Below are 71343 nucleotides of genomic sequence, written 5' to 3'. Positions count from 1 at the left end.
GGGCTCAGTAGTCGTGGAGCAGGGGCTTAGCTGCTCTGCGGCATATGGGATCTTCCTGGACCAGGGGCTGTACCAGTGTCCCGTGCATCGCAAGGCAGATTCTTAACCACTGAATCCCCAGGGAAGCCCTTCTTCTTCTTGTTGATTGTGTTGAAACACAGATGACATCAACTTTACCATCTTACCCATTTTTAAGTGTTCGTTTCAGTAGTGTTTTTGAGGGGAAGAAACTCAACAGTAAACGGGACACGATTAACCAACCCAATCCAGAAAAAAGGAGAAGAAAACACACAAAATTTAAAAGTCTGTGGGGAAACAACTACAGAAACATGGAAAACTCAGTTCCCAGCAAACAGGTTCTGGTGTATGTGGAGGATTTGGGGAATTTGAAAATATAAGGAACACATTTTATTAAAAAAAAAAAAATGACCCCCAAATAGATGTAAAAATCTGTACAGATGGATTACCCTTGGAGAAATAAGTCATTCAAGTCTACCCTCCTTAAAAAAAAGTATAAAGGTGCAAAATGTTTCAGAGGAAGACCTCGTACAATACCCCAAAAGAACAGATGGGGACACAGTACTACTTAAACTGTGCTCGTGCCTAAGACGACGGCTCCCAATTCTTTTTTATGTTGTTGTTGTTCAGTTGCTAAGTCATGTCCGACTCTGCATAGTTTTACGTAGTGAACATTTATTGAGCAAACTCCGGGAGGTCGTGAAGGACAGGGAAGCCTGGTGTGCTGCGATCCATGGGGTCTCAGAGAGTTGGACACGACTGAGCGACTGAACAACAATTTATTGATACCAAAACCCACCAAAAGTAGGACAGAAGGAGAAAACACAGACCAGTGTCACTTAGAAATACTGATTAAAAAAAAAAAACCGTTAAATTAAGCCTTACATTAGAGGGATAAAACATGGGGACCAAGTGGAGTGCGTTCCAGAAATGTAAGGATGGTTGAACATCAGGAAATCAGTTAACATAATTTATGATATAAACAACTCCAAAGAGAAAAACTTTTGATAACTTCCTTTGATATATCGCCAAAGATATTAGGGTAACATTCACCTCCAATCTCAAACTCTGAATCAGACAGAAATAGATAATAGACTGATATGTTTTTAACCTGAAAAAAATAGTTCTCTCTGAGTAGGAAAAATATAATACTGTGATTAACAGGGAAATATCACAGCCCCATAAGGTATATACTATGGAATCCATTATACAGATAGGAACACCGAGGCACAGAGAGGTTGATTAATCAATCAAAGCCTGGGATTGGAAGGAAGATGTTCGTAATTGTCCAAATTTGTTCTGGAGGCACAGCAATCACAATTACAAGGATGAAGAAATGAGAGGTGTGAACACTGGGAAGGAGACGATGCATCATTATTTACAGTGAGATGAAGGACGTTCTTGGAAAAAATGAAGGAAAACCCATGAAAGTGATCGACAACAGAATCCAGTAAAGGGAGTGGGTCTGAACCAATATGTGGAAACCACCTACACTGCAATTTATCAGAGCTGTGATGGCATGAAAGACCCCATTTATAAGAGCCACATAAAGAAAAACTACTTAGGGGCCAACTTCATGATGACATGTTAGCTGCCGTGGGTGGTCGAGTTATTTCCTCTTGTCGGTTTTACAGTTACCATGGGTAGGATTCATCGGTGAGATTCACTGGGGGCATGAGGCCCGAGGCTGACTGGAAGGAAGTGGCCGGGGAGAGAGGAAGGTCAGACCTGACCCTTGAGGACAAACCCTACATACCTGTCTCTCTCACTTCCTACCTTGATGCCCAGCGACCTGCAGGGGAAGCTGGCCCCTTTGCCACCTTGCTGCCCATGCTCATGGCCTGGGGCTTAGAGATGCCAGGGCTACCCTGGCACCTGGGGCTGCAGGTGGACCATCACACACGAAAGATGATGGCGCCTCCAGAGACACAGATTCCATCCCTGGGTCGGGAGGATCCCCTGGAGGAGGGCATGGCAACCCACTCCAGTATTCTTACGTGTGGAATCCCCATGGACAGAGGAGCCTGGCGGGCTACAGTTCATGGGGTTGCAAAGAGTCAGACCGACTGAAGCGACTGGCCTTCCGTGCACGCATAGCCAGTTAACAATGCTGTGATAGTTTTAGGTGAACATGGGCAGCCCCGTGTCACCAGTCTGCATGTGGGGAGAACCGGAGAGGGCACAGAGACCTCAGAAAACACCTCGTCCATCCCTTCCTCATTCCCTCAGGCACCTCCACACCCTGCCCAGCGAGTGTGTCCTGGGCATCCCGGGACTGTTGTTGCAGAGGAGCAGGTGGATGGAGGGACCGCCTCGCCGCTCAGCCAGGCTCGGCCTCCGGGTCGGGAGACAGCAGCCCGGCTCCTGCCCCCTGGCCCGCCAGGCTGGGCCTCCCCCGAGAGCAGGCTGCGGAGCCCCCGTGGTGGAGATGAGTCACTGGGTCTAAAAATAAAAAGAGTTAAGTCATGAAACGGCGCCTTTCCTTTTTAAGCCAGATGTGCTGCTGAGGGATTCCCAGCAGCCCCGGGCCACGTCCCGCCGCCGGGGGCTGTCTCACTCACTCACACCCACCCACAGGTTTCAGCACCTGCACAGGCTCGGAACGAGAGTGGGGTGATGGAGACGGGGTCCCTGCCTCCGTGGGGAAAAAAAAAGACGATGTGAGAGTAATGCCCACATCAGGCAGATGGTTATAAAGACTGTAACCATGGGGTGGAGTGTCATGAACATACACAGGGGTGTATATGTGCTAAGTCGTTTCAGTCGTGTCCATCTCTTTGCGACCCCATGGACTGTACTCTGTCCTTGGGATTTTCCAGGCAAAAATACTGGAGTGGGTTGCCGTTTCCTCCTCCAGGGAATCTTCCTGATCCAGGGATCAAACCTGTGTCTCTTACATCTCCTGCACTGGCAGGTGGATTCTTTACCACTATATACAGGGGAAGGGGGGGTTAATTCTCTCTCAGGGTCTGTGGAAGGCTTCCTGGAGGAGGTGTCTCTGGAAAAAGACTTCTGAAAGATGGGGAGGGGACAGAAGGTTAGGCAGAGGTCAGGGAGTCCGGACCACTGAAGAGATATGAGAGGAGGGGTCAGGGGTCTGAGACGTAACAGGGACAGGACTGGGGCAACTTTCTTCACCCCCAGGGGTTCAGGGAGAGCTCTGTGATGGTCACCAGGGGAGCACGCATCATGGGGACAAGACATGGGGAATTGCGGGCTTGTCATCATGAGCTTCATCATGAGCTTCCCCGGTGGCTCAATGGTAAACAATCTCCTTGCAATGCGGGAGACCCAGGTTCGATCCCTGGGTCAGGAAGATCCCCTGGAGAAGAAAATGGCAACCCACTCCAGTATTCTTGCCTGGAGAATCCCACGGGAAGAGGAGCCTCGTGGGCTACAGTCCACGGGGTTGCAGAGAGTCAGACACGACTGAGTGGCTAATAAACACTCATCATCACTGAAGGGGGGCGAGGGGGTGGTTTCTGCAAAGAGCTGAGCCTGTGCACAGAGCCTGCCCACATCAGGTTGCAGGAAGGCGAGAAGCGTCCCCAGGGCTGTGTGTCTTGGCGAGTCAGATGGAACTTTTCTGGTTGTCACAAGAATTTGGCTGAAGCTGATAAGGTGATAAGAGCCCCGAATTCTTGAGAGGTGTGAGGCTCCTGTTCCCCTCCGACTGAAAGTGCAGAATGTCCCCAGCTGTCAACCCCATCCCACCCACCTCCAGCCTAAATGGGGTGCCTGGGGGTCATCAGTGGGTGGTTGCCATGGCCTTCAGGTGATTCTGTCTCTCCTGGCCAGGCCAAGGTTGGGAGGGCTCCATAAAACTACTCAGAGCCTGGGGTGTCTGCAGGGGGATGGTGGTGGGGCGGGGGGCGGGGAAAAAGCTTTCTGCGGAGGGGAATCCTGGCTGCAGATTGCTGCTGGCTCCGAACCTGGAGGGAGATAGAGGCCTTGGGGAGCTCAACTGAGATTCCTGGCCATGGGGGGTCAGGCATGAGTGTAGTTGCTGGTACCTGCTTCTCTCCTGTGAATCTAGGCAGCTGGAGACTGGCTGCAGCATCCCCCAGGGCAGAATGAAGAGGGAGATCGTGGGACAACCTGCATGGATGCCCTTAGGTATGGTGAGTGCTACAGAGACTCCGGATTTCCCCACAGGGTCAGGTCACTGCCCCCATCATCCTTACCGCCGGGACCCCGGAGGCCCAGCTGAGCAGGGTCAGTCCCCAGCTCTCCCTGGTGCGGGTGTGCTGTGGTGGACACCCTGTGGTGGACTGGGCTGTGGTCACTAGGACGCATAAAGAAGAGATGCAGGCAACTGCCAGCTACACCCTTGAAAAGGAAGCAATTCCCTTGGGGTAGATGGGCAACGCAATGGAATGAACTCACCTCCTTGGTGAGCCCCAGGGCATGGACCTCGACTACCCTCAAACTCGGGGCTGTCAGAAGAGTGATGATCTTCTGTCCAGTGTGTGCTGCTGCATTTTGGGGCTCATTGTTACAGCAGCTCTGCCCGGGCCCCGCCTAATACAGTGGGGATGACTCCTCCCCTGTGGACAGAGGGAAACTGAAGAAGGCGGTGGGGGGAGGGCTGGAGCCATCCTGCGGGGACACCACTCCTGCAGACGATTGGCCGGGGAGACGACCCCCCAGGAGTTAGAATCTGTGGGGTGGAGATTCGGGAGCAAGAGATGGAGATGAGGAGGGCTGGCTGGGAGGTCACAAGAGGCCAGGCAGACACTGTGTTTTGGGGTCCCCAGAGATCCCACAGAGGTTCCAGATGGAGGGTCGGCATCTTGCTCTTGCCATGTGGGCTGGATTATAATCACTCCCACCAGTTGGATGTGTTTCCTCTCCCCCATCCCTCCTCCCAGACCCTGATGCCTAGAGACGGGGAGGCTGAAAGGAGAGAAAAGGGGCAGACTGAGGTTCCTCCACCCCCTGGGCCATGAGGCAGGGCTCATTCTGGGGCAGAGAAGGTGAAAGAGTGTTGAACTAGACTTAAGAACACGAAGCTGATTTGGACTTGGCCAGACTCATTGCTACTCACTCCCAAAGTGAATCTAAGTAACAGAATGAATCTTAATTATGTTCTCATACAGGAAAATGAGTAACCAGCCCTGGGGATCATACTTGAAAAATCAGGAAGTGATGGTGAACGGGGACTCTACTGGGGATGGGTGAGGGCATGGATGGAGGGAGACAAAGCTATTGTCTGTTCTGGGGCTCTTTGTTACACAGCTTGGTCCATATGCTAACTCGTACACTCTTTCAGCAAACCTACTATTAATACATCCAACGTCCTCATTTACAAGATAGACCCCAGCGGCCTGGCCTATAGCACAGAGAGTCATGAAGCACCAGGACACCCAGACACCTTTATACTGCACTTTTCTCTAAGGTTTGCCTTCTCTTCACTTCCCTGGAAGCCTTCGAAGCCAGGACCCATGATGATGCCCCATTTTCATCCTCCTAAGAAGCATGTGCTGCCTGTCAGGAGAACCAGCCCCTTGGACACCAGCTGTTCTTTTCATGTTCAGAGGGACAGAAATCAGCAGAAGAATCAGAGCAAAACAGCCACCCTCTCCCACCCACTCCTTCTCACCACTGATAGCAGGTAAGGGTGGCCTTGGCAGATATATGTGCTGGGATCACTGGATTTTGTGTGTGGGTGGGTAGCCTCGTGGCTGGGACTCTGTTTGGCAAAGCCTTGTGCTTTGGGAGCTTGAAGCCGAGGTGGGCTGGTCCATCCCTGGAACAGCTGCGGGCAGGGGGCAGGTGGGGACATTTTCCCAGAGCCCCGAGGTCTTGGGATCAAGTGAGCTGCAATCGTGGGGACGGGCAGGCAGATGGATGGCCCGAGCAGAGCCAACGGCAGGTTCTGGACGATGTGCGTGGGAGCGTGGCTGTCTTCACCCACGTTGCTGGGCCCCCAAGGTATCTGGTGAGCACTCACCACAGTGGTGTGCACAGCTGTCTGACTGTCGTCTCACCCACCCTGAGCACATGCCTCTGGGCCCTCTCCTTCCAGCGATGGGCCAGAGACCAATGCAGAGGGAAAGAGAACACTTCAGTTCATCCTCAGCTCCCAGCACTCTGCAGGAAGACCATGCAATAGAAGAGTCACAGCACAGAGGAGAAGTCAGGGTCATGGGAAGACAGACGATCCTAAACAAGAAAGGTGAACCCAGGGACGAGGCGGGGGTAGGAACAGGCTGCTTCCGCAGTTGCTGTGGCCGAGGATACAAATTCCTGGCAGCCAAAGGGAGAATCTGCCTGCAATGTGGGAGACCCATGTTCCATCTCTGAGGCGGAAAGATGCCCTGGAGAAGGAAACAGCAACCCACTCCAGTATTCTTGCCTGGAGAATCCCATGGACCGAGGAGCCTGGCGGGCTACAGTCCATGGGGGTCACCAAGAGTTGGACACGACTGAGTGATTAACACTTTCACATTTTCAAAGGGAGCAGGGGAAGAATGAAAGGTTTAGAGTTTGCTTGGCCCTTGAAGGAAATACATCACTTCTCGGGGACAGTAATTGTTCCCTAACATTTATTTGTTTTTTTTTTTTTTTTAAAAAAAGCTTGCCCCAACGGTTTCACCTAAATATTACTGGGAGATCTGATGATGGTATTGTACTAGTCAGAGAAAAAGAACAGATTGGGTGTGCATATATATAAAAAGACATTTATTATGAGGGATAGGCTCACACGATTATGCAGGCTGGCAAATACAAAGTTTCTCAGCTGGAGACCCAGAAGGCCTGATGTTCAGTGAGAGTCTGCAAACAGCCTGCCGTAGAACCAGGGAGAGTGGGTGCTGCTGGTGGTGTCTGAAGGCCAGCTGCTGGAGAAGGCTGTCTTGCTCAGCGGAGGTTGGGCTTTTGGTGCTAGTCAGGCCTTCAGTTGATCTGATGGGGCCCACCACACGGGGCGTGTGCAACCCATAACTCAGTCTGCCAACTCATATGTTAGCCCCACCAGTCTCTCCCCCGACCGGTCATCCGCTCCTTCACCAGGGCCTCCATTGGCTGAGCCCACCCAGACCCTGAGGGCAAAGGGCTATGGGAAATGTAGTCCTATTGCTATGGCGCCCAGACAGGGCTGCAGGGGATCGAAATATCTCCTCCTGCCCTCCCTCCCCCGCCCCCCAACATCCTATCCCCTTTCTTACCTGCCTCTATTTTCCGCCATAGAACTCGGTACCAGCTGATGCTGCTTGGTGCAAGCTGATGCTTGGTACCCGCTGATGTCCGACCAGCTGAGTCGGACACGACTGAGCAACTGAACGGAACTGAACTGATGCTGCCTTATGTATTAATTGTCTTCTATGGATCGGATTTTTATTTAATGGATTGTCTACATTGCAAGCCCAGGAGGGCAGGGGATTGGCCTGCCTTGGTCACTGTCCTGCTCACTTGAGGATGGTGCCTGGCATCTAATAGGTGCTTAAATCCCCGTCTCTGGGTTGGCTGAGTCTTCTGAGGCTTCTCTCCTCCGGCTGCACCCCCATTCTTTCATCCCCACCCCCGCCCCCTGCCCCTGGGTCCTGGCTTCTGGCTGGTCGCTGTGCCACAGACTCTCCTAGTCCAGTTGACTGGGCGAGGCTGGACCACTGGCAGGGTCTGTGTCGAGGACTTCTGCCCTAGTGTTGCAGCTTCTGAAAGCAGACATAGCTTCATCTTGGGTGCTGGACAAACCCCTGTGGACCGTCAGGCCCTTTACCGGTGAGGAGAAGGCGGTATTACCCTTGAGGATTAAGGGGCCCTCGTGGGAGCTGGGGGCAGGAGCAGCTACTATTGAATGACCTATACGGGTGAGTGCTTCTGAAGTGGGTACCGTTCTGTTTTTTGACCTTGGTTACATAAGTATTTGCTTTATAATTCTTTGTTAAGTTGCACATTTATATTTTATGTATGTGTGTTATGTGTGTGTGTGTGCTAAGTCGCTTCAGTCGTGTCCGACTCTTTGCAACCCTGTGGCCTGTAGCCCGCCAGGCTCCTCTGTCCATGGGATTCTCCAGGCAAGAATCCTGGAGTGGGTTGCCACGCCCTCCTCCAGGGGATCTTCCCAACCCAGGGATTGAACCTGCGTCTCTGATGTCTCCTGCATAAGCAGGAGGGTTCTTTACCACTAGCGCCTCCTGGGTTATCTCACAGTAAGAGGTTTAGAAAACAAAGTGCATTTTAACATATTTTACATAAATAATCCGTGTTTGTTATAGAAACATAATAAAGCATTCAAAAAGACAATAGAAAGAATGACCCTTACAGACCAGTCACCTTCCTAACAACATTCTGTGTATCCTTTTATAAATTTTTCATAAACCTCCCTTGAACAGGTAACCATTCCTGGGCCTCAAAGCAGCTTTCCTCCCCACCCCCAGCCACCCCGCTCCCCGGCCCACCAGGTGGCATGTGAGCATCCAGGCTGTAGGCAGAGGTGGTCTGACTGTGGGGGGCCCTAGCCCCTTACCCCTGGCACGCTGTCCTCTGGGCACTCTAGGTGGCCAAATGCCACTTTGTTGTGGTTATTCAGTTGCTCAGTTCACCCCATGAACTGCAGCACACCAGGCTTCCTATCCTTCATTATCTCCCAGAGTTTGCTCAAACTCATGTCCATTGAGTCGGTGATGCCGTCCAACCATCTCATCCTCTGTCTTCCCCTTCTCCTCCTGCCCTCAATCTTTCCCAGCATCAGGGTCTTTTCCAATGAGTCGGCTCTTCGCATCAGGTGGCCAAAGTATTGGAGCTTCAGCTTCAGCATCAGTCCTTCCAATGAATGTTTAGGACTGATCTCCTTTAGGACTGACTGGTTTGATCTTACAGTCCAAGGGACTCTCAAGAGTCTTCTCCAACACCACAGTTCAAAAGCGCCAATTCTTTGGTGCTCAGCCTTCCTCATGGGCAAATGCCACTGCAGAGAGTCAAAGCTGGGAGTGGGAGTGGTCACAGGATGGGTGAGGAATCCTAGGGACACCTGGACTCAGCCTTGAAGCCTGGAGCTGATGGAAGGGGGTGCTTTCCGAGGGGAGGCAGGGCTTTGGGCCTTGTGTGTTGGAGGAGGGAGGAGGGGGTGGGTTTGGAGAGCTGAGCTGCCAGAAGGGGGGCGCCCAGTGGCCGGATCCTGCCTGCTTAGTGGAGAAATGAGCTCTTGCTTGCAAAGAAACATCTGTCTGGAGAGCTGGGGGCATAGATGTTTTTATGCACGCCATATATAATGTGGGAGAGGCTGGCCCCACGTTCCCTACGTGTTTATTGCAAAACACTCTTATCCGAAGAATAACAGGAAAAATATCACCCATACCCCCACCACCCCAACAAACCAGCTGTAAACTTTTCATGCTCCCCCTGGGCCACATGCCTGTGCAGACAGGATGAGGGACCACCCATCGGAGACCAGGCTTGTTTGCTCATTGACTTGCTCAGCAAAAGTGTACTAAGCACCTACTTATGTTTTGTCAGAAATGGCGCACCTATAAAACTTTCTTAGATTTTTCTCTCCAGTTTTATCACTTGTGTAAATGTTCCTTATTAATCGGGGTAGGTATGTTAACTGCTGTAACCACCGACCCCAATTGCAGTGGCTTAATCCAAACAATGTGTATTTCTTGTTTATGACATTGCAGTGCAGGCTGGGCTGGGACTCTGCTCCATGCGGTCATGTGGGCACCCAGGCCCCTCCCTCCCCGAGATTCCATCAACCCCCCCAGAGTCTGGGAGGTCTCCTTTCGATGCCCTGTGTCGGGCTGGCAGAGGATGAAGAGAGGAAATGAGCAGGAAACTTTTCTGGCCAGGCCTGGAGATGCTATACGTCATTTCCACCACGTTCTGTTGGGTGTATGAGAACCTACCTGCAAGGGAGGTTGGGCAACGTGGCCTAGGTGGCCCCCAGGAGGAAGAAGGAACAGATGTAGTGAACGTCTGCCCGGTATCTGCGGCAACCCTCATTAATAGATTGTTTAGCTCTGAAACAAACCAAGGTGGAAGGAAAAGGCGGTATTGTCACCAACAGTTGGAGGCTCCCAGGAAAATATACAGGATGACACCAAGCCGAAGGGGACCTCTGGGCCAGAGCCTGCTTGCTGACCTGAGTTTGCCCAAATCCTTTCTGACCTCAGAGTGGACAGAGACACAGGTGAGCGGGGTTGGGCACAGGGCTCACTGCGGCCGGGATGTCTGGTGGGACCTCCCTGGGCATCACAGTAGAAGGATGACCAGAGAGGGCGGGTTGCTTTGTATCATCTGCTTCTACACTCACTGTGGCCAACTTCCTGCTCCCAGGAATGGGGCAGAGCTGAGCACTTTTGGGGAAGTGTGAGTTCTAGGTTGCTGGAGGATGCAGAGCAGGAGGATGAGCAGGCGTGTCATCAGATCCGGTCAAGAGGCGCCAGTGGGTGGGATTTTCACTCTAGCGTCTGGCCTCTGGTGAAAGTGGTCCCAGGCAGCGGGAACCTTGAGTCACACGGCTGTCACTGGGAGTGGCAGTCCTCTGAGTGTGCCACTGCCTTCACCCCTCTCCTGTGGTGGAAGAACTGCTTGCATCTCCAGCCTCCTTCTTGGTTTGCTTTCTCACGCTGGGGTGGAACTTCTTCAGTAGCTTCTTGACAAAGCATGGCTCATAGGCAATTGCTTTTCTGAGAAACTGCTTGTCTGAGATACTTTTTATTTCATCCTTACACTTGACCAATACATTGGCTGGCCGTAGGATTCTAGATAGGAAATAATTTTCCTTTAGAATTTTGAAGGCATAGCTCCACTGTTTTCTTGCATCCAAGAAATTCTGTTGGGAATTTAGAAGCTACTCTGAGAACTGATCTTTTGTAGGTAACTGGTTCCCCGCCACACCAAGCTTGTAGAAATGTCTCTTTGTCCCAAATGTACTAAAATTTCACAATGCGGTGTCATGGTGCGGGTCTGTATTTATCTTCTATGTTGGGTATTTCATGGGACTCTTCAATCTGGAAACAAAGCTGTTCAGTGCTGGGAACCATCTTGGATGATTTCATTGATTATATCTTCTGTTCTTCCTCTCAGATACCTTTGCGGTGCCTAGAATTTGCATGTCTTCATCTATGTCTATGTCTTCATCCTTCTTATCCTCTCTCTTCTTCTGCCCTCTCTTTTTATTTTACTTTCTGGGATATTTTCTCCACTTTATTTTCTAATTCTTTTATTGAGTCTATCACTTCTGTGATTTTTAAGTTTGGGAGATTTTTCCTTTTAGTCTTCTGAACGTTCCTTTTTGATAGCACCCTGTTCTTGTTCTTGGGTGTGGTGTCCTTTCTCTCTGAGGATATTGAGGACAGCTTTTTTGCTGTTGACACAGCTGTGAAAGCCTTGTTTCCTTCGGACAGTCACTGTTTCTCTGAGTTGCATTTTTCTGTTGGTTGTTTTGGTTCCTATTTCCTATATAGATGGCTGATAGCCTTTGACTGTCAACTCGAGACCAAGTCGAGGTGGCACACAGCTCATTGGAAGTTCAAGAGTTGTTGTTGCTGTGGTTATGTTCAGTTGTTCGGTTATGTCTGACTCTGTGACCTCATGGGTTGCAGCGTGCCGGGCTTCCCTTTCCTTCACCATCTCCTGGAGTTTTCTCAAACTCATGTCCACTGAGTCAGTGATGCCATCCAACCATCTCATCCTCTGTTGTCCCCTTCTCCTCTTGCCTTCAATCTTTCCCAGCATCAGGGTTTTTTTTCCAGTTGGTCAGCTCTTCACATCAGGTGGTCAAAGTCTTCTCCAACATGACAGTTCGAAAGCTTCCACTATTTGAAGTTCAAGAGTGGAGCTCGACTACTCTTGTAGCCACACTGCTTCACTGTAGAATGATCTGGGTTGGGTTTGGAGCATCTCCTGACGTCAGAATTCTTAGACTTTCCTTTTGGGTGGGGTCAGGCCTCAAAGGAGGGCAGGGTCTGATTGCTGGTCTTCTGGGAACCTAGTTGGTGAAGGAGAGAGGATGCAAAATATCATTCAACCTGCCTCCCTGGTTTTGGCAAGGTACCCAGGCCCTCGACTGGGCTGGTATCTCTTATGTATTAACTTGCCCAGAAAATAAGCTTCTTCTTTCAAGATGGGGGGTTGTCCTCCCAGTGGAGGGAGTTGGAAAGGGATCTGGGGCTCCACCTGCATCTCAAAAATCTTTCAGCTAGTCTTCTTCCTCACGGCAGCCCCTTCATCCTGATTCCAGGGGGAAGTCGGGAGGATGCTGCTTTGTAAATAAGCTCTTCCCACACCTCTTCACGTTCCCAGGGGCCTCCCATGGAACTCTTCATTTTAAAGTCATTCTGTTAAGTCAGTGTTCACCTGCTTGTTTTTTTGTCCTCCATCTAAAATAAGTTTGCTGTAGTGCCTTTGCCACGCTCCACATCTTTGTGGGTTTACGTCTTTAAAATCCTCTCCTGTAGCATTGGTCAGGTATGAGGAAGGAGCAGATTAGACGCCAATCAGTCACCTGTCCTCAGGAGCCCCTCCCGCTTACCCCTTTAACCTTGCCTTCTGGTCTTGCTGCCTGGTCTTCACGACAGTGACTTTCACGGAGGCATGACCAAGGAGACTTTTCTTCCCAAACGCATGTTGCACGAAATGTTGGCTGAGAATGGAAGGTGTTCTGGGGTCAAATACCTTGGGATGTTTGCAGATTTGCAAGGGTAACTGTACTTAATCCCCAGGCCTGGGTGCAAAGACCAACAGCCCGATAGGCCATGGTACTTCTCCAGTGATTCTGGTCTTACCTTCCTAAGTCTCTCTCTCTCTCTTTTTTTTTTGGCTACATCACATGGCATGTGGGATTTTACTTTCCCAACCAGGGACTGAACCTGGGTCCCTGCAGTAGAAGTGTGAAGTCTTAATCACTGGACCGTCACGGACGTCCCTGGCCTTACCTCTACTTCCAGAAGAATAGTGATGAGGATGCTATTTAAGCCCCAAGGCAAACCATTCCAAGAGCCCTGGGCTGGGTTACATGCCCCCCAAACCCTGTGAGCTCCCTCGGCCCCTGTAGTTCCCCAGTCATATCCCCTGTTATGCAATTGCTTGCTTGCGTCTTCCTCCAGCCGGGAGTTACCCGGGCTGGAATGGAGTCTTACTCACTTAAAAACCTGTTGCATAGCACAGGTCTGGGACAGAAAAGGCACCTGAACGTCTGTTGGAAGAAAAGATGGAGGGAAGGAAGGGAGGACGTGAGGAGGGAGGAGACGGTGGCCCTCCGCCACCTGTGCGTACAGACACATGAGCCCCGGGAGCCAGCGCCCAGCGCGGTGGTGTATAAACAGGGTCTGGCCCTCTGACGGGGCCCCGTCTCCCCACACGGGCCCTCACCTCCCTGTGGAAACCCAAGATCCAGACTGGGACGAGGCTTGGCAGATGTCTGTGAAAAGGGCCGTCTGCCTTCGCCGATAAGACTCTGCTAGACAAAGGGCTGGCCCGGGCTGGGAATTCCCACCAGATGCCAGGTCAGGAGACTCCGACTGGCCCAGGTCACGGCTCCCCTGACTCTCAGAGCTGTCCCTGTGGGCCTGGGTTCCCCTCTCATTCAAACCCATGGCCAATGAGGGTGTCTAAGGCCACATAGTCTTTGGGGTGAGGGCCACTTGTGGCAATGGGTGTAAGCCCAGGACCCTTCTTGATTACTGGACATGCTCAGAAGGAAGGGAGTGCAGGGGGCCCCCAGTGGCCAAGGCAGCCCAAGGGGAGCCCATGTATGCACCCCTACTTGCCCTTAGTACCCCTGGGTACTGCCTCAAGAGGACTGGTGTCTCTTCTCATAAAGACACTTCTGGCTCTGCTGGGTCTTCCCTGAGGGGTGCGGGCTTTCTCTAGCTGTGATGCTGGGACTTCTCTTGTGACCACACAGGTTTAGCTGCCCCGTGGCGTGTGGGATCTTAGTTCCTCAACCAAGGATCGAACCCACTCTGCCTGCTTTGGAAGGAGGATTCTTAACCACTGAACCAGCAAGGAAGTCCCAGTGGGTCTTTTTCCTTTCTTCACGAGACCCTATTACACAGACACCCCCAGCGCTGCAGGTGCCAACATGGAGTAGCCAAAACCCTTGGCTTGTGCTTCTTTGAAAATGAAAGTTGCTCAGTTGTGTCTGACTCTTTGTGACCCCCATGGACTATACAGTCCATGGAATTCTCCAGGCCAGAATACTGGAGTGTGTAACCTTTCCCTTCTCCAGGGGATCTTCCCAACCCATGCATCGAACCCAGCTCTCCCGCATTGCAGGCGGATTCTTTACCAGCTGAGCCACAGGGGCAGCTTCTTAAATGTCATTAAAATGCCACCAAACTGTTCATTCTGTTTAGCAGCATGGCCACTGCTCTGACAATTGCCTTGACCCAACTGAGATCTCAAATTTCAAACCACGGGGCTCCTAGTTTTTGTAGGTTGATTTTCTTAAAACCTTCAACAAGTGGGCTCTGCTGTCTCATCAGCCTCAGTGAGCTGGGAGGGAGCTTGGGTCTGGCCGTGCAGACGTTTTCCGAGAGCATCTCACCACCCAGACCGACAGCTGGTCTCCGATTGCATTATCGGTGGGTTCATTACCTATTACCGTCGGGGTCGGGGACGCATCATGTCATTCGTGATGTCCTGCAACATCTCAATCTTTGTTAGTTCATGACTTCATCGCAAATCTCCGCATTTTTGCAGGAATCAGCTGGTGAATTCGTATGGTGCAATCTGTCCTCCCTTTTATCTTTCCCTCCGGTACCCGCGATCTCTCCCAATTGCCTTTATTCATAGACAGAGCAGATCTTTTCCCCCTTTTAACACTGAACAGTGTTTGCTAAGAAATGAAATATTTTTGACTCTGAATTTCAGCTATTTTCCATTTTCCTCAACCTAATTGAATGAGCAGATGCTTTATCTGCCTTGGCTCATGGCAAAATGGACGCTTACTCCCAAATTGCCGCAACGCCAAATGCATTTTGCTTCTTTAATGTTTTCTGATCGTTTCCAGAGCTTCTTTGGTCATGGGAAGCTCCGTGGGTTGCAGACGACCCTTCCTGATAACTGAATTTTTGTTCCCGGGATGATGAGCTGCAGTGACAGGAAGGGATGTCCTTTCTTCACAAAGTCATCTTTCAACCATCAGAAATGAAAGAAAAGTCTTCTCGAGGACAAAATCCGCCTTGAACTTTTTGCCCTTGGAAGGGAAACGGTGGCGATCATGGTCCACCACTTTTGCTTAAATTTCAAATTGAGCTGGATTCTAATCGAAATGGTATCATTCTCTGAATCTGTGTTGACCCCAGATAAACCCCAGTGAATTATTGATGATAAAGAAGCCAACGATTTTTCTGCCATCTGCTCCTGGGCTGGGCTCTGCAGGAAAGCTTGGGGTTGGAGATGCGGTGGGCAGAGCGGGCTCACTGGAGAGTCAAGGCCAGCTGAGTTGGACCTGATGTCTTGACTTTATTGTTGTCTCAGGGTCTCTCTTAAAGAAGACTCCGCTGTTTTCACACCAGCACTGGACAAAGAGTACCTTGGCCTGAGTTTTGTGACTCCGGGGCTGATGTAAAGTGATTTTTCTGGTTTTACTGTATTTCTGACAATACGGGGGTCGGGGGGAGAGGAAAAGGGTTTCCTCTGGGGACCGGTGGAGACTTAAGATGCTGGACTGTGAGTCTCAGAAAAATAGGCGGAGGGGTGATGGCCAAGGGCTGGGGTCATTGAGGTCCAGATGGTGTGGGTGATGTGAAGCCATGGGAGTCTGAGGGGTCCTACTGGTGGCCTATGCAGCTCAAGCTGTTCAGTGTCCCAGGATGGCCCAGGGGAAGAGTGCTTTTGAGCTGGGACAGGTGAAGCCAAGAAGAGCCATCCAGGATGACCCTGGATCTTGGCAGCAGGCTGGGTGGGAGTAGGGGGCTGCCACATTCTTCTCCCTACTGGGGCTGACTCCTCAGAGGTCTGGCCTGGGGTCATCGGACAGCTTGGAATGGAGACCTGCTGTCACTGTGGGATCCCCTGGCTTCCCAGCAGCCCCACTTGGTTCACTGGGAGGGACCCTGGAACCCAGCCAGCTGGAATTCACCCCAGACCTGGGAGTGCTTCTCACCTGGATGGCTCATCATAGATGCAAGCTCCAGGGCCCCTGGTGCGAGACCACCCTCAGATGCTCACACAGTCCTACAGAGCTCTTCATATCTGTAAAAGTGAGATACGGCAGCAGCAGTTGGTAAAGCCGCTGACCCTTCCTGCTGACCTGGGCACAGGTTTGGGGGGTGATGGGGAGACTGCTGACATAGTCCAGGCCCAACTGAGGGACAGTGGTGGGAGAGTTTGCATGGTTCTGGTCACTTCTGTGTAGATTCCAGCTGATGCTGGACCCCTAGGCATAGGCCGGCTTGCAGGTATATGTCTGCTGGGATGATCACCCCCAGTGTCTGGTAAGAGTGGGGCTGAGCCCACCTTATGGGCAGTGATGTGAGCCCATCTTCCGTCCTCTGGCCCTGGGAGTGTGTGCGCAGGAGAAACCAAACCTGATGGTCACGGAGCCAGAAGCGAGTCTGCGGAAAACCTATCTGTCACCCTGAGTGTCGCGTTGTGAGCGGGAGATTCAGTGCTTTTCACATCCAGTCCAAATGAAAGGTCTCTTCTTCCAGGAACTGACTTGATAATGCAAGGCCTATCTCTACAAATAGCTGAGACAACCATGCACCACTCCATTTTGTCCCTTTCTTGGTGGGTGGGAATCATGGCAAATCCTTAGCTGGATTCCGAGGTTTGCAGAGCCTAGTATACAAACAGCCAGAACATAGGTATCTGTGTGAACAAACGTGTTTTCTTGAATCTTGAATTGTGGTGCTGGAGAAGACTCTTGAGGAAGATGCAAGTCAAAAGCACAGTGAGAAATCACAACAGGTCAGCAAGAAGATCAAAGCAATCAATCCTAAAGGAAATCAACCCTGAGTATTCACTGGAAGGACTGATGCTAATGCTGAACCTCCAATACCCTGATTACCTGATGTAAAGAACTGACCCATTGGAAAAGACCCTGATACTGGGAAAGATTGAAAGCAAAAGAAGAAAGGGGCAACAGAGGATGAGATGGTTGGATGACATCCCCGACTCAATGGACATGAGTTTGAGCAAACTCTGGGAGATAGTGGAGGATAGGGAAGCCCTGCATGCTGCAGTCCATGGGGTCGCAAAGAGTTGGACATGACTTAGCAAATGAACAACAACAATTGAATCTCAAGGTACCACATCACGGGGACCATAAGATGCCCCAGTATAGGACAATGGTCTGAGTACACCAGGACGGAACTTCTACACAGATCTGTTGAGAACTGAATGCATTGTGAGACAAGCTTGCTTACAGAACCATGCAGCTCGGGACAAGGTAGTGACACGCTGAAAGACTCATTTGAATCATTATTGTTGTTTAGTCGTTCAGTTGTGTACAGCTCTTTTATGACCCCATGGACTATAGCCTGCCAGGCTCCTCTGTCCATGGTATTTCCCAGGCAAGAATACTGGAGTGGGTTGCCGTTTCCTTCTCCAGGGGATCTTCCTCACCCGGGGATCAAACCCGCAACTCCTGCTTGGTAGGTGGATTCTTTAACACTGAGACCCCAGGGAAGCCTATTTGAGTTGTTAGGAAGATGCAAGTCAAAAGCACAGTGAGAAATCACAACAGGAAAAGACGTAAAGAGAAAATTCACTTGCACTGCTTTCATATTTGTCTAAATTTCACATTGTCTGTATCTTTCAGAGTTATTGATGATTTCAAAAATAAACATGATACAAAGGACTATAGTAGTGGAAACCTAAAATATAAGCCAAATGCATGAAGGTGGATAAAATGTCAAAATGGTAAGATCCCTCTTCTTCTTTTTATAAAACTAGTTCATTGATTAACTTTCTGGCTTCCCTGGGCCTGCGCTGCTGCAGTGGACATTCTCTGGTTGTTGTGCATGGGCTTCCCACGGCGGTGGCTTCTCTTGTTGCGGAGCACAGAGCCTGGGTTCAGAAGTTGTCGTACACAGGCATAGTTGCCTTGTGGCATGTGGGATCTTATTTCCCGGACCAGGGATCGATCCTGTGTCTCACGCACTGGCAGGCAGATTCTTATTCACTGTGTCACCAAGGGAGTCTACACACTCGGTTAAATGATCTGTCGCCAGTGTGAAATTCTCCACAATTTTGAATGAGGGCTGACTATTTTCATTTTGCACAGGGCCCTGCAAATGCTGTGTCTGGACCAGGTAGGGGGTGCCAACCATCTAGACCTGACCGGGACCTCCCCCAAACCGTGCTGTCAGCCCCTGTGTGGGGGCTGTTCAGAACGTGGTCTCCTGGCAAAGCTGAGCGCTTTGTGTGTTTCATGAGTCCCCCCCCCCGCCCCCGCCCCACTGACCCCAACCACTTTCCTTGAATCTATTTGTAAAATGAATTAACTTCAATACAGGAGGAGCAGGAAGGTTCTTTATCTCCACTTGGGCAAATCCATTAGGATTAGCAGCCCCTCTGAAGCCCCTCAGAGTGGGTGACGTCAGCTTGTCTTTGGTGATTTGCAGAGTGGCCGCGTGATAAGGAATCTGGGCCCATTTTCTCAACAACAGGGCATCCTTCCGTGGGGGTGCCCAGGAATTAGCGGTCCTATCTCTCCATTTATCAGGGCCCTCTGGGGGCTGCGAGAGCTGGGTGGAGGAGTGCTGTTGCCTCGCTGGCTCCCGTCTGCAGAGGCTGCAACCCCTGCCCAGGGTCTGAAGGCAGTGTGGATGGTCGGGGAGGACCAGGACACGGAAGGCACTGCAGAGGGTGTCTAGGGGCGAGAGGAGTTTGTTTGTTTGGCCAATTGTTGTTGTCATTGTTGTTCAGTCGCTCAGTTGTGTCCGACTCTTTGCAACCCCGTGGACTGTAGCCCGCCAGGCTCCTCTGTCCACGAAATCCTCCAGGTAAGAATACTGGAGTGGGTTGCCATTTCCTTCTGCAGGGGATCTTCCCAACCCAGGGGTGGAGGCTGAGTCCGCTGTGTCTCCTGCATTGGCAGGCAGATTCTGTGCCCCTAGTGCTGCCTGGGAAGCCCTGTGAGGAAGCCCAAGTAGCGCAGAGGCCCGTGTGTTTCTGACCAAAGGTCCCCGAGGCGCCAGCCAACACCAGCCTCCACCCCCAGCCTTTCATGGCCCAACTGAGGCCACAGATGCCATGGAGCACAGATAGTGTCCCCACCATGCCCGTCTGCATCCCTGACCCCCAGGAGCCACGAGAGATGGTGTGTGTGCGAGTCACTCAGTCGTGTCTGACTCTTTGTGACCCCACGGACTGTAGCCCGCCAGGCTCCTCTGTCCATGTAATTCTCCAGGCAAGACTACTGGAGTGGGTTGCCCTTTCTTTCTCCAGGGAAGTGAGAAGTGGTGATGACTGGAATAGATGGAATTCACCTGGGGGAGGAACCGTCCGGGTAAAGGGACACCTGTTAGAGTCATACTGGCCGCTGTGGGTCCCTCACTCTCCTCCCCAGGGGAGGGGGATGGGCTAGCAGAAGGAACCTTTGGGGCAGGAGCCAGGCCCCCTCTGGGACTTGCCATGGAGGGCCTGCCCTCTGCTCTTCACCTACCACGTGGTGTGTGTGGGGCGCCCAGAGTGGTTTCCTGGTGAGACCCTCGCTGACCGGGTGGGCCTGTGCAGACCTGGGGTTTAACAAGAAAGAGCCATCTTCCCTCAGATCTGTGAGTCAAGTGATCTGAAATCAGCTTTGTCGGGGATGATGGCAACGCTTCCATGCTTTGTCTGCAGAGCTCGCTCACAATTGAAAAGGATTCAGAACTTCTGCAGGGGGATTCCTGGGCCCCGCTGAACTGCTCCTTCCCGCTCCCCACACCCAAAGATATGTCCAAGTACCTGAGAACACGACCTGATTGGGGAAGAGGGTCTTTGCAGATGTAATTAAGTGAAGGATTTGAGATGTGGTATTCTTGCCTGGAAAATTCCATGGATAGAGCATCCTGACAGGCTACAGTCCATGGGATCGCAGAGTTGGGCAAAACGGAACAACGTGAGCATGCTGGGACTATCCGGGTGGGCCCTAAATCCAGGGACAAGTGTCCTTATCAGAGGAGTTGTTGGGTTTAGTCACTCAGTTATGGCAGATTCTCTGCGACCCCATGGACTGCAGCACTCCAGGCTTCCCTGTCCTTCACTATCTCCTGGAGTTTACTCAAACTCATGTCCACTGAGTCAGTGATGCCATCCAACCCTCTCATCCTCTGCCACCCCCTTCCCCTCCTGTCCTTAATCTTTCCCGGCATCACGGGAATCATTCTGGCATCCTGGGTCTTTCCCAGTGAGCTGGCTCTTCGCATCAGGTGGCCAAAGTACTGGAGCTTCAGCTTCAGCACCAGAGGAGGAGAGCACACGTCAGAGGGGAGAAGACCGCCTTGTGTCTATGGAGGCAGACACTGGGGTGACAAGGCCACAAGCTGGGGACACCTGGAGCCTCAGAAGCTGGAAGAGGCAGGAAGAGCGGTCCCCGGGGCCTTTGGCGGTAGCCAGCCCTGCCCACACCCCGACCTCAGACTCTGCCCTCCAGCCTGGGAGAAAATGATCTTCTGCTGTTTGAGGCCCGCGGTCAGTTGCTGGGCTCTCCTCCCCTCCCCTAGAAGCCCTGCCAGCTGAGAAGGTATTTGAGGGGAGAGTGTGACCCGGGGGAGAAGCTGAGGATGAGGAGGGTCACCAGCATTGACATGGTGACTCTGGGAGGGAGGAGCCCACGTTGGAAGAAGGGCGAAGATGGAGCTGGGGGTGCTGGAGGCATTGCGGGCCCCTCCAAGAGCTGGAAGAGCCAGGAAACAGATTCCCCCCCTGGAGCCTCCAGAGGACCAGCCCTGCCGACGCCTTGCTTTCAGCCCAGCGAGACCCACGTCAGACTTCCGACCCACGGAACTGTAGATAATAAACGTGTGTTATTTTATGTAGCAATTTGTTAAAGCAACTGCATCAGGAAGCTTAACGCAGAGTTTGTGAACTCTTGGCCATGGTCCAGTCGAAGATGTTAGCACAGGGTGGCGGGGGGCATTTGACGGAGATGTGTCCCGTGTAGACGAGCGGACCTGGGGTCCAGGACCCAAATGGCAGTCATTTAATCATAACATCATCCCTGTCACCATCAGCAAAAGAGTCCCCGCAGAGAGGACTGTCCACAGGAGGCCTGGGGAGGGTGGTCCATCATGCTGGAGAGTTTCCGTGGCCGCCCCCAAGCTGCTCTTTCCCATGATGTGAAGGGCAGCGGGGTGGGGCCTGGAGGCAAAGGCAGAACTTAGAGACCAAAGTCCATGGGGGCTGGGGGCATCTCGGTGGAGGACGAACCTGTCCCATCCTCTGGATTCTCCCTCTTGCTTTCTTTGCCTCCAGGGGAGGGGAGCACTGGTGAACCAGACACTTCTGAGAAGCAGCGTGAGACTGTACGAGCCCACTTCCTGGCGTTGAGTCCTGGCACCAGCACCCATTATTTGGGTAATCCTGATTACTCCAGCTCTCTGTGCCTCAGTGTTCCCATCTGTATAATGGACACCATAGCATATACCTGATGGGGACTGTGAGTTAGCGCGTGGTGGGGCCTCTGAGCAGGTACAGGCATGTGATGAGCTTGGTGGCATGGGCCGACTTCAGTGCTCTGTGGCCCCAGGAAAGGAGGCGGCCTCCGAACGTGGGTTGGGGGAAGTGCGGAGCTCGAAAGTCAGGAGACAGGACTCTACAGGCCCATGCCCCAACCAGTGAGGTCCTCCCCTGGGCTCCAAGTCCTTGAGTTCTGCGCAGGTGGACAGAAGGTTGTAGGCCGGTGACAGTGGCTGCCCGCTGCTGTGATCAGAAGCTGCCCTCTGGTCTTGCCTGACGAGTCAGTGGCCCCCGCCACTGCAGAACGTAACACCGGAAGTCAGAGATGTCCCGGGAGGTGGCGATGCTCCCAGCATGGGCTGGGTGTAGGGAGGCACGTGGGAGGACTCCCCATCCTGCTTAGCACCTGGCTCATAGTAGTTGCTCATTAAATGCCTGTGGGAGGGATGGGGTGTGGACAAGCGGAGTGCATATCTACAGGTAACTTGGGGGCTTCCCTCCTAGCTCAGTTGGTAAAGAATCCACCTGCAATGCAGGAGACCCTGGTTCGATTCCTGGGTCGGGAAGATCCTCTGGAGAAGGGATAGTCTACCCACTCCAGTATTCATGGGCTTCTGTTGTGGCTCAGCTGGTCTGCCTGCAATGCAGGAGACCTGGATTTGATCCCTGGGTTGGGAAGATCCCCTGGAGAAGGAAATGGCGACCCACTCTGGCATTCTGGCCTGGAGAATTCCATGGACTGTATGGTCTGTGGAGTTGCAAGAGTCGGACACGACTGAGTGACTTTCACTTTCACTGTGTTCCCCCCAGCCCTTCCACGGGCCTTGGAGGTGGCGGCTCGAGCCCAGAAGGTGAGTGTTCTCCTGGCTTTTGTGGGAGGCGCCCAGCAAACCCAATATGAGAACTTTCACTGTTGCTACGGTTAAGTTTGCAATCTTGCAAATTTACAGTAGCTTGAAAACATAAATGAAAGAATAATAATTAAATCAATGTATCATAAAAACTTTTCATTGAATGGAGTCTTTTACAGAAAACCCCCTTAAAAGCAGATAAGAATTGGGGTACTCTGGCTGAGGTGGGGGTGCACACAGTGGACACAGGGGGCTTGGAACCGGGTTCTCAGTTGAGCCTCAATCCTGACACATGACCCTGGGAAGGCTGTCAGTGCCTTCCGGAGACTCAGTTTCTTCATCAGCCCAGGAGAGCGGCATGACGTTCGTAGCCGCGGTCTTGCTCTGGGGCGGGGGCAGGAGGGTTTTAGGGGTGGGGGGGCGTTGATGGCAGCACCTGGAGACCAGCACACCAGGGGGAGGGGGCTGGTTCCTGGGTGGTGGCCACACAGGGGCCTGCTCCTCCTGGGAACGCGGGTTCATGCTGTCTCCTGTCTCCATCTGGAAATTGCCCATGCTGTTCCCTGCAGGCTGGAACCTCCTCTGCCATGTGTAGGGTGCAGAGGACTCCATTGTGCCCTGTTGGGCTCAGCCTGGCCACCCAGGGATGAGCTGCTGTCCCGGCCACACCTCTGTCCCGGGATCTCTGCCACCCCCCTCAGCAGGGTTTCAGGGTCTGCTGCTGAGCAGAGCCCGGATCTGACTGCTGGCATCATCACTCTCACTTCACTCACTGAGCTGCAGTCTTCACATCTGTAAAATGGGGCTGCACCTCAGGGAGGACCTGGCCAGTGGTTGTCCCTCGGCTAATGGGGTCAGGGAGGCCTTGCGGGTGGAGAAGCAGCCCTGCAAGGGGCTGGCTGGTGGCGTTGTATGGGCCTGCTCTGTGGTCAGCCAGGCTCTCAGGACAGCAGGGGTGCAAGGCAAGAGAGAAGAAACTGGAGTGCGGTCAGGGGTTTGGAAGACCAGGCTGAACAGATTTAAACTTTAGGGACTTCCTTGGTGGTCCAGAGGCTAAGACTCTGCACTCCCAATGCAGGGACCTGGGTTCAATCCCTGGTCAGGGAACTAGACCCCACATACTGCAACTTAAGATCCCACATGTTGTAGCTAAGACCTGGTGTAGACAAATAAATAAATGAATGAGTATTAAAAAAGAAAAAGAGGTTTACACTTCAAATTGTTGCACAGAAGAGCTGGTTGTGCAGCCAAAGAAAATGGCAAACAGAGAGGGCAAGCAACTTGGCCAATGTCACACAGCACTTTGGGGGCGAACTGGGACAAGAACAGTTTTCCTGCTTCTCAGCCCTGTGCTGTCTCCCTGGAGCTGATGGGCTGGCCACCCCAACAGCTTCAGACCCGAGGTGCAGCCTTGGAGCTGAGAATCCCAGGAGGGGAGTGAAGCCCATAGCACCCTTGGCCTGTGTCTGGGTGGGGGGCAGGAGTGGTCAACATTTCTTACTTATCTTAATTTGCCTTGAAATCAGGCACAAGTCCTTTGTAAAACAGGAAGTGGTCTCTTCGGGCCTGACATGAAATAGTATTGCTGTCACCTTGCATTAATGAGCCAGACGGCTCTCAGAGGAGTGGCATATTGATGTGGCTGGTGGGGTCAGCCCAGCCCAGGGAAGCCTTTGATAGCACAGCTGATAACAGATCCGGCTATAAATACCCAGAATCAATCAGTGGCCGCTGCTGACAGCCAACGTGTTCACATATCATGGCAGATGGGAAGAAGGCAGGAACAGCCATTTGTCTTGCTTTTCAGATGGATTTCCTGTTTTTTAGGGAGCGAGAGAGGGCCCATCTGGCGATCAGATCGTGGGCTGAGATAGCTGCTTCGGGGTCACTGGCCCCGGACTCGACGTGTCTCCCCGGCCACGTGGTCCCGGCATTGCGGCGGCCCCTGCAGCCCGGCCTCCACAAATGGTAGCCATCAGGAGCCCTCCCGCCCGTGGAATCTTCTGGAAGTGGAGGATAGGTGGGGGGGCTGCCTTTCATCCTCCTTCTGCTTCCTTTCTGGGCACCTGGCTTTGCTCATAGTCATTTCATTAGGCCTTTTCCTTCGAAGGCTCTTCCCAGCTTGTACACGTATATGCACATGTCCATGTGCACTTGCACACGTCTGTGTACACACACGTGCTCTATGGCCATCTTCCCCGGCTGACCCCGGGCACTTCCTGGCTGGCCGGCTGTCTGTACGCTGTCCTGCATGCCTCACTCAGGTAGAGGCTGTGGAGTCTGCTGCTGCTGAAGGCCTGGCGGGGGGCGGTTGGGGGGGGCCTTCTATTTTCCATCTGGATCCAGCCTTCCCACCTGCCAGCTTTGGTCTTTGTGGGTTCATTCAGCGCCCGGAAGTTCAGTTTCCCTGGCTGCATCCTAGCACGCTGCCTTGGTCCTTGCCCAGCCACAGAGGACACTCAGCGAGAGCTCCGTGCGCCGTGAGCCCAGCGAGCTGTTGTTTGTTCTGACGGTGGCGCTGGAATGAACGTCCACTCCTGGAGTCCTGTTCCCAACGTGGTAAACAGCTCTTGGAGGGGTGCTTTGGGGCTGGAGGGTCCCCCCTCTCCTTGTTCCTCCTGGGGTGATGCTGTCATTGACTCAAGTCCACCCCCAGCCCGGAGCCCCAGCAATTCACAGAGTGTGCCCTGGGGGCTGGGACCCATGACCCCTCTTCCTTTCCACGGAACGGGTGAGGAGATGCTTCTGCTGTGATCATGTTTTGGATGTACCCCCTCCCTCAGCTTATGAAATCTCCTGTCCCCCAAATTGCATCCAGACAGCCGCGGTAGCAGGCTTCTCTCCCTTCCAGCTCAAGGGCCCACCAGCCGGCCAAATGGGGCGTTTAATTGGAAAGAGAAGCTGGCAGTCTGCCCAGAAATCCTAAAGAAAGGCAGCAGAGTGGACCAGCTTTTAAAACCTCGCCACACACCTTCCCTGGGTATTTCTGTATCGAATACTTGAAGGGGTTCTTGGACCGTTTGAGAATTAAAAGCACCAGTCTGAGGCCATGCAAGGCAGACCCCAGCCCCTGGGGTGGAGGATGGGAGTGCTGAGTGGCGGGAGAAACTGACCGCTTTGTACAGATGGGGACACGGACACAGTTCAGGGGTGGAGAGGAAAACTCAGTTCAGCTCAGGTCTTCGGATGTTAACTGGGGTTCTCGCTGTGAAGACCACGCTGAGTGCTTGCTTACCCCCAAATTCCTCCCCGCAGATTTTGACTTCATGGTGTCTTGATGGATGTTAGCCAGAACTCCTCCCAATATTCTGGTCCTGCTGGATGATTTCTGAGTCCACAGGATGTGAGCAGGGCAGTGTCGAGGGCATGAAGGGGCAGTGGCTGATGGAAACTCGCTTCTAAAGGCCCCGCAGGTTTATCTCCCAAGCAGGTGGGGGGTCTCTCCCTTCAGAAGGAAATCGGGGTCCATCAGGGCTGTAGCTGGACTATGGAAAGTGGAGAATGAAGATGAGGGAAGGGGTGCATAGGGTCAGCAGGTCAACAGGGCCAGACCCTGAGCCCCCAGGTGATCAGCTGACTGCTCTCCCCTGAGACTGTGGTGGCTGAGATCCCCTCACCAGGGTTGTATGGTCAAGAATTCAAGCAACATGGTGGCCGTGAGCCAGTCCTGCCTGTTTTCCTCTGTAGAACCATAGCTGCTTTGTCAGGGGCCGAAAGATGGAAGGAAGCATCAGGGCCAAGGGCTGCCCGCCGTGCCACGCAGAGAGGCTGGTCCATCAGCCCAGGGGCTGCTTCTGTGAGTTCAGGGGCACCCCAGCTTTGACCTTGGTGAGCTGTCTGACTCTCAGCAGGCTTCTAAAATCCTGTGAAATGGGACAGTCTTACTTCACAGGGCTGGCGGGCGGCAGGGCAATGGGCTAATCCACACAAAGCTCCCAAAACAGTGCCTGGCTGATGGTCAGTGTGGGTGAACTGCTGCTGGTGTCATGATGGTGACGGTAATAGTGGTGATGAGGATGGGAACTGATGGTGCCAAACAGTGGTGATGCTGGTGATGATGGTGGTGATGAGGAGGAGGGTGAAGAAGGTGATGCCGGTGGTGATGATGAACCGAGCATCCGTTGTAGTCTAAAGTCTGTCCTAGGCACAGGGATACAGCCACGAACAAGACAAAGATGATCTCTGCTCTCCGGGGAAGCCCTCCTAATGGGGGTACAGCCAGTGAACTGATACCTATGTAAACATATATTTGAATAAACAGATAAATAAAGATAGAAGACAAAAGGAGAAGGGGGCGGCAGAGGAGGAGATGGTTGGACGGCTTCACTGACTCAGAGGGCAAGCATTTGAATAAACCCCGGGAGATGGTGAAGGGCAGGGAAGCCTGGCGTGCTGCAGTCCATGGGGTCACAAAGAATCAGACACAACAACAAACTGGTGAATATAGAAAATCGTGGCAAAGGGATGAGCCAGAGCCATGTGATGGGCAGGACTCCCACTGCGGGCCCGTTGGAGAAGGTGGCACTTGGGTGAAGTGGACGGGGTGGGTGTGAAGGACAGTCTCTCCTCCCCCTCCCCCGCCCCGGTCCTTTCTCCTTGCTCTTTCTGCCGCACTCGGCTGGGACACCGAGTCCCTGACACTCCTTGTGGCTTTGTAGGCCTGAGGTCCTGGTCTGGCTGTGTCCGCTCTCTGGGGCTTGGTGGTCCCGCCTCTACGTGTGTGTGTGTGTGTGTGTGTGTGTTGTGGGGAGATGCAGTCTGAAGCCTGCTCAGCTCCTTTCGTCTCCGGGATCTTAAGCATCTTGGGCCTCTGCTCACAGCCTTGACCTGCCGCGGAGTAATTGGCAATAAATGGTTAGCACGAGGGGCGTCTGTAGGTCAGGGCCCTGGGGAGGGTGGGCCGGTTCACATCACAGCGGTCCTCCCGGCCTACCTGCGACGAGCTGGCTCCAGGAGCCATTTCCCCAGATGAAACGGTCTCTGGAACCCCCCGTATATCATTGGCCGTGACGTCTTCTGTTTAAACAGCGGCAGCCAGCGGAGGGTGTGTGCTGAGGCTGAGTGTCTGGGAGCAGGGGGCTCGGTCCTGGCCCCCGTCCCCCACCCCGGCCCTAGCCCCCTTCCCCTTGGAAGGCCCCGCTTGGGGGAAAGAGGCATATGGAACCCATTTGGGAAATTCTTTCTGCATAAACCACTTTTTCCAGGTAAGACACACACTCGTATTGACTGGGAAAGATGAAATAGCTTTCTCGTTTTGCCAGCTACGTTTTTATGGATCTTAATTAAACACATGCCCTCCCTGGGCTGGGAAATTGAACCCTCTTCGAGCGGCCCCTTCTCAAGAGGTGGTGTCGGCCCAGGGGAGGCCCAATTATAACCTCCATCCTTGCCACCTCCCAGGACCTCCCAGACCCTCCGAACGCTTGGAAAATGTGTGCTTGACAGAGGGGCTTTGATTCTGCACGCCTGGAGAGCGTTAGGCCTGTTTCCAGGCCCGAGGCGAGGGGTGGTCAGAGTCCCGGGCCGACGGCAGGAAGCCCTTGGGGACCCGGGCTTTCAAAGCTCATTGAGCATCAGAGTTCTCCTTTCACACCCGATCGCACTCAGCCCCCCGATACAAACCAGATGAAGCCGCTTGGGTGGAGGGGGAGGGGCGCTCACGCGGCCCCTCGCTCACCCCCACTGCCGGGACGGTCAGTGAAGCTCGTACTGGGTTTGTTACATGTCTCGCCTCCTTGAATGGTCACAGAAGCCGAGTGAGGGAGGTGCCACGGCCATTTCACACTCGAGGGAACTGGGCACAGGATGGCAGAGTGACCTGTCCAAGGTCGCCCAGCCCGGGGCGGGAGCTGCAACATGGGAGTCTGAACCCTGCGTGTTCGGCCACTGGCTGGACCGCCGCTGGGATGCTGCTGATAGGCTCAGGGTTGTCCTTCAGTGGCGGTGATGCTCCCAGCTTGGTGGGGACGGGCAGGGTCCCCATACATAGTGCCCTCCCCGTGTCTGGCTGAGCGGGTCCCGGGCACCCAGGTTCACCTTCTCCAGCAGGTAGGGCTGGGTGGAATGTCTCTCAGCCTGGGGCTAGCATTTGGTCCCAGGAACCCCACAATTTCTCAGGAGCCTCTGCAGTTGGTGGTGGTTTAGTCCTTCAGTCGTGTCTGACACTTTGCGACCCCCTGGACTGTAGCCCGCCAGGCTCCTCTGTCCGTGGGATTTTCCAGGCAAGAATACTGGAGTGGGTGGACATGTCCTTCTCCAGGGGCTCTTCCCGACCCAGGGATCGAACTCCGGTCTCTTGTATGGTGGGCGGATTTTTACTGACTGAGCCACCCGGGAAGCCCCTCTTCAGTTGGAGGAGAAGGCATCTTTGTTCTCCTTTATTTGTCAGGTTTTTGCAAATAGTTCACTTTAAGGAAGAGATTCATTGATGAGAACCAGTTTGCTGACCTTGGGGTTACTCCTTCATGAGTGGGGAGGGCCAGGCTCCTCCTGAAACTGTTCCTGTCCAGCCCAGAGCCCTGAGCAGGCAAAAGAGGGGGCCCTTACCCTTGTTGGTTTTGAAGTCAGGGTAACAGAGGAATAATTTACATACTATGAGATTCAGTCTGTCCAGGTGTAGAGTTCAACTTGTCTTGACAGCTGTGTGGAGTCCCAGAGCCATCACCAAAATCAAGAGGCAGAATATTCCAGCACCCCGCAAGTTTCTGCCCATCCCTGGTCCTGCTGCCGAGGGCCTGCCTCTGTCTCCAGCACTTTGCCTTTTCCAGAACGCCGTGTCAGAAGCATCACAGAATGTGCTGTCTCTTGACCCTGGCTTCTTTCAGTCTGCCTTCACCATCCAGCCCCAGTCACAGGGATGTTGTTTGCTATACCTTGAGGACTGGGCAGCTTCAGGGCGGGCAGAGCTGGGCTGACCCACGGGGACCCTGGAGCAGAGCGAGGCAGGTCTGGGAGCATCTCCTAGTGAGCCCGGAGGTAGGCAGCGCACGGCTGCAGGTGTCAGAGACCCGGCCAGAGGTCTGGAGGGAGGTGGCCCCAGGAGGCCAACCCCAGAGGTCCGTGCGGTGGGGCACCTGGGTGCCTTCTCTGGTTGCAAGGTGACTGCAGCCCCTTATAGCATCGGGTCCCTACATCGCAGCATCCAGAACAGGGAAGGGGTGCCTTCCCATTTCCCTTCGTCAGTGAGGAAACCTCCGGGAGCTCTCCCCCGTCTCAGCCGCCTTCCCTGGGGCTCGTTGGTCAGGACTGTGTCACAGAAGGATGAAGGCTAACACCCTTGAGGCTGGGGAGGGGCCCACGCAGCATGGAGCAGTCAGCACCCAGGCAAAACTGGGCCTCTGCTGGCCAGGAGAGGAGGGGACGCTCGTGGGGCAGACAACCAGCAGAGTTTGCTTGATGAAGTGGGGGAGAGCGCCCAGTGCAGTGTGATGGCAAGTGGGCTGGTTCTCGGGCACAGAGGCCCCGGGGAAGAAGGAGACCATCCGGGAAACGGCTCACCACCATGGCCAGCTGTCTGCGGTGGGCTCTTACAGCTGAGTTCAGATGGGACTGACTTTACGGAGGGGGAACAAATGAATGATGTCCAAGCTTAGTATGCTTGCCACCATCTCCGCCTCCCTCCTTCCCTGCATCCCTCCGTCTTTTCATATTGCTTTCATCCCTCCACCCCTCCACCCCTCCTTCCATCCAACCCCCCATCTTTCCGTCTCTCCATCCCCCTAGCCCTTAGGGCTTTGCCGGTAATCACCATCTACACCTCTAGGTGAAGAGTTGTCTTTTAGTTCTTACTATTTAAAGAGAGCAGATTTCCCCTTACCTTATACCGCCCACCCCCACCCCCCAACAAATTCTGCAGCCAGTCAACTACCTTTGATCTCTCTGCTTGCCGTGTTTAATTAAGACACACTCCAGCCAGCTCGGGAGGAGTACCAGCCTCCAGGTGCAGCTGGCCTTTCTACCGTTCCTCGTGTCTGTGATGTCCCAGGCCACGGAGGACCACCGAGGTGTGAGTAGAAATAACCCACCTTGGCTCTCCTTGCCGGCAGACTTTCTGGATGACTTTGAAACACCAGGCGAGGTCTGTGGCCAGAAGCCTTGAGCTTTGGCCCAGGGGCTGTCTGGGTGGATCTCGTTTGAGAAGACACTCAATTGGCTAACTTCCTTGTTAGGAACATTTGTGAAAACATGAAGGCTGGTTGGTTTGTTTGTTTATTGATTGCAATGGAATTTTCAAGACTTAAAAGGAAAGAACCTTCGCTGTTCCCACCCAGGGGCTTTTCCACCTGGCAAGAGAAATCATCCAGAGCTGGGTGGGGGAGATGTCACATCATGTCACTTGGGAAGAAGAAGGTGACTCTTCACGGTGGTTCTGACCCTCTGTATGTAGGTTAGCCTTGCCCGCTCACAAGCTGGAACACGGTCCACAGGACTGCGAAGGGCTGGGAGGCTTGCATTTTAGTTTTCAAATTTATAAACAAATGCAGTGTGCGGGGAACTGAGGGCTGCCGCCTGCCCGGGAAGCGTGGGCCCTGGTGGTACGTCTCAATGAGGACTCCCGGTCGTCCTGGGCAGTCTCCCCTCTTTTCTTGGAGAAACGGGGAGGCGGGAGTGTGGCAGATTGCCTGGGGACAATGGGCCCCTGTCCTGTTGGGTGGGCTGCCGGGCCCCAAACAATAGGCGGGGGCCGGCCCTCTCCTGCTGCCCACGGCCCGAGACAGATGCCCAGGGGCCCCTTGCGAGCGCCCCGGAGGTGACCTCTGGGGCTGCCCCGTTACCCCGTGGACGAGACCCCGAGAGGGCGGCAGGCAAACAATGGGGTCTCATGCCAGGCGCCCGGCCTCCGGCACGGGCCGGGGGCTCCCCAGGGGCAGCGAGGCCTGGCAGGTGCTGCTATTGTTTGGGGCACGGGGGCCTTCCTGGGGGTCTCCCAGCTCGGCGGCTGCAGAGGCTTGGGGCTGGGGGCCCTCTTGTCCTCAGGGTGGGGGGGACCCAAGGAGTCGGTTTGGCCCTGTTCAATCCTGACAGCCCCTGCCCAGCACTGGACTTGGCCTCTAAAAATGTCATTCAGAAAAGCAGTTAACTGGCTTCCAGCAGCACCGGGTTCTGAGTGTCAGATTTTTATGACCAGACCTGCTCAAGGAAGTGCCGCGCTTCGACCTGACATTCTTTCTTGAGTCGGGGCACAGGAGGAACTTTCCGGAGGAATGTCAGTTTAGGAGGATGAGGGGCGAGCTGGGGGTGATCTTTCTCTTCCAGCTCTTTCTTCGCTGGGAGAGAAACCGCAGCATAAGATGAAAAGAGCCCAGAGTTACATCAGTGGGTCCTCCAGCTGATGGAGGAATAGCAACCAGTGTGCAGCTGTGTGCACGTGTGCTTGTGAGTGCGTGCATGTGTGTGCATGTGAGTGTGTACGTGTGAGTGTATGTGTGCATGCACTGTGCTGGGACTCCCCCACCCCATGATTATTCATAGCAGCGTTGTTTGTAAAGGCCCCAAACTGGAAATAATTGAAATATTTCTCAATAGGTGAATAAACTGAACGTGATAATCCGTGACATGAAATACTGTGTGTGCATGCTCAGTCACTCAGCCATGTTTGACCCTTTGCGAGCCCGTGGACTATAGCCCACCAGGTTCCTCTGTCCATGGGATTTTTCAGGCAAGAATACTGGCCGCTGCTGCTAAGTTGCATCAGTTGTGTCCGACTCTGTGCGACCCCACAGACGGCAGCCCACCAGGCTCCTCCGTCCCCGGGGTTCTCCAGGCAAGAATACTGGAGTGGGTTTCCATTTCTTCCTCCAGGGGATCTTCCAGGCCCAGGGATAGAACCCGTGTTTGTTCTCCTGCGTTGCAGGTGGATTCTTTCTCCCTGAGCCACTGGGGAAGCCTTGCCATTAAATACTACACCGCAGGTAAAAGGAGCAAACCAACCACTGCTGGGCTGGATCCTGTATGTGTCTGCTCAGGCGCCATAACAACATACTGCAGACTGGGCTTGAAGACAAAAACTCGACTTCTCCTGGCTCTGGAAGCTGAAGGCCCAAGATCCAGGCATCTAGGCGTCAGCAGGATTGTTCTCATCTCAGACCTCTCTCCTGGGCCTGCAGATGGCCACCGTCTCGCCGTCTCCACGTGGTCCCTCTACACACATCCCTGGGGTCTCTGTGTGTGTCCAAATTTCCTCCTCTTCTGAGGACACAAGTCAGGCTGGACCAGGGCTGATCTAGCAGCTTCATTGACGCTCAGTCACCTCCTTCGAGACCCTATCTCAGGAGTTCATTCCCTGGCAGACCAGTGGTCAGGACTTCATGCTTCTGCTGCAGGGGGCCCAGATTCGATCTCTGGTTGGGGAACTAAGATCTAGCAAATCGTGTGATGTGACCCCACCCCATAATAGACTTTATCTCCAAGCAGCCACAATCAGGTCCTAGGGGTTAGGACTCTACCCCATGACACAAGTCAGTCCCTGACAGTTCTCACAGGTGGTAGGTTGAGTGGATCGAACCATCTCGAAAGGTCCCATACTGTAGGCTTCTGTTTCCATGACACTCTGGATGACTGACTCACAGAGATGGAAAACAGGATAGTGTTTGCTGGGGGTTGGAGATGGTGGGTGCTGGAGGCCATAACTAGAAAGGGCTGAATAAGAGATGCTTGTGATGATGAATCTGTAACTTAATTGCAATCAATGCTGGGGATTTTTGTACGTATTCAGTGCATCTTTACAAGAACCCAACAGGAAAGCCACCATGGTCTGATTTTACAGACAGAGAGATGGAGCCACTGAAGGCCATGTTCCCTGACCAAACTCAGGGTCAAATCTGCAGTTAAAAGCTGGCGACTTTTTTCACACCCATCCCCTAGAAGGCCGTTTCCTTTCCCACCTCTGCTGGCTCCATGATCCAAGAAGGTGACTTGGCTTCATGGGTCACTAAGGGCTGGGTAGACCATGTCAGGAGGCCCCAGGGCCAGCACCTATGCCAGGAATTGTGAATGAGGCTGGGTCCACTGGCAGCTCCCTTGGAGGTCTCTATGTACCCTCGTTTTTCTCTGACATGCCCTCTGCCCATTTTGATTGCTTGTCCACGGCCTTCGCTAAGACCACTGGGCATTTTTTGGCGGGGTGACCAATCAACCCAAGGGTATAAGCCATTCATATATACACCCAAGGGTATGAGCCACACACGTGTATGCTCAAGGGTATAAGCCATACCTCACTCACAACAGAAATTGGGTGGAACCAGCCACGGCATCAGATGCCATGGAAATGGATCCCAGGCAGCAGCAAATGGCTCCTTTGGGGTTCCAGTGGGTTTGGAAATCACAGGAAAACAGAACTGCAGGGTTGGCAGTGTCATTAGAAATGACCCCTCTGCCCAGTTGTGGGGGCACAGAGAATGGGCTTGTTTGGGCCCTGGGGGTTGGGGCAGAGCTGCCCCGCTGGGGATGCACAGCTTTTGCTCTCTGGTATTCTGGGGTCAACAGTGGGGGGACAGCCTTGCTTTGCGCCTGGGTCACGTGTGAGTTTCTAGGAACTTCTGCTTCACCGCTTTAGAACCTAATGACCCCGTGGAGTGGGGTGACAGTGGTTGGACTGATTGACCTCCGCTGGTACAGACAGACATTTGGGGCAAATAGTTTCTCCTAACTTGCGCAAGTCAGAGCAGGGGAAACGGTCAGGAACTCAGGGCCCAGAGTCCAGTCCCAGCTCCATGGGCGGGTCACTTAACTTCTCAAGTCTCAGTTTCCACATCTGAACGAGGGTGAAAATAAAACCGCCCAGGAGCGGGTCCATGCAGCAAGACTTCCCGTGCTGTGCCTGGCGCTGGCTCATGGCAGGTCCCTCTTATTCCTTGGTAGAATCGTTTGCCTGTATTTCTGGGGACATTGGTCTAGCGTGGGTGGTGAAAATTGCTTGGATGTGGTGGAAAGAGTTCCTCTTCGGCATTGTGATGTAGTGGGGGGCAAGGATGCATCATTGAATCCATGGAGTTAGGAAGGGAGGTGAACACATGTGAGTGATGTGGTGATGGCTTCCCCCCCAGGAAAGAAGCTAAAATTGGGGCCCAGTGGGCTGGGTGCTTGGTGAGGACAGGCTGGCTGGGGCTCTCCCCAGCAAGAAGGCAGACACTTGCCAGAGCCTGGGGGGTCGTGGGGTGCAATGACAATGACCTGGCCCCTCCTGGCTCCATTTCCTCATCTGTAGCCAGAGCACTGATTTGACCTTCAGCTCCTCAGCCGGACCTGAATTGCTGCCCCATTGGGCCCGGGTTCGAGGGCGGCTGGCGGGCTCCCCAAGAACCTGAAGGAGGCCTTGGAAAGGGTGGCCAGACCGCAGCATGGTGGGGCTGGCGGCAGGTCCCCACGCCCCGCAGGCTGTCTGGGCCCGCCAGCGCCAACCAGCCGGCCCCGGAGAAGCGGGCGATCTGGCGGCTCCCCTGTTCAGCGAGACGTTTGTCCCCCTCGGGCCCCCGCCCCTGGCCGCCGATGACAAGTGGGCTTTCAGTAGATATGACAGCCACTGGTGGGGGGTCCCTGGCCCCGGTCCACGTCTCCACACTTGACTTGCTCAGAGTTCACTGGCCCGAAATAATGTCCCCCCTGCAAGTCGGCGGACGGAACATTCGGAGTGGACGGCTTGCTTTTTTTTTTCCCCCTCCCTCCTTTTTTTTTTTTTTTTTTTTAATACATTAAACATGCATTACTGGATTTCTAGCCGGTTCCTCTGACAGCTGTGGAAAAATAAAGAAAATTCAGTTTGAACTTAAAAAGCCGGGGCTTAATTTATATCCCGCACCTTTGTCTGCCTGGTTCTTTTTCCTCTTCCGATGGAAAGGCCCCAGGGAGCGGGAGACACAGGCTCGGCCACCCCACGTGGCCCCGTGGTGCCCGGGCCTTAATAGGGGCGCCCAGTGGCCAACACGGAGGGGAGTTTTCAGATGGAAATGCAGCCAGACAATGCGGTCATCTGTCTTGCAATCTGTTTTGAAGGGGGGAAGGAGAGAGCCGGCCGGGAAGGGAGTCGTTTCTACTGGGGAGGTTTCATTCAGAGCGTTTTATAGGAAAAGACAGATGTCATGAATACTGATGTGGACGGCCCAGGCCTGGTAGTTTTTTTTAATTTTCTGAGTTGTAAAGACAAAGTGTTTTAATAACACGGGGAAACACATGTTGATGGGAGGGCCCTGGGTTCATTCGCGTTTCTTTAACTCTCTTTCTCTCTGTCTCTTTCCTTCCTTCCTTCCTTCCTTCATTCTCTCTCTTTCTCCCCTTCTTACTTTCTTTTTCTCTTTCTTTCCCTCCTTCTCCTTTCTCTCCCCATCCTCTCCTTCTTTTTTCTTTTGGTGGTGGTGGGGGTGGGGGCGCAATTCTCTTGGAAAGAGTCGTTTCTCTGTGCCAAGGAGAATGGGAAGAGGGAGGCAGGTGCGCACACTGGCATCTGAAGACGCCGGCCTGGAGCCGTCTCCTTGCAGCCTGTTGTGGGGTTCGGGGCCTCAAGAAGCATTTCCTTTCTGCACCTTTTGGGCCCGCTGTCCAGCAGAGGGAAGGGTCCTGCCTTGCTGGCGGGCTTCTGCCTGAACCTCACAGTGTTACGGAGTTCAGGGTCAGGACAGCTGACCTAAAAGAGGTATTGGTTCATGCAGCAAGCGTTTATTAAGCACCAAGTGTAAGCTAGGAGCTGGGAAAGAGGGGTGGGTCAGACAGGCCACCTGTCCTTAAGGAGCCGCCGGACAGAGCGAGGAGGCAGAGGGCTGGACGGATATGGGCAAGGCCATCACCTGCTGGGGGAGGTCCCTGCTTCGGCTGCTCTGGGAGCGGGGGGCCGTGCCCCAAGGCAGGCCCCGTGCCTGCTTTCTGAGCTTCTTACCCCAGGCAGCACGCGGGTACCTCCTGCATCCCCGTGACCTTGATGCCACCAATGCTAAGCTTCCCACTTGACAGAGAAGGAAACTGAGACCCAGAGCGCAGAGTGACAGGTCCCAGAGAGGCAGTCAGAACTGACCATTGGCCCCAGCAGCCCAAATCAGGCTGTGGCTCACCCCATGCTTCCTGGCTGCAGAGAGGGCCCAGCAAGGTCGTCCGGCGAGACGCCGTTCGTGGACGCTGCGTGTCCACCTGTTGGGCAGCAGCCCCCAGGAGCCCGTGGGGGAGGGGCTTAGGGGATGTCACATGACACATAGGGAACAGAGAGGGGCAGTAACTTGCCCGGGGCCACACAGCTCGCGCCCGGCGGAGGCCCGTCTGAGGTCAGAGCAACTTTTTAGAAAATTGTAGTAAAATTGAACACGATGTCATATTTGTCACTTTGGCCCTTTGGAAGTACACCACTCAGTGGCACACACACACTCACAGCGTCAGCTAACCATCTACACTACCTGGACCTCAGATGTTCATCGGCCGCTTCCGCAAACCCCCACTCTGCGACTCCCTCCCGGCTGTGCCTCCCCCGCCCTCCCTGGGTCTCCAGGGTCCTTAACTTCTGCCACAGGGAACACTGAAAACCTGTTGGCAAGGTACCTGTGAGTCATCCCAAGGTCTCAGATGACCCTTGGCCTGCTCACCCTTGGGTCCTAAAGGGCTGACATCCCAGCGGCCAGGGCCCCCTCTCTGGGCCTGGGAGCATGGGAAGCATATAGTGAGATGATGGGGAAGAGCAAGGGCCCCAGGGCACACCTACTCCTGGCCATTCTGAGCCGAGGACCTGCGGTCCACAGACCAGGGCTCAGGCTGGGGGTAGGGGGTGGGGTGAGGTTGGGGAGGGGCAAGGACCAGGAGGCAGGGGCGTCAGGGTGCTGAGAATGCCCCCTGGAGACAGACGCAGCTCGACTCCACTCTCTGCTGGTGGCCCTTGCAAAGCTCTTTAACCTTTTTGTGCCTCAGTCTTTTCCTCTGTAAAATGGGTCTCATGAGTCTCATGAGATAAAGGTGCTGAGGCATCACTGGTGCCCAGCTCAGAGCAGGAGTGCAAATCCTGCTGGCCATTCGAGGACCACGGACATTCCACACAGAGACCCTTAGCAAGAGCACAGGGAAGCCAGCTGGGTAGCACTGCGTGAAAGTGGACGCCTGGTCCCAGAGCTTGGCTGAGGTGTCTTCCCAGAACGCTCCGCCCTTGTCTCCCCAGCAACCTGCTTTCCACACCCCGTCACCAGGGGAGGCCTCTCTGCCCTCCCCTACCAGGACAGACCCTTATCTCAGCTCCCACAGCCTGGATATAGATGCAGCCCCCCACCTCCTCTCTCCTGGCTCCTGGCTCCTCAGCAGTGTGGAGGCTTGCTGATGCCAGGGAGAGGGGTCCTGGGTGACATTCACGATGGGTGGGGCCCCACTGAGGCAGGAGCCCATTGCCCGAGACCCGCCCGTTCACAGCAGCGAAGCACGTGGCCTCTGGTGATCCAGTCTGGGGAACACGGGGAGGGTCTGGGACCCTTGAGGGCCAGCTCTGGTTCAAGTGGGATGACCCTGGGAGGGCAGCTGTCCTTAGTTTCCCCATCTGTCAACAGGTGCATTCCCCACAGAATCTTCCAGTTCTATTTTAGCTCATCTTTTCGGGGTGGGCAACTCTGGGCTTAGCTGGGTGGATCATGGTCATGGGGGAACAAGTGCACATGGGGGTGGGGCTGTGCTGAGCAGCGGCCCAGGGTTCGAAGGAAACCTGGACCACACTTCTGCTTGGATCCCCCCCAGGAGGGGGATCTCTGCTTCTAAAGGCAGGTCCCGAGGGCGGTCTGCTCTCTGTGGCTGCCACCCACTGCTTCTAATGCGGATCTCTGCAGTCCCTGGATCAGGGGCACATGCTGCATCCGCGAGGCACACGTCCGCAGCTTCCTGGAATGCTGGGCCGCCTGTGCCGGAGGGCGGACGCGTGCCTGGAGGCCGCAGGGAGGAGCCGTCTTCCTTCTGCTGGCACTTCAGATAAGGCTCAGTGCCTGGGCCCCCAGAGCCAGACCTGCATGTGCTGCTTTGAATTCATAAAAGTGGCGCTGCTGGGTCAAAGAGCATGCCTCCGTCTGGACTGGGGAGGCGTGTGACCAAAGTGACAAGGGGTGGGGGGTGTCACCAGCTGTGCCTCTGCCTGTCCCATCTCACTAACCTGCTGTTGCTTTCTTGTGCATCTTTGCCGGTTCAGTAGGTGCAGATAAGATTTTAGTTGTCTTTGCTTAGATTGCATCTCTTGGATTATTGGCAACGTTAAACATTTTGTTGCCTGTGTTTATGGCCTGTGTTTTCCTTTTCTGAATTACCCAGTTGTGTCTCTGACCCATTTCTCTATGATTGTGTTTTCCTGTCTTATTGATTCATAATAGCTCTTTGCATATTACAGGTAGGAAGAAGAAGACAGATTCATGGGTGACATCTCTCTTGCCTGGAGGGGACAAACAGAACTTTCATCCCCTTCCTCAAATTTAGCTGATGTTTGAAATTCTAATAGGGCTTCCCTGGTGGCTCAGATAGTAAAGAATTTGCGTGCAATGCAGGAGACCCAAGTTTGATCCCTGAGCTCAGGAAGATCCCCAGGAGAAGGGAATGGCTACCCACTCCAGTATTCTTATAGTCCATTTCCCCCCACTTTGTTTTACAATTTTTTTTGCATTTTGCAGCTGTCCGGGCACAGACGTCCCTGAGGAGGCTAGGGAAATCTACAGGGGGACCTTGATCTTGGAGCAGAGTGTCCTCCCGTATCAGGTTTTCTAGGTCACCAGGTGCAAGAAAGGGTGTCTGAGTTCAAGTTCTCTATTGCTTTCTCTGGTTGACAGACGATGGGGACGAACCGGATCACTGCCATCCCCTCCAGACACGGCCCCCAGCCCCGCCAAACACGCGGCCACTTCTCTAGGGACAAACAGATTTTTCAAACAAAGTTTGCCAAATAAGCACAATTTTTTTTTTCCCCTCCAGGGCAGATGCAAACGGTCTTTTCAAATCGGTTTGGAGGAAAATAAATGAGCCCACGCTGGGGCTTCAATAAATCTTTGCGTAGCCACAAGGGTGAGTTTTGGGCCTGATGAAGGGCTCAGTGTGTGGCTTATGAATGATGCCCAGTGACGGCTGCCCACCCCCACCTTCCTCTCTGCCCCTCCTCCGCCCCCCGACCCAATTTAAAATCGGACATTAATGTTTTAAGACAAAGGGACCTTTGGGCCTTTCTCCCCATCTTGGAGGAAGTCTCCCGGTGAAATATTTGTTGTGGCTGGGCTCCGCATGTGACTGGGGTCCGCGTCTCCATGCCAGGGCCTGTCTCCAGGGGATGATCCATGTGCCCACCTTCTGCCCAGCGGCTCGAGGACCCTCACCCCAGCTACAGGTGACTCTGGTCTCCCGAGGGCGTCACCCCTCCTTGCCTCCGCGCTGGATTCAGGACAGTGTGGAACAGCTAGCTCCACCCACACGGGTGCTGCCTCCTTCCCATGCCCCCTGCGCGGTCCCCATCCCCTGCCCAGACCATGGCCAGCGGAGGGTTGCTTTGGGAGTTCTGAGCCTCTTGCCAAAATCGAGCCCGCGTCCTCTGCCCTGCAGCCTGTCTTCCCCCGCTCTTTCTCCGGTGTGCGCTCTGCATCCACCGCCCCACCCCGAGCACGTGTCTCAGGTGACTTTGCACCTGGGGTGACCCTCACCTGCCTGGCCCACCCGGAGGGACCCCACGCTTCCTTAAGGCTTGGCCCCAAGGCTCCCTGAGGCTGTGATGCCGCGCTGACTTCCCACCCCACCCTGGGGCCTGGCAGCGGCCGCCCCGCCCCTCCGCACTCGGCGGGCGGCGGTGGGGGGGGGGGGGGTGTGTGTGTGTGGCGAGCGCGCGCCCCACCCTTCCGCTTCCACCTGGTACTGCCCCAGCTCTCTCACCTGTCTCCTCCCTCTGAGTCTGTCTGGCTCTTTTCCTAGAGGAACGTCCAGGGTGAAAGGCGGTGCCAGGTGTGGTTCACCGGCCTTGCACAGGCCGCGGGGTGGTGGGGCTGGGGGCATCAGTCTAGGCGGGCCAGGAGGGGGTCTTGGCACCCAGCGGGGGAGTGGGGTCCTTTGCTGGCTCTGTGACACGTGGAGGAAGCCTTGTGCCCATCCTTGCCTGAGTGTCTGTACTGGGCGGAACTGAGTCCCCCTGCTCATATCTGCCCGGAACCTCAAAATGTGGACTTCCTTGGAAATAGAGTCTTCACAGATGTAATTAAAATAAGGATCTTGAGATGTGACCTTCCTGGATGAGGGAGGGTCCTTCTGTTATAAAGGATAGGAGAGGAGAAGAGAGACACGCAGGAGGGCCACGTATGTGACAACGGAGGTAAATGCTGAAGGGTCACGGCCACAGGCAGGGCTGCCTGGAGCCCCCCGAAGATGGAGGAGGCAGGAAGAACCCTCGCCTGGAGACTTCAGAGGGAGCCTGGCTCTGGGACAGCTTGAGTTTGCACTTTGGGTCTCCAGAACCCTGCTATTTGAAGCCAGCAGTTCTGGGCCACTTTTTGCAGTGGCCCCAGGACACTCACAACAGCATCCATTGCCAACGGGGCTAAGAATCCTTTACAAAGGAGCATGTGGCCATTTTCAGGCTTCCCAGGTGGCTCAGTGGTCAAGAGTCCGCCTGCCAATTAGGAGACATGGGTTAAACCCCTGGGTTGGGAGGAGGAAATGGCAACCCACTCCAGTATTCCTGCCTGGAGAATCCCATGGACAGAGGAGCCTGGCGGGCTACAGTCCATGGGGTCACTCCTGGGGGACAGCATGAACACACCTGTGACTGTTTTCAATCAGCAGGCTGCCCTCTTTGAGCCGAGGAGGTCTGCCCCCCATCCCTGCTCTCCAGAGCGCTTGTCTGCTGGCCGAGAGCTGCATACCCCATCTCCTCGAAGCCTCCATCAGCCAGGGAGACGCGAGCTGCTGTTATTCCTTTCACGGGTGGGAAATAGGTTCAGAGTGGTGGGCTCGTAATCATGGTGACAGAGCTTGATCACTGAGTTGGCTCAGCTTGTGGCCCTGCCTCCAGTGACTTGCCCCAGGCCCTGGAGGGATGCAAGGGAGCCAGAACCAAGTCTGATCGCCTGGTTTTGTGGCTCCAAACTGTGCTGGCATCTGCGAGACCACTTGGGTGGGACCCCATGGACTTCCCCCTCTCAGCAAATTTGCCCCGGAAACAGTAATGAGAATGAAAGTCTCTCAGTTGTGGTCGGCTCTTGGACTCTTTGTGACCCCATGGACTGTTCAGTCCATGGAGTTCTCCAGGCCAGAATACTGGAGTGGGTTGTCATTCCCTTCTCCAGGGGATCTTCCCAACCCAGGGATCGAACTTAGTTTCCTGCATTGCAGGCCGATTCTTCACCAGCTGAGCCACCAGGGAAGCCCAGACTTCTCGCTACCAGCAAGTTTGCCTAGGAAAGAGTAAGGATTCTCTGAATGACTGAACGCCTGACTGTGGAGGAATGGATGGGTCCATGAAGCTGTTCGGTCAGACTCCAGGGATAGGGGTAATAACCACTAGTAACTGGGCCCTTTCTTTTTCCTGTCTTCCACGTGTGTATTTGCTTGAGAAACAAACAAGAAACAGCAAAGAGCAAAGTACAGGTCAACTGGCAGCTACTGTTTTAGTAGGAACGACAGGAGTTCTGGGCCCACCACCCTCAACTACTGCAAACGTGACCTGTGGTGGACGGGTTCATCCTATAAGCAGGACACGGACTCATGGCGCATAGAAGGTGTGAGTCCAGGCCAGGAACGGTGGGTAGGGCTGTCATGGGGGTAGAAGAGGGGTTTGGAGGGGCTTCATTGCTGGAAGCTTTGAAAGTCCAGGGGAGGCCCTTGGATGTTGCCCTGTGGACACTGGAGATGCTTAAAGATTCGGGCAGGGCAGTGATGTGTTTGAGTCTGGCTCTGGGAGGATGAACCCAAAGGTGGATATTGTAGCTGGGACCTCAGAGAGGGACTTATCATTGCCCAGGTGCCAGGTGGGCAGGGCTACAAGCTGGTCATTCACTAAGTTACTGATGGAGACTAACTAGCTAACCAACCAACCAACTATCCAATCTAATTCTTCCTTTCTTCCTTCAATGAGAGGTATGCCTTTCTCCCCTTGCAATGCCCCTGTGGCATAGTCCACCTGGGGAGTGGGTGGCTCACCCCATTTTCTGAGAATCATCTGGGCTGTGCCCCTTGGTGATTCAACCACACTGCACCCACAAATGGTCAACATCTGCAGGTGTTCTCAGAAGACAGGGCAAGCCAAGTCTTGGAGTAGGCTTTAGGGCCTCCCTGAAGGCTACATGCACGTCTGGGTGGTGGTGGTGCTGTTCGGTTGCTAAGTTGTGTCCGACTCTTTGCAACCCCATCGACTGCAGCACACCAGGCTTCCCTGTCCTTCACTATCTCCCGGAGTTTGCTCAAACTCATGTCCATTGAGTTGGCGAGGCCATCCAACCATCTCATCCTCTGTCATCCCCTTCTCCTCCTGCCTTCAATCTTTCCCAGCATCAGAGTCTTTTCCAATGACTCAACTTTCCCCATCAGGTGGCCAGAGTATTGGAGTTTCAGCTTTAGTAGCAATTCTTCCAATAAGTACTCAGGGTGGATTTCCTTTAGGACTGACTGGTTTGATCTCCTTGCTGTCCAAGGAACTCTGAAGAGGTTTCTTCAGTACCACAGTTCAAAAGCATCAATTCTTTGCTGAGCAGCCTTCTTTATGGTCCAGCTCTCCATGTGGTCCGTGCTATATCAGAAGTCACAGCTGCAGGCTTCAAATTCCATTGCCCTGTTCAACCACCATCATCAGAAATTTTAGCCCTGGCTGGGACCTTGGAGAACTTTCTTCATTCTGAGGTCTGGTTTTTTCATCCAGAGAAGAAGATTCCAGGTTTATCAATGGTGACAATGATCCCACAGAGGGGATACTCTCATGGCAGAGACAGCTGAGGGTGGGAGTTCCTCTGATTCTCATTTATATGAGGAAACCAAGACCCCAAGTTGAGTGACTTGCCTAAGATCATTCAGCCAGCCTGAAAGGAAGGGAGCCAGGATCCAAATCCTGGTTCGTGTGCTCCAGAGCTGGGAGGCTTTCCTGCCAAGCCAACGGGAGACAGCTTGTGTCTCCTGGCTGGGAGCCACCTCCCACCTCCCTGCTCCCCCAATGCATTTGACACAAAGGCTTGTCTCAGGGAGTCTGGCTGGTTTTTCAGCTCCAACCTGGCTCAGAATCCCATCTTGTTTGTTGGATCCATTCCCGGTGAAGAAGTGGGTGGGCTAGTAACAGCAGAAGGAATCTGGGCTCTGCCACCCATCCATCTATCCACTCAATTATCCACCCACACACATGCCCATCCTCCCATCCACACACCCTTCCATCCATCCATCCATCCATTTATCCACCCATCCACCTACCCATCCATCCATCTGCCCATTTATCCGCCCATCCATCTATTTATCCAACTACTCATTCACATGGCCAGGCATGCATGCATCTATCCGTCGTCACCCCTCTCCATTTTTTGAACATCTACCTGCGCTGAGTCCACTCACCTTCACTGCTAAGAGAGGAGATTTACCAGAGAGAATGTAAAAACAAGTACAGAGAACACCCATCCTTGTGCTTCCAAATTCTAGTTTCATATACACATGGACTGTTTTTTTAAAATATATATTTTATTTGCTTCTTAAATTATTATTATTTTTGGTTGCACCAGCTCTTTGATAGGAGGAGGCAATGGCAACCCTCTGCAGTTCTCTCGCCTGGAAAATCCCATGGATGGAGGAGCCCGATGGGCTGCCATCTACGGGGTCGCAAGAGTTGGACACGACTGAAGTAACTTAGCAGCAGCAGCAGCAGCAGCTCTCCTTTGCTGTGCCCAGGCTTCTAGTTGCAGAGAGTGGGGGCTACTCTCTAGTTGCGGTGTGTGGGCTTCTCATCGCTGCGGATTCTTTTGTTGCGGAACATGGGCTCTAGGCGCGCGGGCTCGGTAGGTGCAGTTCGCGGGCGCAGGGGAAGCCTTGCATCAGATTCCTCTCACGTCCTGCCTCCCATGATCTCAACTCACTCTTCCCCAGCAGCCCTTTCTGCAGCAGCCAGCTCCGTGGGGTGGCAAACGTCGGCTGTCCCTGGGCCATTCTTTCTGCTCTGAACTTCTCAGCCCTCTGACTCACACACAAGCCTAGAAGTGTGAAGGCCACCCTTGACCGTGGGGATGGGAGATACAGCCAGTGGGCAGACCTCCCCTTTTCCTTGTCTTGGGGTGACACTTGTGAGTGTTCCATGTGGCTTCTCAGAGGCCCCCAGCTGGTGGCAGCCTCTGATGCCCACAGGAGTGCCAGTGTGATAGCCCACTCTCAGATTGGCTCATCCTCCTGCCCATGTGCTTGTTTGTTCATTCATTCGCTCATTCATTCATTCTCTCACTCACTCCTTCAGCAGGTTGCAGGTTCCCTCAGGACTGGGACTACCCCTGCCCTCTACCTGTTCGCTGTAGTGACCAGACAGGCATTGTTGCTGAGTGACTCTTGGTGAATTAAGTTGAGGAGGCAGGAGAGTGATGAAGAGGGCAGATGCTGGAGCCAGACAGACATAGGTTCAAATCCCGCCTCCCCACTTTGTAGCAGTGAGATCTCAGGCATGCCATTCCACGTCTCCGAGCCTCAATTTTCCTACTTGCAAAATGGGCACGACAATACCTACTTGAGGAGTCCGGGTAGGGATGTGACAAGACCTCCTACATCGGGCCCGGAGCCTGGTATGTGGTGAGTTTGTGGTCAGGGTGAGGCGCTGGCTGTCACCGACGGTGAGTGGGAGCAAGCGGCCTCAGGCGGTGGGGTTCCTGGGACCAGGCACCTCAATTCCGTTGGCCTGCCTCAGTCCCCGAGGCTACCCATCACACCCCTCGGCCTTGGAGACTGCCAAGAGAACCAGCAGCCCACGGCTCGTTGGTGGGAACCAAAGAAACAAACATCTCGGTCTCCAGGAGGGGACGGCACCGACCCGCCCTGCGGGGTGTCGCTGGCAGGCCCGATGAAGCGATCAAAGGTGTTGTAGGGCAGAGGGCCTCGCCCTGGATGCGAGACGTTTCCTTGGGAAAAAGATCGCTCCTTTATGTGTATGTCAGCTGGTTATGAAATGAGAACTGTTTAGAGGTTTAAAGAAACCCACCCCGATCTTTGGAAATCTCTGCCCGCCCTGTTCAAGTCCCAACAGCACTTGCCTACCGACAGCTCATGAGTCAGAGAGGCTGAATTTGTGACTTTCATACCCTCAGAATCGGATTTAAAGATAATGAAAACTTTCCAGTAGGAAAATGCCTGATTTCTGAGGACATGCTAAGGAGCTGGTCACCTGGTGGGTAAATACAGGCTTCCCTCGATGGGCCCAGAGAAGGATCTCCTTCTGGTAGGAATCATGGTCCCCAAACTGGGGGGGTCTTTTCTTGATGTTCTGGGCTGGTTGCCATTCTTAAAGGAACAGAAAGATGGGATTATCTTTTTGTCCCCCCCCCCCACCCCTTTCCTTACCATCAGGTCATTTTAGCTGTCTTTTAGTGAAAGCGTCTGTCTCATTTCCTTTGTAGCCCTCACATCATCCCCAAGAGCCAGAGATGCTCATCACCCCATTTTACAGATGGAGAAATCGAGGCTCAGGAAGGGAAACAGCTTGCTGGACATGATGGACATGATGCAGCTGGGAACAGCAGGGCTGGGACTTGGGCCCACGGGGTCAGTCTTTACGATCGTGAGTCAAACCTTCCCAGGCTCCTGGCTGGGCCTCGGCTACCTGCCGAGTCCTACCGCTCACCTGCCAAGGCTCGGCTGCAGAAGGCTGAGGACGAGGAGTGAAGGGAGCGCTCCGAGGCTGCTGGCTCGTGGGCGGCCTGCTGCCCTGCGGCACAGTCTCAGGAGCGGCCAGTGCCTTGCGGCCCTCGTCCCAAGGCCGAGTGGGGTCACGCGGGGATGCGGCTCCTCCCTGGGCTGCGGAGGGAGTGTCCCAGGGAAGAGGCTCGGGGGCGTGCCTCAGGCTGGGGGACCTGGGTCCCCCTGGAAGCCTCGTCCTGCAGATGGCTCCCCGCTGCCTGCCTGACCACGGGCCCGTCCTGCCTGGAGCCAGCCTTCCGAGCCTCGTCTGGCCTGCCTGCACCACTCAGCGCCTTGGACTGCCCCCATCTGTCTCCCTGCGGAGTCTGGCGGGTGTCCCCTGGCCCAGGGCCCAGCTACAGCCTGGGAACCACCGGCCTCCATCCGCGGCTCTTTGTCTGAATGGTGAGCCGATCGGTGAGGGTCGGGTGAGGACCTCAGAGAGCTCGAGGTCCGGACCTTGTCCCTTATGGGCGGAGAAACTGAGGCACAGAGAGACAAAGGGCAGCCCGGCGGCGGGACTCGTGGAGTCCTGTGGTCTTCCCTGTCGGCGGTCACTGCTGTCCCTGGGGGCCCTCGTCCATGCAGTGTGGGTGCGGAGTGGGCAGGGGTCCCCTAGAGGATCACGTGGGCCGATTCTGGTTCTGCCGAGGGGTCTGCCGGCCCAGAAAACAAGGGGCCAGGAGCTGGGGGGCAGCAAGAAGGAGGGCTTGGGGGCAGCCGCCCACCTTCCCGGGGGGCAGCCACCTCTGCCGGTGGCTGTATTTGACGGGCCCTCTGACCCCACTGTACCCCACTCCCTGGCACCGAGAGGGGTTCAACATACGTGTGCACACAATGCCGGGGAGCAGCTCACGGCTGCTGCTGCTCCTGGGCCTCCGTCTGCTGCGTGTGTGGTCCTGGGCAGAGGCCCAGCAAAGCCATGCCCGGCCTCCTGGCGTGGCCGTGGAGGACTCAACCAGGAGAGGGGCTGGGGACTCCCGTGACCTGAGACTCGGCCCCGTGGAGACGGTCCTGGAAAAGCGACCGTAACAACAGCAAGAGAAGTGGCCGCAGATGTAGCGAGTCTCTGCTGGTACAGCTCAGCGTCTCACGGCAGCCCCACGAGACGGGCAGGTGCATCTCCCCATTTCACAGATGAGGACGTGGAGGCCCGGAGAGCTTGAGTAACTTGCCGGAGCCCATACACAGAGTGGGCAGGGCCAGAGCTGCGATGCGAATGCAGACGGTTCCTATTCTTGAGCAGCACCCAAAGCCGCCTACAGAGGTGGGGGCGGTGACGAGAGGGGGACCGTGGGAAAGGTGTGAAGCTGCAGGGCGCGGTGGGAGCCCGAGCCTCTGCGGGGTGGGGGCAGGCCCGCCCCCTCCCTGCATTCCGCCCGGCTTTGCTCGGGGCGCACCTCCTTCCCACGGGTTCTGGCTCCAGTCCCGACCCTCCCACTGGCCTGCGCTGGGTGCCACTGAGCCACCGGCCTTCCCCACCTCGGATTCTCCTCGCTGAAGCGGGCCGAGAGCACCTGCCATGCTGGCTGTTGTGAGGATGGGATCGGATACAGGCGTGGAGGCTCCAGGAAAGCCCAGCGCTCTGGCAGGAGCCCGCTTGGCGGCCTCGAGGCAGGGCTGAGGCTCTGAGCCGCCCCATCCTCGCTCCTGTGCGAATCCCCGTCCTCGGCTAATTGTTGGACCCCGGGGCGCTGTCTCTGCTGAAGGGCCCGGGCTGACTTGGCCGCCCTCCTGGGGCCTCTCGGAGGTCCAACAGGGGCCAGGAGGGGAGGGCGCGAAGTCCTCCACGCTCCAGCTCTGACTCCCCTCCCCCAGGCCCCTCCGTGCCTTGCTCCTCATCCTGAAGATGGACCCGGTGACCTGCCAGTCTCTTCCAACCTCAAGACTGTTCTGAAACTCAAGTAGAACAGAGGACCCCCGCATGGCCACCCCCTCCCAGTCACCTGCCAAGGGTACCCACTCCCTTTTCTTCTCTGTGGGCAGAAAGCACTGCTGGCTGAACCCCCTTTTCTGGGCAATGACCCCCTGTTATCACCAGAAATCGGGGCACTATGATATAGTGGAAAAAAAAAAAGTGAAGTGTTTAGTCACTCAGTCGTGTCTGACTCTGTGTGACCACATGGACTGTAGCCCACCAGACTCCTCTGTCCATGGGATTCTCCAGGCAAGAATACTGGAGTGGGTAGCCATGCCCTCCACCAGGGGATCATCCCAACCCAGGGATTGAACCCAGGTCTCTTGCATTGCAGACAGATTCTTTACCGTCTGCGCCAGCAGGGAAGCCTCTGTGATGTAGAGTGACTGGTATGGATGGATGTGACAATCCTCCTCAATCTCAGAGGAAAGAGAGCCTTAAATGGGGAAGAATAAATTCAGATTTGGGGAAGAGGGAATTGTCAGGGACAGAATTCTCCAGGGCCGCGCCATTCAACAGAAACCTAAGACCGGCCACAAACATGAGCTGCCGGTGAGAGGTCACGCTTTCACAAAGGAAGAACAAACGAGCGAAATTTATTTTAATAATATCTCATTTTCATAATCTATGCAAATGTGATTGTTTCGGCACTTAATCCTTCCAGAACACTCTGAGACACTGTACACTTTTTGTTCACAGAAGGGCTGAGAAGTCCGGCACTTCTCACTCTGGACCCGTCACCCTGCACGTGCTCAGCTGTCCTGGGTGGCTGGCCGCTGCCCTAGGGGACTGCATAGGTCTGGGGGTGGCGGTGGGCTTGAGGCCTGCCTGCATTGCCTGCTGGCTATGCGACCTATCCTTATGGGCTTTATGTGTATTAGCTCATCTGACTCATTTCCATCTTTCAGTTGAAAGACATGGGGGCACAGAGAGGCTAAGTCACTTGGACAAGGTCACCCAGGGATTTGGGGGCAGAGCTGGGACCCAAACCCTGAGTTTTACGAGCGGTGCATACACGATTCCACAATCTGATCACTAATGGATCAGTGAGTCAGTTCACGGGGCAGCTCCCTGGAATGGGGCCGGGCCACGACTGTCTGCACACTCTGAGAATTCGCTGCAATTCAGCACACACATTTGTGAGTTGCCTGTATCATGCCAGCCAAAGGGCAGCCTGAGGCAAACCTGGCTTTCTCTCCAGGGACTAGCTTTTCCTTGCCTTCCCACGGAGCCCCGTCCCGATGCCGGATGTCCACCCTGGGCCCTAGTGGGCTGGGCTCCCCCACCCAGGTCGCGCCCCGAGAGCTTGCAAGTTCAGGCTGAGAGCTGTGGGGGCCTGGGCCGTCCTGCAGGTGGGGGAGCCTGGGGCCGGGTCCATGGATGGAATCTTGTTACCCTGCCTGCTATCACTGGCAGGGACTTTTGCCTGGGAATCTGAAGGATGCTGCCTTTTCTCTGGGGCCTCCTGGGCCCCTGGAAGCGAGTATGATTCTTAGTGGCCAAGTGGGTTCATGGTCTGCGTTTGTTTTTCCTTAATTACAGTTCTCAGCCTCCTTGCTTTTCTCCCATTCATTGAAAAGCCATTGAAAATTAATTTTTTAAGTTTAATTTTTACCATATTAAGCAACATGCACCCATCTGGAGTGCCACTGGGGTCACACTTAGGTCTATTACCGTGGAATTACCCTAGATCACGGTCATGCACCATCCCACCCCCTACCAGGCTTCCTGTGACTCCACCCAGTCAACACCCTCCACACCCCGAACCCAGGGAACACCCACCTGGTTCCTGTCACTGTAGATTGCTTCTGCCCGTCTCTGAGCTTCAAATGGGAATCCTTCAGCATGTGGTCATTTCTATGGACTTTGATCAGCACAAGCTTTTTGAGATTTATCCATATTGTTGCAGGGATCCAGGATTTGCTTTTTTTTTTTTTTAATTGTCATGTTTTCTATCTTTGCGGGAATTTACCACTCAGTCCACTCACCTGTTAGCAGACACATGACTCGTTTCCAATCTTGGGTCTGTGGGCACTGCAGTCAGTGGGGTATAGGCATCCTTTCTCCCGACTGGAGATTCTGGGCCACAGAGTCGCACTTGTTTATCTTTAGAAGGTAAGGCCCCTCAGTTTCCCCAAGTGGTCTGTTTCCTCTCATTCTTCTGACAAGGCCTGAGGGTCGTGTTGTTCCATGTCCTTGCCAGCATTTCATATTGCTTTTTTTTTTTTTTGGTCGCACTACACGGCATGAAGGATCTTAGTTCCCCCACCAGGGAGCGAACTCGTGCCCCCTTCGTTGGAAGCGAGGAGTCCCAACCACTGGACCATCACGGAAGTCTCTCACGCGTCCTTTTCATTATAGCCACTCTGTTAGATGTGCAGTAAACACACCTTTCATTGCATTTCTCTGATGACTGAAGGTGCTGAGAACCTTTGCGTCTCTCTCCCGGCCACTTTGCAAAGTGCCTGTTGACACCCTTCCTCCGCTTGTAAGAAGATTAACTTGTCTGCCTTTTTCTGACTGACCTGCAGAGACCGTTTTTATACGCCAGCCACAAGTCTTTCGCTGGAGTTCTGTGTTGTGATTATATTCTCCCATTCTATGGTTTGTCTTTTCGGTTTTTAAAAATTAATTTATTTATTTGGCTGCATCAGATCTTTGTTGCATCATGTGGAATCTTGGCTTGTGGTGCACGGATTCCCCAGTTGTGGTGCGTGGACTCGGGAGTTGCGGCATAAGGGCTTAGCTGCTCCAGGGATCTTAGTTCCCTGACCAGGGATTGAACTCATGTCCCCTGCATTGCAAGGCAGATTCTTAACCACTGGACCACCAGGGAAGTCCCTCTTCTTCGTGTTTTAATTGCCCTTTTTTCCTATTTCTTTAGCTGCTTTTTCCTTTTTCAAAGATGACACTTTTTGTTTTGAGATAATTGCAGACTCACATGCAGCTGTAAGAACACAGAGCGGCTGCATCTCCCTGTCAGTTTCCCCAGGAACATCTGTGACACCGTGTAAAACCACAGTACAGCAGCGTACCCGGGACGCGGGCGCGGATGCAGTCCGTTTACAGAGCGCTCCATCACCCGCAGGAGCCCTCGGGCTGGCTTTCTAAGAAAAAACCGGGGGATAATAGAAACCAACAGTGTTGTTCGTTTCTGCTATGTGTACACATATGCCCCTCCCTCCCTCCACCCCCGGTCCCACCATCCAGGTCACCCCAGAGAATCAAACTGAGCCAATCCCCTGTGCTACGCAGCGGCTTCCCACTGGCTGTCCACTGTCCACACGGCCGCGTACACACGTCAATGCTATTCTCTCAATGCATCATTCCCTTTCCTCCCCCCGCCCCGCTGTGTCCACAGTCCTGGGCCTTTTTGTAGCCACACCTCCCTCCCTCCTGTCCCACCCCGCTCCTTAATTCCTGGGGACCACAGCTGCCACAGCTGGAACCACAACAGAATCACGACCTGTTCTCCGTTTATACAACTTTGTCATTTCAAGAATGTGATATAAATCAAATGGCACATTCGGTTTTTTCCCCCAGTTCAGCACACTTCTTCGGGAATGCATCCCGTTGCCTTCTGCAGCAGTAATTCATCCCTTTGCAGTGCTGAGTAGTGTTCCATGGCGGGGGGGGGGGGGGATGGACCACAGTTTGATCATTCACATGTGGAAGGACATTCTGATATCTTCCAGGTTTTGGTTATTACAAAAAAGCTACTATAAATGTTCATGTACAGGTGTGAACGTAACATTCATCTGGGGCAAAAGCCCAGGAATGTAACCGCTGGGTCACGTTGTCAGTGCATGACTAATTTTTTAAGAAACTCTCCAACTATTTTCCTGAGTAGCTGCCCCATCTCACGTTCCCACCAGCCATGCATGATGTCTGCAGCTATTAATACTCCGCGTTCTCCCCAGCACTCGGCACCGTCACTCTGCTTTGTTTTAGGTGTGTAGTGGTAGCTTGTTGTGGTTTCAACGTGCGTGATTAACGGCTAATGACGTCGAACATCTTGTCATGTGCTTATTTGCCCTCTGAATATCTTCTTTTGGGAAATGTCTCTTCATGTCTTTTGCTCATGTTCTAATTGTTTGCTTTACTGTTGAGTTTTAAGAATTAAAAAAAAAATATCCTAGATACTTGTCCTTTGACAGACATATAGATTGCATGTTTTTTTTTTTTTTAACCAGTCAAGGAAGTAAGATCCCACATTCTATGTGGTACTGCCCCAAAGAATAATAAAAAAGAAAACACAGCTTATAAACATCGGTGGGACACAGCTAAAGCTTGCCTTTTCATCCTCTTAACAGGGTTTTTGGGTGCGCCAAGGATTTTATTTTTGATGAGGTCCAATTCATCAAGCTTTCCTTTTATGGGTGGTGCTTTGGGTGCCAAGTTTAGGAACACTTTGCCTAGCTCAAGATCCTGAAGATCTTCTTCTACGCTTTCTCTACAAGTTTTATAGTTCTACTTGTTGGGCATGTGCATGATGCACTGAGTTAACTTTCATTTCATTCATTTGTCAAGGAATTAGTCAATGTCACTTCAGTTGTCTGATTTTTGTATGAAGAGTTGTTCATAGTATCCCATTTTAGCCACTTATCATCTTTAGAATTTGTAGACCCCCTGTTTCACTATTAGTATCAGCAATTTGTATTTTTTTTTTTTCTCTGTCGGTTTTGCTAGAGGTTTGTCCACTTTTATTGTTCTCAAAGGACCAGCTCTTTTTTTCTTTGATTTTCTTTGTTGTTTTGGTTTCCAATTAAAAAGAAATTCTTCTCTTATGTTTATTATTTCTTCTCTTCTGTTTTCTTTTGATTTACTTTGCTCTTTTTTCTCTAGGTTATTGAGGTGGGAACTTCACTTACTGATTTTTTTCCCCCCTTCTTTTCTATTGTAATGCATTTAATGCTATGAAATTTCTTCTCAGCACTGCTTTAGCTGTGTCCAACCAATGCTTATAAACTGTATTTTCTTTTTTATTATTTTTTTGGGCAGTACCACACAGCATGTGGGATCTTAGTTCCCTGACCAGGGAGCAAACCCATGCCTCCTGCTATGGGGCTGCAGTCTCAACCCCTGCACTGCCAGGGAGTCCTGTCAGCTGCATTTTCATTTTCATTAAGTTCAATGTATTTTAAAAAATAATTTCCCTTGAGACTACCTCTTTGACTCAAAGACCCTGTGGACTTGTGTTGTTTAGTTTCTAAATGTTTCTAGAGATATTCCTGTTATTCTTCTTTTATTGATTGCTAGTTTGACTCCTCTGTAGTTGGAGAACACTGTACAGTTTCTACTCTTTTAAATTTGTTGAGGTTTATTTAACAGTCCAGGATATGATCCACCTTGGTCTATGCTCCATAAGACAGTGTATATTCTGGTGTTGCTGGTGGAATGTTTAGTAAATATGGATTAGGTCCTATGTGTTGATGGTGTTGTTGACGTTTCCGTTTCCTTGTTGACCTCCTGTCTAGTTTTATCAGCCATGGGGAGGCGTGTGTTGCAATCTCCAGCTATAATTCTGTATTTGCTTATTCGCCTCTCAGGTCTATTGGTTTTCCTTTGGCATTTTCAAAATTTTATGTTGTCTTTAGCCTTCAGAAGTTTAATTAGTATGTGTCTTGGTGAAGGTTTCTTTAATTTATCGTATTTAGGATTTACTCAGATTCTTGAATCTGTAAGCTTATGTCTCTTTACAAATTTGGAAAATTTTCAGCCCTTATTTCTTGGAGTATTTTTTCAGTCCTGTCATTTTTTTCTTTTAATTTGGGACTCTGACAACACGAATGTTTTATCTTAAAAAAAAAAAAAGTTCCACAGACCCCTGAGATTCTGTTCACTTTCTCTTAGCCTATTTTCACTCACTTCTTCTTTCTCACACTTCTCAGAGTCTATTTTCTCTCTGATGCTCAGACTCAGTAATTTCTATTATTCTGTCTTCCAGTTCACTGATTCTTTCCTGTCTCTTCCATTCTGCTGCTGAATCCGTCAGTGAGTTTTTCATTTCAGTTACTGAATTATTCAGTTCTAAAATTTGTTTGGTTTTTCTTTATCTACTTATTTGCTGACGATTTCTACTTTTCATCTGTTTCTAATGTATTTCATAGTTGCTTATTGAAGTATCTTATGATGGATCAATGGGAACAGAGGGGAGGATGCACCGGAAGGGCGAGGCTAGAGGCTCAAAGACCCATTGGGCGAATGATGCAAAGGTCCTCAGGGCTGATAAGTGCCCAGGCATGCTGTGGCACAGGGCTGGGAGGGAAAGGGGCCGGGGTGGCACCTGCTGCCACCACTCTGGTGATTGTCAGGCCAGGGAAGGAGCAGCTGGGTTTTAATGTGGGTGCCCCAGCCATCCTGGGGGCCCCAGATCTCCTGACCACAGTCCTCTCCACGCAGAGACAGTCTGGCCATGGGTACATGGGGCCACCTGATGTGGGAGACGGCTGAAGTACAAGGAGGTTATGTAAGTGAGAGGCCGCTATCTCCGAGGCCCTGTGGTATTCAAGCAACGTACACAGAACACAACTCAGGTCGAGTGGGAACACGTGAGGTCAGCTGGATAAGCAGGGCGGGCGATGCACACCCATCGATGGCGGATCCGTAAACGGCGATCTCCCCAGTGCTTGCGGGCATGGGGAAGGAGTGCTGTTTCTCTCTTCTAAATATGGACGCTGCACTCTTGCTCTGACGACTGACTTGTCTGGAAGGCAGGATCTGCTAAGTGCAGATACTTGGTGGGGTGTCTTTCTAGCACCCCTTCTGTTAGAGCAGGAACCTTTCTTGGGATCTCACTTGGGCATCCCACCCTGATGTTCTCTGCCCCTCCCCGCCTGCCATGGAGATGGAGCCAGGACGGACATCTGACCACACCTGTGCAGATCATGTCTCTGGGCTGCTCTCTTAACCAGAAGAATAGAAACGGCCCATGTTGGAGGGGTGGCCAGGTGTCCCAGGAAGCAGAGATTAGAGGGATGAAGGCGACAGACAACCCCATACTTGGGTACAAGCCTACCTCTGTGTCCTTAGGTAGAAGCTGCCATCTTGGTTAGGCCAGCCTGCAGAGGCTTCTCTGTTTGCAGCCCCCAAGTGTTAGCTGTCGCCCTGAGTCATGATGAACATCGCTGCCTTGTTGAAATGACCCTGTAATCCAGGGTGTGCCCTCTGGGGGTGCGTCCAAGGGACCCGGGCCAATTATCCTTTCCTGGGTAACAGAACGTCCCCAAACACAGTGCCTTCAAACAGAGGCAAACACACATTACCACCACGGTTTCTGAGGGTCCAGAACCTGAGGCAGCTTAGCCGGGTGGTTCTGGCTCAGTCAGACGGTTGGCTGTGGCCACTTATATCTGAAGGCCCGACTGGGGCCAGAGGAGCTGCTGTGAAGCTCGCTCACTGGTTGCTGAGAGGCCTTGGGCCCTCACTGAGTCATTTGTAGCTTCAGTCCCTGAGGCGGGGTATTTCTGTAGGACTGCAGCTTGCTTTCCTCAGACAGAGAGGGAGGGAGGGGAGGGAGAGGGAGACAGAGAGAGGGTGTGTGAAGGATGAGTGGGGTTGCTGGGTGATGGGGGGAAGGGAGGGAGAAAGGTTCTGGAGAGCTCAGGGAAAGTCTTTGTGTTCCAGAACACTGCTGAGAGCCCTCATGATGAGATGCAGCTGAGGGCTTGGTGGTGCTGAGGGAGTGCAGCAGGGTGATATTTTGGGGGGTTACAGTAAGGAGCCCATAGTTTTAAGCAGAGAAATGACATTTTCTTAAAATTCTGGCTTCTCTAATGGCTCAGCAGGTAAAGAATCTGCCTACAGTACAGGAGACACGAGTTTGATTCCTGGGTCAGGAAGATCCCCTGGAGGAAGGCATGGCCACCCACTCCAGTATTCTTGCCTGGAGAATTCCATGAACAGAGGAGCCTGGGGGCTACAGTCCATGGGGTCACTAAGAGTCGGACATGACAGAGCATGCACACCTTTTCCTCATAACTCTGGCGTGATGTATAGAGAATGAAATAGGGGAAGCCAGGTGAAGGCAGAGAGACAGTTTGGTCATTTCCTGTCCTCAGATGTGGACGCTGATGCTCGGAGTAGGGAAGCAGCTTGTGGGAAGTCAGAGCTGGACACCGTGGAGCTCGACTTCGAGCTCAGGCAGTCTGCCTGGAGCACATGCCCTTCAACTGGCTGCTTTAAGCACCTGTGATGGGTTGGACCATGTCCTCCCAAAAGATACGTCCAATTCCTGGTACCTGGGAATGTGACCTTATTTGGAAATGGTATCTTTGCAAGTGTAATCGAGTTAAGGATCTTGAGATGAGATCACGGTGAGTTTGGGTGGGCAGTGAGCCAATGACTGGGGTCCTCCTAAGAGAAAGGAGAAGGAGGCCTGAGACACACACACACACACACACACACAGTGAGGAGAAGGCCAAGTGGAGAAGAAGGCAGAGGCTGGAGTGAAGCATCTACCAGCCAAGGGTGTCCAGGACTGCCAGCGGCCTCCAGCATCTGGGAGAGAGGCCTGCAGCAGACTCTAGAGGGAGCAAGGCCCCGCCAACACCCTCGTTTAGGGCTTCTGATTTCCAGAGCTGGGAGAGAATGAATTCCTGTGGTAGTAAGCCACCCATTTGTGGTCATTTATCACAGCAGCCCTAGGACATTAATACAGCCTCCCAGGCCCCTTCTGGGGCAAGCCAGAGCTCCCCACATTTCCAGACACTTGAGTCTGGGAAGACCCCGAGCATCCAGACCTAAGTGGACGGTGAACGGACTTTCTGCTCTTTCTGCTGCCTGTTCTTCCCACGAAACTTCCATGAGGCCACCTGCTCCTTCAGGGCCCGACCTGAGCTACAAACGGCTTCAAACTGAGAGAGACAGATGCAGAGAGAGAAGGGGGAGAGAGAGACGATGAACACAGGTGGTACAAGGAGGGCCTCTCAGGCTTCAGCATTCACAAGGATCATCTGGAGAGCTTGAAACACATCCCTGGGCACACCCAACCCAACACCAAGAGGTTCCGATTCAGTAACTGGAGGTGGGCCCAGGAATGTGCTTGTCTCACAAGTTCCCAGTGACGTTGCCACAGCTGGTGGGGCCCATGTGTGAGTAGCCCTGTTCTAGGCAGAGGCAACAGCTTGGACCAAGGACAGGCAACAAGGAGTGGAGCAGAAGGGGGTGGGGAATCCAGCTGGCGTGGAGCACAGAGGCCCCACCTGGGAGCACCTGATGAAGGAGTGCAGGTGGGAGGCGCTTGTCCATGAGAGTTAGGGTGTGTCCAAGGCCAGGATGTGTGATCTAGGGTCTGCTCCTGGAAGGGAAGCCAGCATGGGCCAGGCATGTGCAGGAAAACATGGGACTTGGGGGGCCACATGGGCAAATTGGGGCCTTGGGTCAAGGGTCTTCGGCATGTGGTTGGTGGCTGCCGTGGACATTTAGAGACCGCCCCCCACCTTCAGGCTGGGGGAGCCAGTTCACAAATGTCAGTTCCATCAACAGCGTCGCCGTCAACCCAGCTGGGTGTCTGCAAGCTTCTCAAAATCTCCGGCCTGTGAACGCTGGCACTTGAGCTGGCAGGCGAGCTCAGCTGCAGGGGGCCCAGATTCAGACTGTCTTAAGGAGACAAAACGGAGACGAGCCATATTGAAACCGGTCAGGAGGCCTCAGAGGGAGCCTCTGTCCTCCTGTGATTGTTCACAGAAGGCAAGACCCCTTCCATCTGCAAGGCTAGGTCCCTGGCTTTGCAAATGCGGCCCACCCCCCACGGAGCCCTGCAAAGCCCAGACCGCTTAATGCAGCTCCGCGGGGCCCTCATAAACAGCCCTTCCCCAGCTGGTAGGAGCTGTTTTCTTTTCCCCTCTAAGAGGTTTGTTCCTGGTCATAAATTCTGCAGGCCCAGTCGGCCAGGCTAGGATGTACACGTTGGTAAACACTGTAGTTAAAAACACGCTTCCCGGCTGAGAAAGGGGGCCCAGACAATGGAGCCTTGTCCCCGGCAGCAAATCTGACGGCCACCTTCTTTGATTCCTTAACCTTGCTGCAGGCTTGTATGAAATTGGCCCCATTCTCCGGGGTCCATCAAACATGCATTTCAACTCCTTCATTAGCATCATCCTCTGATCCATAACCGCTCGGCAAATCCAACAGTCATTTCGGTGAGGGCAGCCGCGGTTTCTATCTGGTGAACATCTAAAACTCCTTGACAAAGTTCCTTTTAAAATTTACTTCCTTTGTCCCGTCTTCGTCTTCTGTTGAGATCTTTAGTGGCCAATGTACTCCGAGATGACTTGGGGACAAAAATCCCGTCTGGCCCAGACAGTAAATCTAGCCTCCATTCAGACGGGTTAAATGCGTGCTTTATGCCTATTGTCAGAAGCTCTCCAAAGCTCCTGCGCCTTTAAGGGTTTCCTACAATAAATTAAACCCATCACACCCTGGTCGTGGTCGAGGGAGGGGACCAGCCCGGCTGCTCTGCGGTGCGGAGGGCCCCCGTTCGCGTTCGCCTGGTTTGAATGGGCTGGGCCAGGATCGCCAGGCCCAGGGCCCCAATCCCTCCGGCCCTCTGGCCTTGGGATACTTCGGAGTCTTGCTTGCAAAAGGCCAAAACCCGACTCCAAGTGGCTGTGGCCAAAATGCACTGGCTGGAACGGGATGGCCTGGGGTGGAGGAATGGCTTGCTCCAGCCTCTACCACCCTAGGGGCCTGGCTGCATTCTCATCCTATCTCCGGGTGACGTCCCCAGACTCCCTCCTGTTTCGTCACAGGAAGCTCCTCAAGGGTTCAACGTAGCAAGAGTTTGTTCCCCGTCCCTAGCAAGAACCTCATTGGCTGGGATTGGGTCACATGACCCTCTCTGACCAATCCCAGCATTCCCTAGCAAGAGCCTCATTGGCTGAGATTGGGTCACATGACCCGCTCTGACCGTGCCCAGCATTCCCTAGCAAGAGCCTCATTGGCTGGGAGACACTTTAATATAAAGACACAGATTGAAAGAGAGGGATGGAAGAATGATAAAGCCAGCAAATGATACATATAACAAGGCTGAAGTAGTTGCATTAGTGAAATAAAACAGGCTTTAAGAGAAAGTGCAATGCTGAGATAAAGGGGAACATTTTGTAATAATAATACTAAATAAAGATAATATATTTAGTGAGTGGTGAAGGCGCCTTCATGAGGAAAATATATGGCTGAGTGCTTTCATGACACGGCAGCTGATTTCCCCCAGAGTTAGTGGTCTAAAACAGAATAAATCATAAACCACAAAGTCTTTTATGACTTTGCCTCAGAAGGCACACAGCATCATTCCTGCAGTATGTGATTGGTTACACAAATCAGCCCGATTCAGGGTGGGAGGAGGATGCCAGGGGCAGGGATCCCAAGGGATGGAGAACATTGCAGACCATGGAGAATGACCACCACACTCTTTGGTCTCTCTGCTTGGCCCTTGGGTATCCAATTATATGTACAATAGGGCACAGGATACTGTCCTGAAATCACTGACTTTGTTTTTTCAATCTTTTTTCCCCCCCTTTGTACTTCACTTTGGATAGTTTCCACTGCTGTGTCTTTAAGTTTCCCAATCTTTTCTTCTAGAGCTTCTAATTAGTTGTTCATTCGGTCCAGCATCTAATTAGTTGTTCATTCGGTCCAGCATCTAATTAGTTGTTCATTCGGTCCAGCAAATACCTTATTTCAGATATTTATTTTTCATCCTTAAATGTTAAATTTGGTCAGGTTGGTTTATAGTATGGTGTAAGTCACCTGTATTCTCTTGATTGTCTACTTGATCCACCAATTAATGAGAGAGGAGTGTTGAAATCTTCAACTATCATTGTCGATGCATCCATTTCTGTTTCCAGTTCTGTCCATTTTTGCTTGGTGTATTTTGATCTTCTGTTATTTAGTGCACACATTTAGCATGGCCACATCTTGGTTAAGTGATTTTTTTTTAGCACTGTGAAATTTCACTCTTTGTATCTTTTTTCCATCTCTTTACTTTAAACCTATTTGTGTATTTAAATCTAGTGTGGTTTCTGTATTTAGCCTGGAATTGGTCTTGATCTTTCGTCCAGCCTGACAGTTTACAAACAGAATTCTGAGTGTGACTAAATACTTTCCTCTGACTCAAAATTGCCACCACATGTCCTGTGTCACATTTTTTCAGAGCCCCAGAATGTGTCTCACTTTCATTCCTCATCTTAAATCGGTCCTCCCTAGTCAGCCGGGAGAATGATTCCATTTCACAGATGTGGGTGCTGAGACTCCAGAAAGAGGTATGAAGTGCTAGAGCCCCTCCCACCAGATTTTCCAACTCCCCTGTCCACGCTGCAGCTGCAGTGATGGGGTGGGGGGTGGGGTGACCTTGAACTGAAACTCTGGGCTGAGGAGACTCCAGCTTCCCACAAGGAGCTCCTCCTTCTTTGCACAAATAAGTGGATCGATAAAGGCTGTTTCACATTCACATTGGACGATCAGGAACCCCCCTTAACCAACCACATCAGAGGATACATTCTCCCTTTCCACACTGAGGTGAATTTTCCAGAAACTGTAGGAGGTAGGTTTGCCCTAGAATTAGTTGGCAGCTTGTACCTATTGTTTAAAAAGAAAAAGAAAAGGTCTTGTAAACCTCTGCCCGCATCTTCAATGCTGGGAGAATGAGTGTAATTGAGAGATTTAGGAATATTTCTAAAAAGAAAACCTCACAGCCTTCTGTTTGGCGTATGGCTAAGATGGGGCAATAAGGGAAACTGAGCTTGCCTGAGCTGGGGGATTGAATATCAAAGGCAGTGGTCTGCCTGAGTGTGGTGTTGCTCCGGCCCCATCTGGACCCCTGCCCCCATGTGCCACAGTCAGGAGGTGGTGGATGGGGAGGGTCTCCTCTCCTGGGTCACTTGATCTGTTCCCGCCCACCCCTCCCACCCACCCTCTGTGGTCTCAGATTAGCCCTGGAAACCATCCACATGTCTGCAAGCGACACTCTTCATCTGTTTGGATAAATCAGGAGGGGACTGATGCCTCCGTTGGGTTTTCCAAACCCCAAAGGGCATTAAATCTGCAACCTCATGACCGGCATGGGGAACCTCTGCGAGGACCCGTGGGAGGCAGGGGGGAGCCAGACTCAAGCTCGGTCCTGGTGACTGGGTCTTCAGTGATGGAGACACATGAGGGTTAACACCTGAGGCTCAGACACGAGAAGCGTGTCCACTGGACTCCAGCACAGCATCAACTGTTGAGTGACAGCAGGACAGCCGAGGCTTGAGGGTCAGAGGAGGGATTCAGAGCCTGGTCGGATGGGTGCTGATGAGAGAGCCCCTCCCACGTGCTCCCAGGGGAGGCAGGTTTGCCCAGGATGAGTTAGCAGCTCGTATCCATTGTTCCAAAGGGATAAAGAGCTTGTGAACATCTTGCCCCTCTCATTTGTGGGATGGAGCCAACCCATCAGGATCTCATTACCCTACATCTCAGTGAGGGAAACTGAGGCTGGGGGAGCCTTCAGGCACAGTTGCCAAGACTAGCCTCTCAGCCTCTCAGAGGAGGGGGCCTGTGTGTCCAAGGCCAGGTGGGGATGGGGTGAGGCTGAGGGCTTTTTTCTTGCACAGGAAACAATGAACCTATATTTGGAAGCAGGCTAGCCCAAGACCTGTCCAGACCCAGCAAGAGGCACAGTGTAAACAGACCAAAGGGTCTGTGCAGAGATACTGGCTGAGGATGAGGCCGTACCAGGATCCTGGAATCCCAGACAAGGTACAGCCTGAGTCCAGCATGGCATGTCCACGGCTGTCCTCCTGCTAAGGTCACCTCTGTCCTAGCTCCTTGGATCTGGATCGGATGGGACAGGACTCAGGGATGTTGTTTTATCTGCAGATGAAGAGACTGAGGCACAGGGGGAGTGGGGAAATTTCTGGAAGGACCAGGTGAGCAAATGGTCAAGCAGAGATGAGACCAGCTTCGTCCTCTTCCTGGTGATCTGTCCATTCCTGGTTCTCATGCTCCCTTTGAGGGTAGGGTTTCTTTGGGGCTGGCTTCTCCCCTGCAGTTGCTGGGGTTGTGAGTGATGACAAAAGAATTCCTGAGCCAGGTACCCCCCCCCCCCCCCAAGGAAACTGCAAAGTTTCTTTCATTCTTTCTTTGGGGAGTAGGGTTGCATCTGGGGCCAGCCCAGGCATATGACCTCTCCCCATAGAGTTTGTGAGGTCAGTGTGTGTGGTGGGGGTGGAAGGGGGCTGATGTAGAGGGTTTAAGGCTGGGCAGTTTCTCTCAAGACCATGAAACTGAGACTTTTACTGGTTCTCCCACTTGGTGAAAATCCCTTCCTTTGTCCTCAGTGAAGGCTTTTGGGGTTGGGGGCTATGAGTTCTTTCTCCAGTTGTGAGTTCCCTTAGAGACCCAGGAGAGACACTTGCAATACAATGCCTAGGTCTCCAACCATAGGACTGAGCGCCTCCAGGTGGGGTTGTCTGGAATTGCAGGTTTAAGAAGCTTGGATTGGGGCAATAACTGAGTGCTTTCCAAGTCCCAGTGCCTGTGGGCAAGGCCACAACTCTCATCCGATGCCTTTTGCTCTGTCCACTCTCTGGCCCCCTCCCAGAGCACAGGCAGGCTGCTTCCTTGCTGTGAGGAGTTAGTCTGACTCCCTCACCACACTGTCAGTGAAGATACTGAAGTTTAAGCACTTACCCTTTCCTCACCAGGGTCCCTCCCAAGGGCTTCTCTGCCCCAGCCTAAAGTCACCCCCAACCCTGGGTCTTGTTTCTGGGTTGGGGGCTGGCTTCCCGGACAGCTTGCTCCAGGTGGACCTCCTAGAGCTTACTGCTCAGGGGCCCAATGATCAGGACTCAAGACCTCCTGTTCCTTCTGGGACCAGAGGTGGCCAGGACCTACCTGAGCTCCTGGCTCCTCCCCTCTTGTTGCTGGGGGCATGAGTGATGCCAAAGGGCTAGAGGCCCCCAGCCAGATACCACCCCCTCCCCTCCAAGAAACTGCAAAGGACTTTTCCAATGTGGCCTGGGTGCTCAGTCACTCAGTCGTGTCCAACTCTTTGTGGCCCCATGGACTGTAGCCCGCCAGGCTCCTCCATCCACAGAATTTTCAAGGCAAGAATACTGGAGTGGGTTGCCATTTCCTACTCCAGAGGATCTTCCCGACCCAAGGATTGAACCCAGGTCTCTTATGTCTCCTGAAGTGGCAGGCAGATTTGTTACCACTAGTACCATCTGGGAAGCCCGATTTGGCCTTAAAAATAAATCTCAGTCAAATGTGCTAAGGTTGGATCTTTCAGCTTTGAAGTAGAAAATCATATTACAAAATCACCATCATACAAAGAGAAGCCAAGCAGAATGAAACCCTGAAAATGTGGAGGAAAACGCTGTGATAGGGAAGGTCGGGCAGTTAGTTAATCATGCCACCATGTGCTATTTTCCTGCATTTAGTGATGTTTAAAATGTGTCACTTGTTGTGATTTCCCTTTCATTAAATTGACTATTTTGTACTTAATTTGTCTTTGTAATGTGGGTGCTTTTTTCTTAAATGGGCCTCCAGATCGCCTGAGCTTCAGGCCCCAGAAGTCTGGATCCACCTAGCCCCAGCCTTTTCTTTGCTTAGAGACGAGCTTTCCTCCTCTTCTCATGCAGGCTCCGGGTGGGGTTCCAGGCTTTGTATTATTGCTCTTCCCACAAGGAGACCCACTTAGAAGAGTCTCTCCCATCCTCCTAAAAGGAACAAAAGCTGCCACTGGTATTCAATTCCCCGATCCCACTGTTTGTGGGCATCTTGGGTCCCCATGGAGGCCTCCGGTGAAAGAGGAAGTAAGGGAGGCAGATGGGGTGGGGGCCGGGCTCTGAGATCTGGGTCAGAGCAGATGGCAGGAGCAGGTGAACAGGTGAGTAGGTGAGCAAGGCTCCAGGATACCCTCCCTCCTCTGCCCCTTCCCCTGGGGTCTCCAGGCCCCACCTTTGCCGGGCCCAGGACTAGATGCCAGAGGAAGCTGGCTTTGTGTGGAGTTGCTACCCCCAGTGAAAGCCGGCCCACTCTGATGAGCTGAAGCTGTGTAGGCTGCTCCATGACCACAGAAGCCTGGCTGTCTGGGGCTTACGTGTGCATCTCTGTGGGTGGGTCCCCACCTGAACCTCCTGAGAAGGAGAGGCTTCACTCCTGGGAGGCAGATCGCACCAAGAGTAAGGAACTCCCCTCACCAGCGCTTGAGCCAGACCTGTTCAGTATGGCTCTTTGGCCTTGCTGACTTTGGGGATATGTCTGTAGATGAACTTTACGGTCTCTCTTGGCTTCGGCTTTTGAGGAGTCCCCCAAGCAGTTGCTCTGTAGAAGAAATATAGGAAAAGCCAGCCATTTATCCGTCACATATCCATTCATGTACCATCCAGGTATCCACATAGTCACCCATTCACTCACACGGCCTTCCATTCATCCACCCATCCATCCACTCATCCACCCATCTGTCTACTAATTCACCTATTCATCAATCCATTGATCCATTTGATTCATCCATACATCCACCCATCCATCCATCTATCCACCCATCTATCCATCCATCTACCCATCTGTCGATCCATCCATACATACACTCATCCACCTATCCATCCATCCATTCAGTCATCCCTCCATCAATCCATCAATCCATTTGGTTCATCTATACATCCACCCACCCATCCATACACACATACATTCATCCATTGACCCATCCATCCACCCATCTACCCATCTATCTGATCAATGCTCAATGAGCCACACGTTATTCTGGGACCAGCTTTGGTTGCTGGGGACACAGGGGAATCAGATGTGGTCCTTCCCCTGAGTTGTTCTTAGCTCCATTCTGAAGAAAGATCAAAGTGAAACTGTTAGTCACTCAGTTTGTGTGTCTTTGTGACACCGTGGTCTATAGTCCACCAGGCTCCTCTGACCATGGAATTCTCTAGGCAAGAATACTGGAGTGGGTAGCCGTTCCCTTCTCTAGGGGATCTTCTCTACCCAGGGATTGAATTCGGGTCTCCTGCATTGCAGGCAGATTCTTTACCATCTGAGACAGAAGAAAGACCAGGGGAGAAACAATTGCAACATGTCAGGATCCATGTTCTGGTTGAAGCCAGTGCAGTGAGCACCCCAGGAGGATTAACTCAGCTGGAAGTAGACCAAGGAAGACTTCACAGGGGAGGAGACCTTGACTCTGGGTCCTGAGGAGCACAGGGGATTCAGGAGGAGGGAGATGGAGAAGGACATCCCAGACCAAGAGACAGACCTCTGCCTCAGCCTCTCGGGATGGGTTCCAGTGTGTGGGAGCCAGCCTACGCAGGTGTGCTTACCCCTCACCTCCTGGATTGCACACCTTTGTATCATGCCCTCCACACCGAATCAGGGTTGGTCTGGACAATGGATTGTTGTTGCTGTGGAAAGTGAAAGTGTTTAGTCACTCAGGTGTGTCCGACTGTTTGTGACCACATGGACTGTAGCCCACCAGGCTCCCGTATCCATGGACTCCTCCAGGCAAGAATTCTGGAGTGGTTTACTATTCCTACCTCCCGACCCAGGGATCAGACCTGGGTCTCTGGCGTTGCGGGCAGACTCTTTACTGAGTGAAAAGCCCTAAATAGTGTGTGTTAGTTGCTCAGTCATGTCCAACTCTTTGTGACCCTATGGAAAGTAGCCCACCAGGCTCCTCTATCTGTCAAATTCTCCAGGCAAGAATACTGGAGTGGGTTGTCATTCCCTTCTCCGGGGGATCTTCCGAACCCAGGGACTGAACTTGGGTATCCTGTATTGCAGATTCTTTACTGTCTGAGTCAGGCCCCTAGGGTCGTAAAGAGTCAGACACAGCTGAACGGCTAACACTTTCATTTTCTTTTTTCAGACATTCACTGATTTAACAAATATTTATTGAGCACCTACTGGGTACGAGGCTCTTGCTGTGTGCTGTGGCTGCAGCAGTGATGGTGTCAGCCCGGGACCCTGGCCCGCTGTGACAGCCCTTCTTCAATAGGGTCCCGGGAGACAGTTTGTGTGTCGAAACTCAGCCTGGGGTGGGCCCTGCCCGAGTGGTGCTCAGCTCTGAAGTGGGCCTTGGCAGGTTTTGTTTTGTTTTTTATTATTTAAATATCTTTTTTCAAAACAAGGAACATTTTTTTTTTATTAACGTATAGTTGATTTACAATGTTGTGTTAGTTTCAGGTGTGGCTGCAAAGTGATGCAGTTGTTTATATATATTCTTTTTCCAGAATCTTTCCCACTACAGGTTCTTATAAGATATTGAACACAGTTCCCTGTGCTGACACAGTAGGTCCTAGTTGGTTACATATTTTATATACAGCAGTTAGTCCCAAAGTCCTAGTTTACCCCTCCTACCCCCTTCCTCCCCTTTGGTAACCCTAAGTTTGCTTTCTGTGCCTGCGAGTCTATTTCTGCTTTGTAAATAAGGCCATTTGTATCATTGTTAAGATTCCACATATAAGTGATATCATGTGATATTTGTCTTTCTCTGACTTACTTCACCTAGTATGATAATCTCTAGGTCCATCCACACTGCTGCCAATGGTATTATTTCATTCTTTCTTATGGCTGAGGAGTAGTGTGAATTCATATATATATATAAATTATATATATATATATGAATTTATGAGAAATGCAGGGCTGGATGAGTTACAAGTTGGAATCAAGATAGGCGGGAGCAACATCAACAACCTCCTATATGTGGATGATACCACTCTAATGGCAAAAAGGGAAGAGGATCCTCTTGGTGAGGGTGAAGGAGAGCGAAAGGGCTGGCTTAACATTAAATATTAAAAAAAACGAAGATCATGGCATCCGGCCCCATTCCTGCATGGCAAATAGAAGGGGAAATGGTGGAAGTAGTTACAGAGTATCTCTTTTGGGGCTCCAAAATCACTGCGGAGGGTGACTGCAGCCATGAAATCAGAAGACAGTTGCTTCTTGGCAGGAAAGCGATGACAAACCTGGACAGCGTGTTGAAAAGCAGAGACAGTACTCTGCTGACAAAGGTCCGTAGAGTCAAGGCTATGGTCTTCCCAGTGGTCACGTACGGTTGTGAGAGCTGGACTGTAAAGAAGGCAGAATGCCAAAGAATTGATGCCTTTGAACTGTGGTGCTGGAGGAGACTCCTGAGAGTCCCTTGGAGAGCAAGGAGATCCAACCAGTCAATCTTAAGGGAGATCAGCCCTGAATAGTCACTGGAAGGACTGGTGCTGAAGCGGAAGCTCCAGTATTTTGGCCGTCTGATGCAAACAGATGACTCATTGGAAAAGCCCCTGATGCTGGGAAAGATTGAGGGCAGAAGGAGGAGAGGGCGTCAGAGGATGAGACGACTGGATGGCATCACTGATGCAGTGAACGTGAACTTGGGCAAACTCCAGGAGATGGTGAGGGACATGGAGGCCTGGTGTGCTGCAGTCCGTGGGGTTGCAGAGTCTGACACGAGTGGGCGACTGAACAACTATAGATATATGTATTTACATACGTATATGGGTTGCTTCTATGTCTTGGCCATTGTAAGCAGTGCTGCTATGAACTTTGGGGTACATATATCTTTTCAAATGAGAATTTTTGTCTTTTCTGGATATATGCACAGGAGTGAGATTGCTGGATCATATGGGATCTCAATTGTAGTTTTTAAATGAACCTTCATACTGTTCTCCATGGTGACTTCACCATGAATTTAAACATTTTTAAGTTACAGAGTAATTGAGCAGATTTACAGTTCCAAATGCTTCCTCCCCTCCCCACTTCACAGTTCCCTCTATTATCGGCATCCGGCATTGGTGAGCAGTCTTGATACATTATTAATTGTTACAACTGACAAGGTGATCTTGACAGATTACTAGTAACTAAAGCCTGTAGTTAACATTAGGGTTCACACTTCGTGTTGTACATTCTGTGGGTTTTGGAAAATGCATGCTGTCACATATCCACCGTTATAACATCCAGAATAGTGTTTTCCGTGTGCACGCTCAGTCGTGTCTGACTCTTCTGACTCCATGGACTCTAGCCCACCAGGCTCCTCTGCTCATGGGATCCTCCAGGCAAGAACACTGGAGTGGGTTGCCATTTCCTCCTCCTGTGTCACTGCCCTAAAAATCCTCTGTGCTCCACCTGTTTGTCCCTCCTTCCCCTAATCTTTTTACTGTCTTCATAGTTTTAGTTTTCTCTAGGATGTCATGTAGTTATCAGACAGTATAGCCTTTCAGACTGGCTTCTCTCACTTCTCATTTTTACATTTCTTCTATGTCTTTTGTGGCTTGATAGCTCATTTCTTCTTCTTTTTTTGCTCTTAAAAATGATGAAAGTTTTTGACTGCCATCCATTCATATGGTTCTAAATTCAAAGGGAACCAAAGTCCCCCTCTTATTCCCATCCTCCAGCTACCTGCTTCCCTTCCTTGGAGGCAACTGGTGTTAACACTTTCTTGAAAGAACATCCTTCTGAAGATTATTTTATATGTAGAGAAGCATTTTTCTTCCCTTCTTTTTTCATTGTGTTAGAATACACATAACACAAAACCTACCAACTTAGCCTTTTTTAAGTATATATTTCAATGGTTTTAGATACAGGAAATATCTCGTGCAGCCATCGCCATCAGCCATCCCATAACTCTTTTCATCTTGTGAATTGGGAATTGTCCCCACAAAATATTACCCCTTTATCCTCCCCTCTGCCAGCCCCAGGCATCCACCATTCCACCTCCTGTCTTTATAATGTTGACTATTCAAAATGCCTTGCTCATTTTTTTTAATCATCAAATAATATTGCTTTTGTTCAGTCATGCAGTATCTGACTCTTTGCGACTCCATGGACTGCAGCACGTCAGGCTTCCCTGAACTTCACTATCTCCTGGAGCTTGCTCAAACTCATGTCCATTGAGTCAGTGACGCCATCCAACCATCTCACACTCTGTCTGCCCTTTCTTCTCCTGTGGGAATCCTCTCAGAGAGCCTCTGGTGATTCGACAGGGGAGCTGGTGTGAGTCCTGGGGATCTTCAAAGGGTCCCAGCCTGGTGAGCCTGGAAGCTCCTTCCTTCAACCTATGAAGAGCCCACGGGGTTCCCTTTCCTTCCCTTCATATTTTGATGCAGCTGGTTGCTTTTTATCTGCCCATGGGGTTGCACAGAGTCAGACACAACTGAGCGACTAACTCTAACACATTTTTTAAAAACGTGTTTATTTTTAAGTGGAGGATAATTGTCTTACAGTACTGTGTTGGTGTCTGCCATCCATCAGCGTGAGTCGGCCACAGATGCACATATGTCCCCTCTGTCTTGAGCCTCCCTCCCACCTCTCACCCCATCCCACTCTCCGGGCTCCCGCAGAGCCCCAGGCTGAACTCCCGGCATCATACAACAAGTTTCCACTGCTCATCCCCTTTACATGTGGCAGTGGATGTGCTTCCACGCCCCTGACGCAATTTGTGCCACCCTCTCCTTCCTGCACCGTGTCTACAGGTCTGTTCTCTGTGACCGCGTTGCCACTGCCGCCCTGCAAATAGCTTCATCAGTATCCTCTTTCTAGATTCCATATATATGTGTTACTACATGGTATTTGTTTTTCTCTCTCTGACTTACTTCACTCTGTATAATAGGCTCTAGGTTCAGGTACTTCATCGGAACTGACTCATATGCATTCATTTTTATGGCTGAGTGATATTCTTTATTCCATTGTATGTGTATACCACAACTTCTTTATTCATTCATCTCTTGATGGACATCTAGGTTGCTTAATGTCTTGGCTATTGTAAATAGTGCTTCCATGAACAGTTGGGTACATGTGTGTTTTTCAGTTATGGTCTCCTCAAGGCAGAAGCCCAGTAGTGAGATTGTTGGGTCATATGGTAGTTTTATTCCTAGTTTTTTTTTTCCCAAAGGAATCTCCATACTGCTCTCCATAGTGGCTGTATAAATTTACATTCCCACCAGCAGTGCAGGAAAGTTCCCCTTCCTCCACACTCTCTCCAGCAGCCGGTCAATCCTTTCTTCTCGTCTTCGCTGGTCTCAGCGCATCAGCTGCCCTTCCAGTCGCGCCCGTGTCCCCATCTGTTCTGTGAGCGGCCCTGCAAGTGTGCTGTGGGCTTGGTCATCTCTCCTCTGCTCCTTGCTGGCCCCGGGGCTGTGTGCTCCTCAGCGGGCCCGTCCGCACAATGGGTGTTAGATCTGCCACACAGACATCTGGGGGCTCCACGGGACTCAGGCTATAAGCCTCCTGCCTGTGGGGGGTGGGGTGCATTCCCACCGTGTTTTCTCTGGCTCCTGTGTGGGGTCCCTCGCGGGTGGTTTGTGCCTTCTTGGGGCAGCAGGGAGCCAGGGGTCTGGGTCTGCCCGTGGGGAGTGTGTGAATCAAAGGAGCCGGCCGCAGCTGAAGCAACCTCGCCTGGATTCTTAATGCGGCCTCTTGACAGACCGATTGTGTAACAGCATTCCTCCCAAGGAAACACGTCTGCCCCCTCGGAGAAGGTGCGAGAGCTTCCCAGACACTGAAAGGGCCCTGCTGGGTAAATTAATTCTTCATTATTCCGTTCCCGGGGCTCTCATGCTGGCCCAGTGCCCGGCACACAGATGCCCCTGCACCGGGTCGCCCAGACGCGGGGGTGGCGAGGGCCAGGTAGTCTGGGCCATCCACAGAACCAGAAGATGCGCTCAGAAATGCAGATTCCCATCCATCCTTGTCTCCTCCACCGGGACAAAGGCTCTGTTGTTGACATGTGAGCTTGCTCTCTGGTATCTAAATATTTTACCGCCGGGGACGCGCAGGGTCACGTCTGTGTGCACACGACAGCTTTGAGCAGGGTTGGGGGTTCTGGCAAGGTGCTTGCCAACTCTCTTTCTCCGTGGGTCTTAGTTTACCCACTCTGCACCTCGGCAAACACTTCCCTGGGACCAGAAAATGCCACTCGCTGTTACGATTTCCGAGTGGGGTCCTTAAAACCCCCAAACTGTTCAGATCCAGGGCATGGAGAGTGCAGCGCAGGCCTTGATGCCCCAGAAGTGGGGGTCCCGGAGGCATGGCTGCTGTGGGTCATCACAGGCGGGGAAGGGGAGGTGACTTTACCGGGATGGAGCCGATGCCTGCGGGTGAGCCAGCGTCCTTTCTCCCATCTTTGATATGCCCCTTCCCCTGGTCTCCCTTCATCCAGGCTAGACATGGAAATCCATTACCACCACTGATGAGCTGGGCGGGCCTCAGTCAGCTACC

This window comes from Dama dama, chromosome 2 (genome assembly GCF_033118175.1).
Source record: "Dama dama isolate Ldn47 chromosome 2, ASM3311817v1, whole genome shotgun sequence".
Lineage (NCBI taxonomy): Eukaryota > Metazoa > Chordata > Mammalia > Artiodactyla > Cervidae > Dama > Dama dama.
Note: the sequence above shows the minus strand (reverse complement) of the source record.